Source organism: Protopterus annectens, chromosome 10.part0, assembly GCF_019279795.1.
Source record: "Protopterus annectens isolate FY-2018-M chromosome 10.part0, PAN1.0, whole genome shotgun sequence".
NCBI classification, from domain to species: domain Eukaryota; kingdom Metazoa; phylum Chordata; order Ceratodontiformes; family Protopteridae; genus Protopterus; species Protopterus annectens.
The window spans coordinates 596,440,248-596,512,336 of NC_056744.1; positions in this window are offsets into that span (position 1 = coordinate 596,440,248).

Below are 72,089 nucleotides of genomic sequence, written 5' to 3' on the forward strand. Positions count from 1 at the left end.
AAAAAAAGAAAAAAAATTATCCTTGCTTCCCGCCTTTCCTGAACTAAAATAGTCCGAATACAGGCTTTGCTGTACTCTGGACTTCTTGGATAGTTCCTGTGTTGACCAATTCCTTTCCTGGATAAAGGGAGGATTCTTTGTTCCCCAGTGGCAGTGGAGAGCCTAGAGCAGCCTATCTATCCCTGAGGGAGTGTTCCCAGCACAAGAATCTAGTAGCCTATTGGCCGTTTTGGGGCAATTTCTAGCTCTTCAAATTCCCCCTGTATAAAAGCCGCTTTAGCGTGGCTTTGCGCTTGTTTCTACTCAGCAAAGCTCCTCGTGATCCTGCAGAGTGGTGCTAGTAGCAGTGAGACTGAAAGAGTGACTATTTTCCTGATATAAGTGTTTTTTCTCCTGCTATTACCTGGGCTACTAGCCTATCTTACTTAATAGCAAGTATTTCTGCTTTTGCTACTGTTTAGAACTGTTTTTTTAATCGTTTTTGTACCTGCACTTCTAGAGTTAACCTGCTTGTTGATTTCACCTGTTTGTGGCTATACACTCAAGTGCGCAAGCCTGTGACATATATTTATTGCACTCGCTTACTGTTTTACCTGTTAATATATTTATTGCACTCGCTTACTGTTTTACCTGTTAAAAAGCAAAAAAAAAGAAAAAAACAAAAAAATGTATCCTTGCTTCCAGCCGTTCCTGAACTAGAATAGTCCGATTACAGGCTTTGCTGTACTCTGGACTTCTTGCATAGTTCCTGTGTTGACCAATTCCTTTCCTGGATAAAGGGAGGCTTCTTTGTTCCCCAGTGGCAGTGGAGAGCCTAGAGCAGCCTATCTATCCCTGAGGGAGTGTTCCCAGCACAAGAATCTAGTAGCCTATTGGCCGTTTTGGGCCAATTTCTAGCTCTTCAGAGTCTCCCTGTATAAAAGCCGCTTTAGCATGGCTTTGCGCTTGTTTCTACTCAGCAAAGCTCCTCGTGGTCCTGCAGAGTGGTGCTAGCAGCAGTGAGACTGAAAGAGTGACTATTTTCCTGATATAAGTGTTTTTTCTCCTGCTATTGCCTGGGTGACTAGCCGATCTTACTAAATAGCAAGTATTTCTGCTTTTGCTACTGTTTAGAACTGTTTTTTAATCATTTTTGTACCTGCAATTCTAGAGTTAACCTGCTTGTTGATTTCACCTGTTTGTGGATACACACTCAAGTGCACTAGCCTGTGACATATATTTATTGCACTCGCTTACTGTTTTACCTGTTAATATATTTATTGCACTCGCTTACTGTTTTACCTGTTAAAAAGCAAAAAAAAAAAGAAAAAAACAAAAAAATGTATCCTTGCTTCCCGCCTTTCCTGAACTAGAATAGTCCGATTACAGGCTTTGCTGTACTCCGGACTTCTTGGATAGTTCCTGTGTTGACCAATTCCTTTCCTGGATAAAGGGAGGCTTATTTGTTCCCCAGTGGCAGTGGAGAGCCTAGAGCAATCTATCTATCCCTGAGGGAGTGTTCCCAGCACAAGAATCTAGTAGCCTATTGGCCATTTTGGGCCAATTTCGAACTCTTCAAAGTCCCCCTGTATAAAAGCCGCTTTAGCGTGACTTTGTGTGATTTTACTCATAGCGCAGCATCGGGCAGTGCCTCTTAATTGGGTCTAAACCTTTCTTGGCTCCACAAAGTCTGCTCTTCACTTTTTCCCTTAGAACTGATCTAGCTCTCATAATAAACACCCTATTCCTACTCTAAAGACTGGCACTTGCTCACTAAAGCAATTATATAAGTCAGCACTAAAAATTAAACTCACTACACCCTCACAAACATCCCTTGAGTACCCTGTTCCCCATTGGCCCTTCTGTTCAATTATAAAGGAATTCCCAATACTATTCTAGCATGTCCAAAGGTCAGTTATCAATCTCCTCTCCGGTCCAGCTGGTGAATCTGGGAATCTTGAGGCAATGTTACAACTGCCTCATGTACACAGGCAACCCTCTCCTCCTCCCAACAAATTCCAACACATGTGAGAGATGCAACCATATAGCCAAACTGGAGGCTAAGCTCTCTAAACTCAGTACTGGCGTAACCAGTCAGGAGGAGAAGGAAACCACACTCACTACAATTCCAGTCTCACATAGACCTACCACGACTGCAAACCAAACACATAAACACACAAAAACATACTCGGAGGCTCTAAATAAAAATCTACCTAAGCAGCAGAGTCCTCCAAAGCAGACACCCAAGCAACCGCTACCCCAAAACAAAACACGTGCAACACATAGTTCACAAAGCCAGTGTGCCAAACAGTCACAGCCCTTAAGGCTAAACAACACACCTGATACACTTGTAATAGGTGACTCTATCATCAGGCACACTGACGTCCCGCTCACCAGGCTGAACAAGGAGAAGGTCATGGTGAGCTGCCTGTCGGGCGCTAGGATCCGCCACATAACACAAGCATTCAGGTCACTCCAAGGCAAGTACAAATATGACTCAGTCATTGTCCATGCTGGTGTGAATGACCTGAGATGAACCTCCCTGGACTACATGAAAAGAGACATAGAGGAGCTCTCTGAGCAAGTAGCCCAGGCCGGTATGACACTGACCTTGATTAGCATCTTACCCTCACCAAGAATGATGCCACAATACGAAGGCAAGATGATCACTTTTACCAATTGGCTTAAGTACTGGTGTCATTCAAAGGGGATCCAATGCCTGTCAGCCTGGGATGACATGCTCGACAAGCCACGATGCTTCACTAGGGATGGCTTGCACCTGTCACCCCTGGATTTTCGGATATTGGCAAAGGCTCTTGCCACCCCCATAGTGCCTTTTTTAGGCAAGGCTGAAAAGACAAACCCACCTCCATAGGTATCACAAGGGATAAGAAACTAAGAGTAATGCTACTCAACGCCAAAAGTCTAAACCTCAAGATGCACGCACTCAAAACTCTCCTTAGCATGGAGAACATCGATATCTGTGCAGTAACAGAAACCTGGTTCAAGGCTCCCGAGAGCACCCCAGCACTACCAGACTATACCTCATACCATGTTTTTCAGCCCCAAAACTTGGACCGAACCACAAAAGGAGGGGAATATCAATATTCATCAAAGATACCCACACCTCCAGGTTGGTGGCACAGCACGAAGCATCAGAGACTATCCATGTGCAACTAACAGTGGGCAAAACTGCCTTCCAGTTTATAGCCTGCTACAGACCACCCTCCCAAACCCAGGAACCCCACTCGGCCTTCCTGAGAACACTGGAAAATATGAAGGTCTCTCCAAACACCATTATATTGGGCGACTTCAACTACCCAAACAGACTGGGAGCATTACTCTAGCTCCAACACCCTAGCCCAAAGGTTCCTGGAATTTATAAACTCAAATGCTATGGAACAACTTGTTACCACTCCCACAAGACGGGAAAACATACTGGACCTGATCATCACCAACATGGGGACTCTATGCTCCAGACCAGAAGTGTATCCCTCACTTGCAAGGTCAGACCATAAACTAATCTCACTGGATATTCACATCCCGACCCCAGCCCCTGCCCAGAAAACCACAGTGAAAAACTTCTCTAAAGCAAATTTCACACTCCTCAAAACTGAGGTGGAATCCTTCAAAGCCCCCAGGCCTGTGGAAAATACAGCCCAGACCGCAGAATCCTTTATAAACGCATTCTATGAACACCTTCAGGAATGCATAGATCATGCAATCCCAAATAAAACCAAGATCCAATCCTCCAAAGGCAGGCATCCTGTCTGGTGGACCCCAGCCATAAACAAACTATACAATAGAAGGAGGAAGCTACTACATGATAGAGCAAAATCCCAAAAAGGGAAGGCATCTCTGATCAGTATTAGTAAAAAACTACGGGCACTCATAAAATCATCTAAGGCCAGCTTCGAGAGAAAAATTGCACAGGACACTAAGGATAATCACAAGGCTTTCTTTAGTTATGTTAGGAACCTGGGTGGGAATGCCCAGATATGCTCAGAATGAGTCCAAAATGACAAAAAATACACCGAACTCACAGACATTGCCAACATCCTAGCTGACAGGTTCAGTGCAAACTTCTCCCCCCCTTCCCCACCAAAAGGGCAGATATCATCCCAGCAGAGTGCTGCCCCCCTGACATCTCAGATGCCCAGGTAAGAGCCGCCCTCTCCAAAGCAAAAAACACAGCATCAGTGGGACCAGACGGTGTCCCGGGCTGCATCCTACATGAACTCCAAGAAGAAATAAACCCAAATATAAAACTACTGTTCAATCTCAGCCTTACTACAGGATATGTACCCAAAGAGTGGCGTACAGCTACAGTGGACCCTCTCCACAAAGGTGGTGCCTCAACAGATCCTGGAAACTATCGCCCCATACGCCTGACTAGCTTGACCTGCAAAGCTATGGAAAGGATCATCGTGGACCTCATAAATAAATATATTGGGTACCTACAGACACTGGATCCTACCCAGTTCGGCTTTGTTAAGGGCAGATCCTGCCTCTTAAACATGGTCAATTTCTTTGAAACCGTCACCAAGTCCATTGAGGAGGGGAAGGTGGTCCACACAGCCTACCTGGACCTCGCAAAAGCCTTCGATACAATACCCCACTCGGGCATTATAGATAAGCTCACCGGCTTAAATATAAACCCCTATGTCACTAGATGGGTTTCAAACTGGCTCAAAGATAGAACCCACATGGTTAGAATTGCTGGAGCCATGTCAGACTCCAAACCAGTTACAAGTGGCGTCCCACAAGGCTCAGTCCTGGGACCTCTCTTGTTCGGTATATATTTCTCGGAGGTACAGGCCAACACAGAAGGACTGTGGCTGACCAAGTTCACAGATGACTGCAAACTGGGCGCCATAATCGACTCTCCAGCCGACACAAGCATCCTACAAAAGGGCCTCATAGAAACAGACAACTGGTGCCAGAGCCATGGCCTCAAGCTAAATGCCAAAAAGTGTATAGTCATCCCCTTTGGCAAAAACAAAGTGCCCACAAATTACCACATAGGTGGTAATCCATTAAGTATGCAAGAAGTAATTAGGGACCTGGGGACCCAAGTTGATAGCAATCTCTCATTTGACAACCACGTGGCCAAAGTGGTTAGAAAAACATTTTATATAGCCCACCTAATCATGAAGGGATTCACATCTAGAACAGGGGAGGTCATCGTGCCACTTTATTCATCACTCATCAGGCCCATAATTGAGTACAATGCCCCTTTTGGGATGTACCTTACCAGACACCTGCAGCAACTGGAGGATCAAAGGGCTCAAACAGATGCCATATGCTGCCTGGTTAAAGAAACTCCAGCTATACTCAGTGGCATACCGCCTGCTCAGAGGCGATCTGTGCCTGACATATAAAGCCATGTCCAACCCGGAATTAATGGACATGCTGCACCTCAGAAAATCCAAATCCCATCGAGCTACGCCGAGACTTGAACCTCAGCACTGAAATAAATAGGACATGCTGGAGGGGCAGATTCATAACCCAGAGGCTCCCTTCACTCTGGAATAAAATCCCAGTCCAGGTTAGGCAGAGTCCCTCATTGACTCTCTTCAAAAGGAATCTTGATGAGTGGATGGGAGATCATAGGTTTACCCCGGGTATCACTTCTGTGGCACTGTTAGACAATGGCACAGTATACTAACCTCAAAAAAGGGCATAGCAAAATTCATTTAAAATGGGTGGTGAAAGCCAAACACACTCTGGCTAGGCTTATAAACGCCCTAGGGCAGATAGCCTACTATGAACCTATGAACCTATAACATGACAGCTCCACACTCACTGGCTACAGGCTGATGTTCCCCAGCCACACCAGAGGTACCTCTGGAGTTGTGGGGGAGAGATATTGTCAGCACACACGCACACATATAGCAATGGTACAGGATAATATGTGCATTTATCAACATGTACAGCACAAGCTGCGATACTACCCAAATTACTGACATTCACAATATGTGTGTACATGTGTGCATTACAAAACCCCCAACCACAAATGCAGATTGACCTGACATATGCATACAGGTATGCAGAGGCTGCTAGTATGAATGCTACAGTATTAACATGATGACCACTGGAGGCTTACCTGGATGCTCCTTGGCTGTGGACTCTGTGCTACCCACCTCCATGACATATGTATTGATGGTTTCCTGTGAGCTGGTGGCTGATCCCAGGTTTGCCAGGAACTCCTCTGTGGCTGACAGTGGTGGTTATGTAGCAGCCCCTCCCCCTGTGCCAGCACGGTCCCTGGCCACAGCTGCAGCCCTTTGCCTTCATGGTGTGTGAGATCAGTAGCATGGTGTCAGACCTGTTCATAGCTCCTGTCCTGGTGGCCCACATTATTCACTGTTGCTACCAGGTCTGTCCACAGGGCAGCACGTTGTTGCTGGTTATGGCAGCTGCTTGACAACAGCACCTGGTGATGCGGTCTTAGGGCATCAATATTTGCAGCAGTTGTAGCTTTTGAGAAGGCTGGTTTGCATCGTCTGAGCATCCCACCTGAAAGACATGAACAGGGGAACACATCACAGGACTGCATACATTGCTCACCATTATGTACAGACCCTGCACATCCACTTTTGCCAGCACTATCCACTGCTAACCCCCACAGCATACCCCTGCCATCTATCAGCACATTATGTCTGTGGGTATCAGCAACATACTGGCAATACAGCATGCATTGCCCCCCTGATCCTGATGTTTCATGCTACTTGCTACATGTGCTATGAGGTGTTGCATGCATGTAGCTGTTGCACCTATTACTGTTTGTTCATAGGCTGTCAACATGGACTGCTGTGGTGTCAGCCTCCTACTGTAGTAGTACTCACCTGGTCTGTAGGCCCATCCCTCAGGTCTCCCTGGCCTTCCTCCCTCAGAATCTGGACTATATGGCTGGACAATGTCCTACAGTTTCCCCAGCCAGTGTGGTTGATATTGGTGTCCTGGCACTGTGTAGCACCTCCCTCATGTACATGGATGGGCAATCATCTAAAGACACCACCAACAAACACTCTGTATGAGAGATGCAATGACTGTAGGAACCTGCAGTCCATGTTCTCTGCCTGTCAAGGCTACATATCTGTCTCAAAACAGGTTGTCAACACAATCAGCATACCTCACACACCACTCACACCTACACAACACACACAGACATCTGCAGTGGTCCTCAACATGCACATCCACAAACAAAGGGGATCTGTGATGCAAAGCCACACATGAATGCCACAGCCATACACAGCACATACCACACATGGCCACACATTTGTGTCCCACAGCCATGCAGGTGTGAGCCCATGTCAAACATGTTACACATAGGGGACTCCAGTGGAGACACACTGGTGTGCCTCTGACCTGGCTGGGTATGTGGATGGTCACATTTACTTTTGTGTCAGTTGACAGACTTAGCCATATTGCATACACACTGCTGTCTCTCACCAGCAGGTACTGTCATGGGTCTGTCACTGTACATGTTGGTGCGCCTGACCTGACCTGCCATGTACGTCCCTGGACTATATGCATTGAGACATGAGTGAGCACACTGGTTATTTGTCCCAGGCAGGTATGTCCCTAGCCTTACACAGCATTATGCTGTCACCCGGATGGATGCCGCAATACAATCAGGGAATGATTGCCATTAACGTGCACATTTATCCTGTGATGTTCCAGGGATTCCAGTACATGTGAGTCTGGGATGATATGGTACACAGGCCATGATGCGCTGCATGAGATGGCCTCCATCTGTCTTCACTGGTCATCATGCATCTGGCAGTGGTTCCCACCAGCCCCATAGTGAATCCATTAGTAACATTGGTGACATTATCACTACCAACATACAATTGTCAGTACCGCACACATTGAAGGCCATGCTGCTAAATGCTAGAGTTGTACACATGACTTTGCCCTCATTGCAATCAGTCCTACCATGGGAACAGCAGATATCTGTGCACTCACACAGACCACCATGGTTCAAAGATGCAGAGAGCACCCCAGCCTTACATGGTCAACCATCCTATCATACATGCAAAAGGCAAAGTGTAGCTGGTAACACCATGGGAAATGGGGTTTCCATATATATGAAACACATACACACTTCCACACTGTACAGGCAGTAAGATGCATAGTGGACAATGCAGGGGTAGTTCACCATTGTCAACGCAAACCTATGCAAATCACAGCTAGGTACCAGCCACCTCATCTGACCAGGAAGCCCATTCTGCCTACATGGACCTCATCAGCTGTATTAGGAGTCGGGTATGTACCCTGATCCTGGGTCATTTGAACAACTCTAACATACATTGTAAGACATACCCATGCCAGCACACAAATATCTAGGAAGCCATCAACAGCGGATGTACAAATACCTTGGTGCAGCCAAGGGCTACACCCATATGAGGTTGAGGTGTATTGCAGTTGACATGACACAACACGGGTTACCACTGCAGTTTGCCTACAGTGTCATCCTCCATGGCAAAGCAACCATCATGCAGTCATGTTTGCAGTCATCATCTCCACAGTACCCAACTAGCTAGGCACAGCCATACATATACCTCCTACATAGAATGCATCCTCCTTGGGGGTTTACAAAGCCTCACAGCCCACAACCCCTCATTAAGGATTGGCACCAATATCCACACAAGTGCTATTTGTATTTATATAGATGCATGTAGTTAGGTATACCCAACAGGCCTACATCATTCTCTGCTAGGATGTGCACACCTGTCTGGTGGACATGTGCAATACATACTGTCCATAACAGGGATGACATACCGCTGTCCGAGACAAAGTAGGGGCAGGTGCCCATTCTGGGGCAGTGTCTCCTTAGCATGTACATGAGAATGGGATCGGTCCTGCAAACCTGCACAACAAACACAGTGCTTACATTGTCTACATCCACTACAGACAGTCATCTCCCCTACTGCACATATGTCTGTAACAGCACAGGTAGTGGCTGCTCACTTGTGGTGCACAAGTACACCAGCTATACCAGTGCTGTTGGTATAGCATACTGGATGCCTGACAGCATTGGTCTAAGCTTCACCTCCTGTGTTCCACATCTGTATATCAGGATATGCACAGTACCTCCCCTGTCTCCTATATGTGGGAAACAGGTCACCGCTGCCATGTCATAGTCATGGTATACATCTGCCATGGGAGCCTATCACATCACAGGATGCATCCTACCTGACCCCAAGCATAACCTGCAACACCACAAGGAACCATATTGAAAAGAGGACTGAGTACCGCCTTTGTCCCATCCGTTTGATGGACGACCACTGTCACCCCTTTACACTAAGGTGGGGTGTTCCCCACTCAGTCACAGGAAAGATCCAGCAGCTTAACTAGGCTATTCTGCAAGGCCATAGCACAGTTTCAAGTGAACCCCATTAACAAGGACATGTGCGACCTGGCCACACTCCATTATGCACACACAAGCTTTGTCAAGGAGGTGTTCCTGTCTGTGACAGTCAGGTGACCTGTTTGACACAGTCACCAAAGCCGTGGATGAGGGTGACAGAGAAAAATGCCCGCCTTGACTTGGACAAACTATGTGACAGTATAACCCATGTGGCCATTATAAATATAACACTCCCAAGTATGCATCACACCATACATTACCATAGGGATAGCACGGCGGTGAGCTGACATGACCCAAATATTCTACAAAGAGAAATGCACCACAAGCAGTTGACCCATAAGTAGGTGTTTAATCTGTTATTCCATGTTTGGTCCTCTGTTATGTGTGATGTACACATCTGAGGTGCATGTAACAGCCATTAGCCTATGTCCGACCATGTCTGCAAACAACTGCATGCTGTGTGCCATCACTGGACTCCTAGTGATGTGGACATCTGCCTAGGAGGGTCTCACACAGATACATTACCATTGCAAGAAACATGGCCTCAGGCCGCATACCAGGACATGCAGTGTGAACCCCTATGGGGAGAGTGACACCCCCACATATTATTAGAGTAAGAGTACAAACAACATCCTAGGCATGGAATCAGTCATGAGGGTGCTGTGAACACAAGTCTTTGGCAACATTACATGCCAACACAATGTTGCTTCCATTGTAAGATAAACCTTCTACGTGGCCCATGTCATTCATAAGGGTATATCACCATGGGACATGGGGCATAAACATCCATGCATTCCCCCAGTGAGGACCATTAATGTGTATAATTCCCTGTTCATCATTGACATCACACACCACATGCAGCAGCTGGGGACATCACAGAGGTTCCCCACCAGGGAATACCAGGGCATCAAACATTTACCACACACCAATAGGCTATAAGGCCAACCCTCTACCTGGTTTCATACATAATCATCATGGGTGACCTCAGTGTGGCATCCAAGGCACTCACAAACTCCACATTGCTGGGACTTCTGCACGAGTGCAAGTCATGCTCCACTCTATTAACACACACACACATACACACACACACACACACACACACACACACACACACACACACACACACACACACACACACACACACACAACCTGGTGTGTGGCATGAAGTGGGCTTGTTGGGACCTCAGATGTGTGTCCTACACAATCACGCTGCAGTGGAATGGGCACCCTGTCCACATCAGGCAGGGTAGCTATTTACACCTTTGCAGGCATAGCCTTAATAACTGGATGGTTAACTGCACATACACCCTTGGGATACCACCTGTGTCCCTGTTGGATGGGGGCATCAGGTGCTGCCTTGTATACACATGGGATAACATCTGGCCTAAGCATATGGCTGATCAGGGCCCATAGCCTGGTAACCTCATATCGTACCAGGACTACCAGATAAGGCCTGAGTGCTGTGACAGACTGTGTTATGTGTCCACACCCATCATCAACTGCTGGGTGTCCCGTATGGGCAATGTTACTGTACCATGTCATCCAGCCTTCATCCGAAAAATAGGTGATTGGTACTACAAGTGCATGTAGACATTCCAGCAACATCTGTGCTACATAATAACTGAGAACAGTGCATATGTGATGTCCTCCTCATAGTTGTCTGACATCTGCAGTACCCAGATGTTTGTGGAATTTGTACATGTGCCTGATAGATGTAGACCCCTGTCAGACAAATGTGTATTTCCAGACACCAGTTGGACTATATGTGATGGTTGTCCCCAGAGTTTGGGGAATGTATCTGTGACATGGCAGACCCGTGAGAACACAGTAATGGTACATGAATATCTGGTACTGTATGCATTCCCTTACATTATATGCTCAATATGTACACACTGCTGCGGAGCCAGAGCCAGTGTCACCCCATTACTGGTACCTATAACCTGCTGTCCTGCTACAGGGGGTCAGCAGGTATGCTAGCCATAGGTGTCAGGCAATCAGATACAGGTGTGGAGTACACAGTGACCTAGCCAGAGTACGTCATGAATGGTCAGCAACACCTGGACAATCTTTGTAATAAGCCTGTATGACATTCACAGACTGAGAGGGGCTGACTGACAGCACATGATGTCATATGCCGGCTATATCCACCAGTACGTACTGTCAGTATTGTGCAACAGACAATAAAAGTAGCAGTCATGTGTGAGCTGACCATTGCTGGGGTGATTCAGGGACCAGAGCTGTGATCTATGTCACTGCAGACAGAACTGTAAGGGATGGCCATAGGTGTTGGACAGCAGACTAAAAGCAACATGCCAGTTCAGGCAATGTTGTTGAGACCTACTGTTTATTTCCCATGACTGCACCCCCTCCATCTGCATTCCATTACATGCTTCATTCAATGACATACCTGGTATAGTGCTGTACTCCTTTGAGAGTAGAAATCCAGTTGTAGTATCTTAGAGAATCATAGTCTGTCTTCATGAATAAAGTACCAGACCTGTTTACCATAGGCAGCAGCTTGCCTTTTGTAGGTAATGTTCATGCACAGGTGATTGTCTGTGCACCGATCTGTGACTCCAAACTTGCTAATTGCATCCAGAACAGCTGGGTTGCCTTTCCATTAGCCAATGGCATGGCAACACAGTGCTATAATTAAGGCCTTCATATAGGCTTTGCTCCTTTTCCTGGCCTGTGAGGAGGACATTATCAAGCTATGGAAGCTACAGCATCACAGAGGGTAGGTAGAAATACTGTCCACTGTTTGGATTGATGTGTTTTGTCCACAGGTTTGCATGCTATCCCTGGCCATTGTTAACAGACTTTCAGATTCTGTAGCAGTGTACTGTTGAGCACTGTGTGTTAGGGTCAGTAAAGAGAAAGGCAGATGTGGGTGTCATACATCTTTTTTATCTGAATGTGCATTCTGCTATGGCTGATGATGTTCTATCAGTTGTGTATGTTTGTAGGGGGCGACTATGACACATGTCCCTTTCACATGAGCACCCCCCAACCCTTGATGTATGGGTGTCATTTGGATACTCTGTTCTAGGTGTTTGGGAGGTATGTTAGGTCTGTAGCAGGTAGCTAGACATACTGCTGCATGTGGAGCAGGCTGCAGCTGTTGCATTCTGGGCAGGAGTCAGACTAGGGATTGTGAAGACATAGGGGACAGCAAGCTGTTCCTGATAATGAAGTAGCAGTAAAAGCTGTTGTGTGACGGCATGGCCTGGTTGAAGTTACCCATAACAGTCCAGGTGAAGCATGTGCCTCTGGTGCATATGTTACATAATAGTGCCATCCAGGGAGTGTTGGGCAACATTTAGAACACATATAATTTTGACATGTGTCCCACCATGCAGGTTTTTAACGTGCTACTGTGGGTGGCAGTGACTGCGGTGGGAGCAACCAGTTTTGCTTGGCATTGCATGACTCAGTTATTCCTATGTTGTGTTGACATACATGTAGCTGTTGTGCCACAGACTGGTCTGTGGGCCAGGACTGTGGGTGTCAAGACATGACACGTGCTAGAAATGTAACAGATTGATTATACATAATATATTAATAATATATATTATATATTAATAATAATATATTAAATATATATATATAAATATATATATATATATATATATATATATATATATATATATATAAAATCATAATATATTATCATATTATATTATTATAATATATTATATGATATATTACTATTATTATATGATATACTAGTATTACAAAAAATTATTTACTCTGATTCCCCTAAACCAGGAAGCAGACCTGTGGTGTGCAGTCGCTGATTTGGGTTAGTAAGGACTCCTCTGCTGGAACCTACCTGCGCCCAAGATCCATTGAAGACTACCACTTTCATTTTTTTGTTTTGGGTGTAATTTGAAGTTAGTAAGGACTCCACACTTAAGCCCACAGACCTACCTCTGCTGGAGCCTACCTGCACCCAAGACCTATTAAAGACTACCACTCTCCATTTTTGTTTTGGGTGTAATTTGAAGTTAGTAAGGACTCCATGCTCAAGCCCACAGACCTACCTCTGCTGGAACCTACCTGCGCCCAAGACCCATTGAAGACTACCTCTCTCCATTTTTGTTCTGGGTGTACTTTGAAGTATGACCTGAGAGAATTAATTGTTAAATATCTTACCAAGTTTCTGTTTTTTCCCCTGGTCGCTGCTTCTTGCACATCTCCAGGCTGCTCCCTAGTCCTTCATCTTCCAGCTACTCTGTTCTTCCCCTCTCCTACCTTCTCCAGATACTCTTACTCTTTAGATCCCTATCTTCTGTGCTCCCATCACTGAGTATTTTCTCTCTAGCCTGTCTTCCTGCACCACCCTATCCTGCTGGCCTTTGATAGCTTCCTTACTCCTTAGATTTCTCCCTGTGCCTTTTTCTAAACTCTCTCCTGCCTCTTCTGAGACCAGACTTACCAGCATCACTGATTGTCTTTCTTGGGGACATTTGCGGTCGCTGCAGGTGTAGCCTGCTCCATTTTCCCTCGCTCCACTCGGGCTCACTTTCTCCCCTACCCTACCCCCCATTCCCACACACCCCCACTTTAATTACTTTTATCCTCTCCACTCCCTCCCCTTCCTGTCCATCTCAACCACTCACAATCAACTTACTGCCTCTTACCACCCAACCCATACACCATCACTATCTGCTACATCACTTCCTGTTCTTAAACCAGCTCATCCACATATCCCTCACCTTTACTCCCCACCCAAACTATCATGTTACTTTTATACTTTACCTTACCAATTCTAACACTGCTCTCTGCTCTAATCTCCTATCTAACCAACCTTTCCCAGCATTTTATCTACTCTCCTACCACATGTATCCTCAAATCACCCCTCCATCTCACTTCTTCTTAATCTCCCCATCTCTCTTCAACTTCACCACTAACTGCTTTCATAAACTTACTATATTATAGAACTACTCTTTCTGTTATAAAACCAAACCAAAACTGCACTACCAGCTCTTGTTACTAAGTTAACTTCACTTCCTAGTAACATATTTCTCGCTGGCAACATCCACCCCAATCCTGGCCCCCTCCCCTTCCCGTAACCTTACACCCCACATCACCTCCTCCACCCCATCTCCTCACTTTTCTCACCCTCCTCATCCTCCCTCCTACCAAATCTCACTACACAAACACCTCTCTATCTCTTCCCTAAATATTCAAAGCCTCACTAACAAAATCACTGAGCTGCATTCCTGGATTGCCCAAAACATCCCTCACATGCTAGCCTTATCCAAAACTTGGCTAAAGCCCCACATAACAAACAAATAAATACTTCCACCCAGCTATAATATCTACCACTCTGATAGAAAGGGTGGTGGCGTTGCCATCCTATATTCTTATAGCCTTAACCTTTCATCTATCACCATCACTACTCCACTACTCCAGATTTCCACCCAGCTGAACTTATCATCCTAAATTGCCATCTAAACCCTCACAAGAAATTTGTCATTGCCTCTCTCTCTCTCTATATATATATATATATATATATATATATATATATATATATATATATATATATATACCCCAGGAAAGAATATTCCAACCCTCAAATCTATCCTATCCTAGTTCTCACACAGTATACCATATGAAACTCTCATCCTAGGTGATGTTAACATCAGCTGGACCAAACTTACTACTGACTCTCCACAACTTAGTATCAATCTACAGGGTTTCTACCAACTGATAACACCCCTCAATCACCTGCACATTAACTCTTCTTCCAACTCTACCATCGACTGGATCCTCACTAACACTCCTAGCCTTTACCACAGTCCAGCTACCTTACCACACTCATTAACTGACCATCTTCCTACTTCCATCCTGTGACACTCTACCCAAGTGCCTAAACCACACTCTTATAGGGACTGTTGTAAACTCTACAACTTTAATACCACTCAATTCATTTCAATTCTCACTAGTATTGACTGGTCCATCGTCAAACAGATCACTTTCAATGAAGCAGTGCTTAAATTTAATAAAATATTCCTAGATACCCTTAACTCCCTTGTCCCTACCAGGAGAATTAGCATCAAATCTAATTTTGCTCCCTGCCTTTCATCATAACCTTGTCAAAAAGCATGTCAGTAGTGACAAAAAAATCCTATTCTAACTCTCCACAGATTAAAAGCAAAATCAATCCATGGAAATTCTGGACTACCTTCAATAAATTTCTCAGTCCTGGATGCCCTTCCAGTCCCTCCCCTTTCCCAAATAATACTCCTCTAGAAACTGATACCCTTCTCAATAGACACTTCATAGACACTGTCCAGAAACTTACACCCTCTAACTCCAGCACAAATACCCCCTCTACCCCTCCCAACAATAACTTTTTCACCTTTAAACCAGTTCCTACTTCCTGCATTAAATCACTCCTACTGAAGCTTAAACCCTGCTCTTCCTCCTCAGACAGTCTCCCACCCACTTTCCTTGAATAAGCTGCTGAATCCATAGCGTACCCAGTATCCCTATTAATCAATAGATCTATTCAAGAAGCAACAGTAGAGCTTTGGAGCTTTTCTCCCCGGGCCTCTGCTGAAAATGGACATACATCCAGTCGGACTATCCTGGTCAACAGATGTAAAATAAAAATAAACAGGACCAGAGATTTAGATATCCTTCTTCACCATCCCCCTTCATAAAGGGGGAAGCTCCACTGACCCATCTAATTTTTGAAAAATTGCCATCCTCTCTCCAAAATAGACAAAACATATATACATACACAGCTCATAAACTATCTACTCCAGCAGAAGCTTCTCACACCAACTCAACATGCCTTCTGCCCCAATCACAGAACTGCTACAGCCCTGCTATCATTTACACATACTGTAGCTGAGGCCTGTGATAACAGCCACCTCGTATCCTGTCTCTTCCTCGACTTCTCCAAAGCCTTCAACACTGTCTCCCATCCTTTACTGCTATCTAAACTTGCTAACCTCAGTCTATCTGCTTCCACCCTAGCCTTTTTCTCTAGCTACCTGTCTCATAGACAACAATCTGTTTGATGGCTCTCCTCCTGCTCACCCTACCTCCCAGTGACTACAGGAGTACCCCAAGGTTCCATCTTGGGTCTCCTGTTTAACATCTTTACTAACGAACTTCATACTTCCTGCAAACAATCTGCTCTAATTCAATATGCTGACAACTCAACTCTTACTTGCACTTCCAGCAATATCACTGACCTTCACACTCTTACCCAAGACACTTTTCTATCTGAAAAGTGGCTGTCTGATAATCTATTCATCCTAAACCCCCCAAAAAATCAAACTCCTGCTATTCCTTCCTCATTCTCTCTCTCACCTTAAATCTACCTTTGTCATTACATCTTCCAACAACACCACCATACAACCTGACTCCCACACAAAGCTTCTAGGTGCCATCATTGATGACGAACTTAAATTTAACTTACATATCCTTCAAGGTATAAAAAAAATCACCAAAAATTGGGTTTGCTTTACCAAAACTGGAAATTCTTGACTTCTAATGCTAGTCTCTCCCTGGCACAGGGTCTTCTTCTCCCCTCCCTTCTCTATGCCGCCCCAATCCTAACTAACATTCAGTCCACTACCCTAGCCAAACTCCCAGAAACATACCATAAAATAGCAAAATTTGTCACAAACTCCCTTTATAGCTCACACCCTTGCCTTGCACTCAACTCTACAATGGCTGGAACTTCCAAAACAACTCCATCTATCACAATTTCAAATCACTCACTCCATACTACACAAACCATCCTCCTAACCTACTTTCTCCTCTTTAGTATCCACCTATACTCTCAACTGCACACTCCGCACCACAAACCAGCAACTCGTAAACACTTACCAACCAAAGAAAATTATTGGTAAACTACTGTACAAATCCTCTATATCCCAAGCATGGAATAAACTTCCAACACACATACACTCCATTACCCACCCTATACACTTTAAAAAAAGAACTCAGACTTCACTTACTTAACACCAAAACTTGTACATGTCATGACCCTAACTCCACTACTATCTTTTACCCTTATCTTTTCCAATTTCTTTCCCACATGCCTTAGCATCTTAATCTACCTCCTGCTACCCTTCCACCTTATACATGCATTCTCATCTCTCACATCTCACAATTATACTTGTCTTCAAACTTTTATAAATTGCTCTGATAGTAGTATTTCACTGAACATGTACCATAACAACAAGAAAAAAACTATTGTATATACATTTTCTGATGTGATTTACCTTACTCATTTTTTCTTACCCTACACTTTGAATTGCTATGTATTTGTATTGTAAACTGCACTTTTATGTATTATAAACTGACTTTTTATGTATTGCAAACTGAATTTCTATGTATTGTAAACTGTAAGTGAAGCTTTTCTCCTTGTGTCTCACCTGAAAATGGGTCTCTGACCCAGCTGGGCTAACCCAATTAACAAATGTCAATAAATAAATACAAATAAATAATAATATATTATATTATGGCAGGTGTATTTGTAAGACATATGTGCATGCATACAGTGTGTTACACATGATTGGCATGGACATGTGTGTTCAGATGGGTATGACGTGTGACACTGAGCTGTCTGCCATGGTTTGTAACCCCAATCTGCACTGCATTGCCAGTATGTCAGTACACAGAATAGGTTTTATGATAACCCTGACATAAGTAGGGGGCACACCTGTGTTCATTCCACAACAGTCTGTGCAGTTGTCAGCTCTACCTGTTATTGTAGACCTCCTGTTCATCCAGCAGCATTTATTTGTCTGTGTACTGGTTTGTTGTTTGTGTCAGAGGCCCACGTACACTGTGATTTGTCCCAGTACATATAGGAGTAGTGTGCCATTGGCAATCAGGGTATGTTTGTAAAAACACTACTTGTTCTCCAGGGCTCAGTTGGCCTACTGATGTAATGCACTGTGTTGTAATTGACAATGTCCTGGTTGCAATATTTGGCAGTGGTGTCTTTTTTCCCTAATGTAACATGACTGTACTGCATGATATATTTAGACAAAATGCATTAATACCCCAGAGCTGAGTTGGTGCAGTGGTACATTTATCTGACTGTAGTTCAGAAGGCCCTGGGTACAATACTTGGCAGTGGTGTTTTTTTCCCTAATGTTACATGACTGTAGTGCATGTTATATTTACAAAAGCAGTACTAATTTCTCAGAGCTGGTTTGATCTAGTGGTACGTTGCTCTGACTGTAATGCAAAGGGTCCTGGGTTCATTACTTGGCGGTGGTGTTTTTTCTCTAATGTTACATGACTGTACTGCATGATATATTTACAAAAGAGTGCTAATTTTCCAGAGCTGGTTCAGCCTAGTGGTGTGTTGCTCTGACTTTAGTACACATGGTGCTGGGTTCAATATTTGGCAGTGGTGTCTTTTTTCCCTAATGTTACATGACTGTACTGCATGATATACAGTATTTACAAAAACAGTACTACTTTTGCAAAGCTGATTTGGCCTAGTGGTGCATTGCTGACTCAACTGCACAGAGTCCTTGGTTTGAAACTTGCCAGTGCTGGTTATTTTGCTGCTGGGCAGAACAATGTCTGAATCAGACAGAGTGATTAAAGCAGTTTTAAGCGGCTTTGCATGGTTTTGCGCAATGCGTCACGATGCCAATCGGCACTTAGCCTCACTTATCTTTGCTTAAACCTATGCTATTTCCAAAAAAAGAAAAAGAGAAAGGGGTGGTAGGAAAATGGTGAAAATGGGGGCAAGCAGCGAGGACAAATTATGAAAGGCAGCTAGGGATGTGCAGGATGGGTGTAGGAAAGGACCATAGCTCTCCATTTCTTGTGCAGCAACAGCTGTGCATGTTGTGGACAATTTGGACTTTAGAGCCTCACACCCCACAGGTAGGGGTGTAGGTAACATAAACGTGTTGAATAATGTCAGTGTACATGGGTGCAAAATGGAGAGCTATGTATGGGACAACATTTATTTTTTGGGGCAATTGCCCCCTTTTTTTTAAGGTGAGAGTGGGATGTTGTGGAAGGTTTGTAGGTATGCTTGGGGAGGTAAGTTGGGTAGGAGAGGTTGCATTTGCAGACAGACAAGAAAGCGGACTGGGCTGGTGTATGACACATGAGGGGGGTAAACACCTTGGACGGGGAGGGTGGTTGGGAATCAGGGGACCAAGTGCCCTCAGATGGAAACAGTGGGACTGAGGTCCCCACCCATGGGCAGTCACCACTTCCACTTCATGGCCCCAAAGGTGGCTGTGCTGGGGGCTGGGCACTGGGGCCAGCCTGCCCCTTGAGGTGCACCAGTCTGCCCTCTATCTGGTGCAGGTGGTCATCAAAATCCAGTTGGATGATCCTGTGCACCATATCTTGGAACTGGTGTTGAGTGACAGAGTCCTCTCTGCACCCGTGCTCGGTGGGGGGACATGCACCATCCCCTGAGGCAGTTCCACCCAAGGGTGGTGCAGGACCAGCAGAAGAGGCAGCTCAAGGTTGGGCCCCAGATGTGCTGGGACCCAGTGCTGTGGCCAGATGAGGCAGAACAGGCAGATCTGCTGAGATCAGCTTACCCAAATGTGCTATGGTGTTGAGGTTTGTCAAAGGTTATTGGTTAGTCATGAACAAAACATGTCAACATTAGTTATAACAGCATGCATGGGTGTTCCAATTAACCCAGAACAATAGTATTGGATAGAATTGCATAGCAAACAGAGCACATGCATAAATGGAATAACAGTCATTATTGTAACAGCATGCCAGGAACAGTTACAGCAATAGGCCAACAACAGTGGAATTTCAACAAGGTATGTTAGTATGCAATCATTGAAATATATGAACAATAATATAACACAAGTCCCAACATTAGGTTTTCAGAACATACCCATAGCATATGAATAATAATTAATGATGCAGATAAGGGGTGGGGGGAGAGGAAAACATTCCATTAACAACTGTATAGGCTATATTTTTCACAACAGTACTGCTCACTACTCTACAGATCTGCCCTTACTTTACATCTGCCTGTGCCCTATAGCTTCTGTAGCATGTACAAACCTGTTAAGCTGTCAACCTGGAATGGTATGGGCCATGCTGTGAGAACTATAGTTACATAACTACATGGGACTCATACATGTCAGGGTTACATATATGACTAATAAGGTGTATCTTGCACTGATGTTGTGTGAGCGTATTACTGGCATGCTTCAACTGCATTTATATCTGTGTCCAAGGATATTGGCAACAGTGATCACTAGCCATGACAGCGTGACACTTGAGAGACATGTATGTAGAAGAGTGCATGGTGTATACACCTATCTTACTGTCATTTATAGGCATGGGGTTGGACTATCGGCACACATTCACAGACACACCAGGCATACACTAGTACATCTGTACACAGTTTATTAGTATACCCTTCATACAAGTAATACAAACATTTCTTTACCTGTAAGCCCTGTGGAGAAAATATCTGCTACCACTACATGACTGAGTCTACAAAGAGTCAGGACTACTTGTCTGTAACTACAAATACATCTTAGTACTATGCCCTGGATTCAAACCATGGTCTGTGTGTACAAAAATGAACAACATATCTATTTTTATCACACTGAGCTACTGGGCCACTGCTCTTGGCTGCTTGACTGACTTGGCTACAGAGTCTGACCTGGTAGTATAAGTATAGTGTCACAGAACACTGCAGTGATAATTGAACATACATGCATGAGATTCATGCACGACAGAGATATTTTGTGAACTGTGTATTAATACTTTGAATGCACATGTACACATTTAACCCCTAGTGTATGTGAATATGTGTGATCTGTACAGACCATAGTAGGGTGCTGGGTTGCATACCCAACCCATATACATTTGCACATCATATATTTGCAGTCTCCACCTATTACAATCTCATACTTGCCTGCATCAGCATACCTACATTCAGGAATATGTTAGCTGACATGCAAAGGTTAACACAAGACAATCCAGAAGGGGACACACTATAATACATTACACATTACTATTCAAGGTTCAGATCTTAGTGCAGAACATATATCAAATTGTATTCTATCTTGTTTTACAGCTCCACATCTACACTTTAGCATAACAGTTTTTTATCAGCCAAACTTCACTCAATTCATGGTCATAGCCATATTTGCTGTGGAGCACCAGTACAATTGTATTTCTTCAACAACAGACCAGAATAAACACAAAAGTTGCTAGAAATAACTTTATTGAGGGTGACATGACACAGTGGTTTATTACATTCAAAATTCTGACTTCAGTTGTACTGCATATCCTGTAGATGATGAATGAATGTCATTTATTACCTTCACAGTTTCAATCACCGTGTACTTTATTACAAGATCCTTAGTATTAGTACAGTATATACTTAGGTCATTCCTATAAAATATTACTACAGTATTAGCTTTATTTCATCAGTAGTAGCTTGTTTGATGCCTTCATCTGTATTGCACAGTACCTGACATTACTCACTTATATCACTGTGGGTCTCAGAACACATTTATTGCAGTACATTTAGAACACACTATACCTACTGGCAGTACACAATGTACTCTTTCTTATTTATTGTACTGTATATTGCAAGATAGATCTGTACTCACCACACTGTTGGCACAGCCTTGCTAGGTACCCTAGGTTGGCCTCTACATTGGGAGCCCTCTCCTTTGCAGCTGTGGGGGGAAAACACACCATTATTCATACCTGTTTAACAGATATTCATACTACAGTTTGATAAATCACTGGTTGCTATACTTACAAACTTCTGGAGCATTCCGGTCCTGAGCATCTTGGATCCATTGGACCAAGAGCCCCCTTTCTATCACTTCAGGTCATCATAATAAAGATGCACCTGCTCACCAGTGTGGGGGATTCCAGTGGCATTGGTGAGGTCATGTGCCAGATGGTCCCAGGCCTCAGACTTGTATTTAGAGCCCTGGTACTGGCCCTGCAGCTATCTGGCATCATGGCCTTTCAGTAGGACTCCAGCCATGACCCTGGACTCCAGCATGCCCCAGCACTGCACCCAAAAGCCTGCTCCCTCTCCAACTCCAGCCATAGCTCCTGCGGTGATAAACCCCCAACAGGTTCTGGCTGTATTCCCACCTGTGCAGCTTAAATTAGGGTATTTTTCCACCCTTTACCACCATTGGATGATTTTTAAAAATGCTAAGCACAGCTCAGCAGTGCAGAAACCTGCTAAGCTTAGCTGAGCAGTGCTTAAAGTGGCAAATGCTTAGTGGTGTGCAAATCTGCTTAGCTCAGCTGAGCAGTGGTTAAAGTGGCAAATGCTTAGCAGTGCTTAGTGGTGAGCAAATCCGCTTAGCTCACCTGCAGACTGCTTAGAATGGGACTGCTTAGCAATGCTCAGACTGGCTAAGCGGAGCTAAGCATTGCTAAATATTGCTCAGACAGGTCCTGTTTAACCATTGCTTAGCTTGGCTTAGCAGCGCTTAGCAAGATTTAGCTAAGGGCAAACAAGACTTCTACAAGATAACATAAATATATATTGACATTAATTGCTCATTATTGTACTCTATTATTATGTGTTTGTATTTTACTTTAATTACAGTACCTTGGTGTATGACTAAATTGTATTGGACGCTTATGTTTAACTGGAGCTTTTCACCTCATATCTCCACTGACATTGGGATTCTGGACCAGCTGCACTAACCTGGTTGGCCAATATCAATAACTAGGGCAATAAAAAAATAGAAACAGAAATGCTTTCAGATGTAAACGTTGAATGGCCTGTCTTGGTATTCAAACCGTGCGCCTACTGCACATTAAGCCATGACTCTAACCATTCAGCTAACTCAGCTATGAAGATTTCAGCTATACATTTTTATATAGTTTTTCCTTTCATTTAAGCACTGCTGAGCAATGTGGCATGCCATGCCGTGCCACGCAAACATGCTCAGCTATGCTTAAACTTGAAAAAAAAAACAAAAAAAAACAAAAAAATAAACATAAAAGGAAAAAAAATCACATTGGGACATTTAATTTCCGTGCCATATGGCACTCTAACAGTACAGTTGATGTGTTACAGACTCTGTAACACACCCCCTGTGTGACATAAATAAGAACAAAATTCATAAGTGTCTGAGATTTTTTAATCTTTGATTGCCCTACGGCACTTTGACAGTGCAGTGGGTATGTTACAGACATTGTAACACACACACACACTGTGTGATATACATAAGTAAATATATAAATAAGTGTCCGAAGACACTTTCTTTGATGGTTTAGTGCCATATGGCATTTTCACAGTGCAGGGGATGTGTTACACATCTGCAAGCACTGTAACACACCCCCTAGCACTGATTCAGTAACCATGTACACGGCTGTCCCTCAGTAGTGTGCCTTCATTAATATGCAAGGCATGCTGCCGAGGGGGAACTGCAGACAAGGACGCCATACACTCTGTGTAGCAATTACACTATTCCTACATGGAGTTTATTAAATCCGGCGGACCATGTAAAGCTTCCCCCTCAGCAGTGTACTGTCCTAAATATGGTGCTGTCTTCAGCATAAGCTCATCATCAGCACATCTTGTTTCATAATGAGAAATTAGAGGAATAATCTGTGCAGCTCATTTTGAAAACATTGCATTTTTCTTGGAAGAGATTTTGTAAACCTGGTTCTACATTTGTTTAGTTTTAAAAGCATAGGAACTTGCTTTGGCTTGGAAAATCTTGGAAATTATTTGTTAGTCACATATATCTACTCAGCAGTCCTCCTCATTGCACCCAGCTCATCTTCAAGTACTTTCATATGCTTTTACATATATCAGTAAAAGTCCTTTGCTTGGCCTAAGATAATGTATATAATTACAGTCAATATTCAGCAATTTTTCCAGCTTCATAGCAAGATATCTGTACCAGACTCATAAGTTAACAACCAAACATAATTTATTTATTTGGCCTTTAAATGTAGCTGTAACTTGGGCAACCCTAAACATTAGTATGTGTCCCTTTGGTCTATAAGACTATCAATTTTTCTTCTGCTAAAAATGTTTAATACATGTGTATTTTTGTGCTTTAAACAACAAATTCATGTAATAATTTCAGAAAACAATCTGTGTTCTGATGCTTTTGGATAAAAAATCCATTCCTACAAATTGTATCTACACAGGTGGTGTCCATTTGTTTTCACTTCTTCAGTTTTATGGTGCTGAGCTTTCAGCCAGAAATATACAGAAAGGGTAACTTTAAAACATTGTATGTCATGAGTACCGAACAAGGCTATAACTACCCAGTTAACCCTTTAAACTGACACAAATGCCTCAGATGCTATTAGTATTGCATACACCAATACATAAGAGACCATATAAACTGCCCCTGTTAGGCAAATAAATTGTGTTGTCATTAAGACATTTATAAATAGGGAATACAGAGGTGTTTGGGTAGCTGAGATTTGAAAAGTCATTCAAATATGGTCAGCATAGCAAAAAGTGATATCTCAGCCTAAAATGGTATTAAACAGGTTGAGCAAAGAAAATTTAGTGGGAAGACCAGTGTACCACCATTAATGTATGAAGGTACTGGTTCCCATAGACTTCTAGCTCAGGACATTAAATACAGAATAATCTTTCTCTCTCTCTCCCTCTCTTTCTGTCAGGTGTGAGTGGTAGAGAAGTTGTTTACAAATAAACATACCTTACAATTCTTATAAGTTCATAGGTAAGTACTAGGCAGTCAGTCTATGGACCATTACAAGCCTAGCCAATGACCCATTGTCAAAAGTTCCCAACAGCCTTTAGGAGGGCAATACAAGATAGACTTGTGGAGAATTAATTTGAGGCTGCCCATTCAACTATCTAGGTTTATCTTGAACATGGGAAGGGTGCTACTCTATTTGACATGTAGTAGAAATGTGTTCCAGAGGTGGTGGATACACTGGGATATGAACCTATCACACCAATGTGCTTTAATAGGGATATGAAGCTATCACACCAATACGTCTTACCTGTTGATGAAGGTTTAGTTCCTTTAATTGGATTTTTAAAGGACCATTTGTTCTGTGAGGGAACGGGAGGTTAAAAACAAGAACTGGATCTTTCATGGTTCAAAAGGCTAGACACAGATCCACATTCTAAAGAAAACTGAGTACAGAGAAGAGGGCTGTCAGTCTGTCCTGATAACTAAGATTTTTGAGGCCTCTGATCTTCTTAATTAGGACTCTCAGAGGGCTCTCAATTTATGTGCTATGTTTACACAGATGCATACCAAAAGGAGCATTATATTCAACATTGGGTCTAATGAGACACAAGTAAAGAGGAATTAAGACTTTTCCAGATATAGAGAAAATGCCTTGGAAATTAGATGAGTCAGACAGAAGGCTTTCCAAACTACTGCAGAGATATGATGGACAAAAGATAAGGAATTCTCAACAAGAGTGCATAGAACCCTCATGGCTGTGTTTGTTTTGAGGGGTGTGTCACCTATATGTTACAGGAGAATATTTTGTTTACCAAAATGAGCTTTACTACATTTTTTCACAAATAACCTGAGATCATTGTCATATCATCAATTGTTAACATGGTCTAACACGTTAGAACAATTGTGAGTCAGTAAAAGATTAAATTCTTATTCAATTTGCAGTTATCTGCAAACTTAAATAAATAACTACAGGCCAGGAATCATACCTCTCAACCTCTTAGTGCAAGAAATCTGGACAAAGCAGGACATAATGGTGGGACAAAGGCCGCAAAATAGGGAAAGATTTTAACTGTTGTTCTTATAAACTTAAAAGTTGCTAGAATAACAGGATTTGTCTTATCATGCATTTTTCTGAAGGATATGAAGCCTGAAACTCAAATGTATGTCATTATTTAATTACTTCAGTCATCAGATCACCACAGCAATTTGCCAGAAAAACAGATTTTATGAGGAACAGAGCAAAAATATGAGGCAAAAATCTGGAAATTCTGTGAAAATCTGGACAGTTAAGAGGTATGCCAGGAATGTTAGCCTAAAGATCTGAGAAATAGATGTCAAATAGGAAAGGGTCCAGCTCTGTGCCCTGTTATACACTACTGGTAACTTTTTGCTTTCAGAAGTGGCACCTGTGACTCTTTGACTCTTAACTACATCTGTTCTACCAGCCAATCATTTAGTTATCAGTTGCACAACATAAAGATTTATGTTCGGAGTTACAATTCTGTCAGTGATGACTGCATGGGGAATTGTAAATAAATAACTCATGCCAAAATCATGGACTGAATCTAAATGTCAGAAAAATGCATTACTGTGTCCTTTGGGAAGTCATCTATCCCAGAGAACTACCACATTGACAATATGCCCCTAAGAGTTGAACCACTTGTTTGGGATTTGGGAACCTAATGTGAACACTGACCTAACTTTTGACCAACATGTGTCTATTGTTGTAAGAAAGTCATTCTGTATTGCACAGCTTATAAACAAAGGGATTGTGCTAGATCTAGGGATGTATTTTCCCTCTTTAGTCATACCTCATTAGGCCAATCATTGAATATAATGCCCCCTTTGGCATGTATCTGTTCAGATATATGCAACAACTGGAACACCTACAGAAATACCTTACTAAAAGGATATAAGGCCTACACAACATGTCCTACATGGACTGACTCAAAGCCCTGTCACTATACTGGTATCCTACAGACTGCTAAGGGATGACCTGTGTCTGGAATACAAGGCATCCTCTAACCCTTTACCAATGAATTTACTCCACATAAGCAAGTCAAATAGCATCAGACATACTTGGTCTAGGATCTAAACATCTTCTTCAACATCAGCAGAATGATTTGAGGGGACAGGTATATCTCACAGAGGATACTGTTGCTGTGGAACAGGCTCCCCATCCACAGAGAACAAAGTTCATCTCCGTCCATATTCAAGCAAACTTAGATTTATGGATGGGAAACAGACAATTTACCCCAGGACTACCCCCTGTACTACTAATGGACAGAGGCAGCTCCTGAATGCTTTATCTCATGCATTGTTTCCCTCCAGTTATCTATGGTATAATCCCATTTATTCTCATTAGGTGTAATATATAATTATCAACCACGGGATGGGTGAGGTCAATCTATAACCAAATGGGATAGGTTATTTTGAGTGCATAAAGGGAAACTGGCTTGGCTTAAAATGGCCTACAAGGGCAGCTAGTGTAGTCCTTACCTATGAACCTATAATAGTGTGAAATGTCTTGACCAGGCCCAGATTTACTGTATGTACTGCATGACCACTATCCAATACTTGTGTGACTTTTTCAAATAAATTAAAAAGGTTAAAAAGGCATGAATTCCTTTGACAAAGCTGAATTGATGAGGGTCCGTGGTTAACAGATTTTCAATAACCACATTAATGAGGGTATGTGATATGTAACAGACTAATATAGACAGGCTAAATCATCAGGCTAAATCAACAGCAATTTGGTTTTATAAAAAGTAGATCCTGTCTAATGAACATAATAAACCTTGAAAAGGTAACAAAGGCTGTTGACAGCAGTCGCACTGTACACACAGCTTACCTTGATTTGGCCAAGGCATTTGACACCATCCCCCATGTGAACATAATTAATAAACTAAATGGATTACCCCTATGTGGTAAGATAGATAGCAGACTGTCTAAAGGCAGATCCCATATAGCATGAGCAGCAGGGGTAGTGTCAGAGAATATGAAGATGTCCAGTGGTATCCCACAGGGCTCAGTGCTGGAACTGGTTTTGTTTGGCATTTACTTCTCTGACTTATGTATTAAAAACCAAGACTAAGGTTAACCAACTTTACAGGCGACTGCAATCTTGGAGTCATTGTTAAATCCCCCTCTGACACTACAGCCCTCCAGCAGGAACTGACGCTTATAAAAGCCTAGTATATTGAAAATTAACAAAGAGTGAATGCTATAAAATGCAACATTGTCACATTTGGCAAACAAACATTTACCTCAGCATAAAGCATTAGCAATACCCCATATCAAAATGAAACTGGATTTAAAGTCCTGGGACCCTGGATTGATAATTCCCTCTCCTTTGACCACCATGTAACATTGATTGTCAGCAAATCCTTCGATTTAGTGCAACTAATTGCCAAGGAAATATAATCCAGATCTAAAGAAGTTATTGTCTCCTTATATTCAGCGCTGATAAGACCAGTTACACAATACAACAACCCCTTTGGGATATACTTCACCAGATATATCAAACAGTTGGAAAGACCCCAGAAATTTATAACAAAGAGGATCACAGGTTGAAATCCCTAAACCAACAAAAAAGACTAGGTGCATTGTCCCTCTTTTGTGTGTCTTATAGATTCCTAGCGGCACCACCTTTAAAGGGTCTACTGAGCAATTAGAGACCCAGTAGTCCAGGATTTTTTGTATCTTCATAAATTAAAAAGTCCGACAAATACCAGAACATGGGATACAAACACCAGAATAAGGACTCTAAACTTGCTTCAGCAGGTTAGTAAAATAAGGTGGAGAGAGTATGTGTTACTCAGCATCTTCTACACCTGAAATAGGCTCGTTCTACAGATAAAGCAGTGTGATGTAATATCTTCCTTCATACATGACCTGGATAATTGGATGGCTGTTCATGAATTCACCATAGGCTTGACTGGCCTAAGATTCTTGAGATGAGGTACTGTCTATGGTGGGAACTAGCAAGGCATATGGTCACAATTCTCAGTAGCCTTGAACTTCCTATGATTCCTAGGAGATAATATGTTCCAAAGCTTTACATATGAAGCTAGTGTGATTGTGCCAACCTTGTATAACAGCATTACAATGGCTGTTTTCCAGGCTTCAGGAATGTAACAATGTAACCAGTGGAGAGGCAGAGATTGAAGAGGTTTTGGGTTTAGACTGGCAATATTTAGTGCAGATAATCAGGCAACCTGGTATGTTATATGGGCCCATGGATGAAATGTTTTTAGTTCTTGAGAGGATTGGGATGACTTGTTTCATAGTAATTAAGAAGGGGCTGTCTGGACTGTGGTATTTCTAGAATAACTATAAATGTGCATGGAGTAAACTTTCCCCTAAATTTGTCAGCCTGGATATTAGTTATTCAGTTATAGAGTCAGAGTGGGCAGTATTATTGTGGATTAACCTTGGACATTATTATATGTTATTTCTTAGCTTTCTGGCATGGTTAAAGAAAAACTTGTAGTTATTTTTGATTTTAGTGGCTATCTTAAGTTCATATTCAGTTTTGAGCTTCATAATGGTTCCTTTAAGTCCTTTACTAATTTGCTTAAATATGCTCTTAAGGTAGATAGAATGAGACTTCATATAAGCATTAAGTAATTTCTTTGTCTTATTATATTGTTGATTTATACAGGTTTTCTACCATAGGGGTTTGTTTTAAACATTTTAATTATATGTGATGTGGAAAGATACTACTTTATTGATACAATTATTTAAGTGGGAGTAGAGTCAAAGCCATAGGAGGCAGCTCTAGCAGTGGGATCTATCAGAGATGGACTACAGCAAAATTTTTTAAGTCATCAAGTAAATGAAGTAACAGACCAGCTGACATAATGATTAAGGTTGTTGCATCTCACTCACAAAGTACAAGGTTCAAATCTGACCTCCAGCCAATGCCTGAGTAGATTTTGCATGTTCTCCTTGTGTCTCTTTGGGGCCTCTCCTTCTTTGAAAACGTATGCTGGTTGTTTCACCTCAGACTTACCCAAATAATAAATGGAGTCATGGACAGTAGCATAAACTCTAGGTGGTGCATATTGAGGGAATGGTTTCATAAAACATTTAGGCATCAACCGTAGTGCGTTGTATCATTTAAACTGGAGAACATGGATCACATATTGTGCACAGCATTCTCTATATTGGAAAACATAGATCACAGACTGTGCACAGTGTCAGGGCAATCCACTCAATGGTGTAAAATTGACTCTAAGTGATTTGGTCACAACTACTAGTGTGACAGCCACCAGTTAGCTGAAGTCATTAAGTAGCTGGATGTAAAACCAGTCAACCTGCCAAACATGAAATAAAGATTGCTATACTCATTATAGATTCATTGACAGGATTTCAGTGTGGCAAATGGCTTGATGATGGCCAACACACAGTTCATTCAAGAGACAGTCATAAAATCACATACAAGAGTGGTCAACATGCAACTCGAGTAGATTTCCCTCAAGTAAGGAAGGCATTGGGGAAGAATTTAAGAGTACAAAGTCATCCCCAGTGAAACTGTTGACTCATAGCATAAACTATTGGTGACCACAATTTGCTGCAAACAGTAATTAGAAAAGGTTCTAAGGTTGACAGAGACTAGGCTTAAGACCTTGAAGTCAACCGGAATAAAAGCACAATAGTTGTCATATTTTGCTTGTATTGTATTTAATACAACCAAGTAGCTTTAAAGGAGGAGTGGTCACCATGTACATAGTGTGATGACGACTGTTCACCCTCAAGTCCTACTCATGCTTTGCCAGTTCTAACAGAAGGAAGTTTTAGTTCTGATAAACTCCTGTTCCTTGTTTAGGACGAAAGTCCATTAATTAATTTTAAATTGTGCTTAACCGAATCGTGCATGTTGTGGTGTGGAAAATAAACATTGCAGTTTGCAGTGGACATTAATTGTCAATTCTTTACTTCAGTGGGCTGTAGACTTCTTGGAGTTCTCATTGGTGGCTGTTAGTCTTCTTGGAATCCCTGTGTGTCTCAAAACATCATATGTGAAGTCTATAGTACACAAGGAAAGCTGGTGGTGGGATGCAAAAGTCCAGGAAGATACTCAGAAGAATTCAGAAAATCCTGTGAAATAGGTAGGACCATTAGAAAAAACTCTTTAATAAAAATTATTTTAAATATTTTTTATTAAAGAGTTTTTTTAACGGTCCTACCTATTACATAACATTTTCTGGAGATTTGCATCTTGTTCTGAACAGACCAGGGTTTGTAAGCTGTTAAACTTTTGTGGCTTTTACTTCATTTTGTAGTTATGTTGCTTTTTCAGATATCAAAAGAAAAAAAGACTGTGGAAAAGTGGGTGATAGAAAAGACAGACCAGGCTAAGAAGAAACACTGGTTGACTAACAAAAAGACTAAGAGAGTAGTCACAATAGCAAAGAACAGTGCATCTGAAGCGCATTACCAGCTGCTGGGAAGTAACTCGGCAGATGGCATAAAGAAACTCTATTAGGTTCCAAGACAAAGAGAGAAAGATAAAGATAAACAAGGTAGTCATCAGATACCCTTCATAAGAGGTGCCAGCAACAAACTGCTAACCAGTCCATGGGACATGAAAGGGATATGGAAGGAGTTCTAATTTCTTTCAATGAAGAGAACCCCACAGAAGCTGCATTACTCCATACACAAATTACCACAGAACAAGTAAGAATAGCATTAAGGAAAATTAAATCAGGAAAAGCAGCAGGCTCAGATGAAGTCACAGATATGATTGAGATTTTGGGAGAGGTTTAGGGAGAAATAATTAGCTTTCAGCAGGGAATATTACTTATAGGTGAGGACTGGAATTTGCAACAGTGAGGATATAGCAGGGGGAGGCCTAGAAGGGAAAATAAAATAAAAAAACACTAGATTTCTGAAGAAATTTATGAAAATATTTGGTATGGAAGACATGAATTCAGTAATAGTAGTAGGAACTCGGAGAGAATTTACAAATTATTCACCAAGCTACAATAACTGAGCTTGACTAAGAAATTAAACTTCACAGGAACATATACATTTAATTAAGAGATTTGATACAGATCCGATAACTATTTCAGATCATGTGCCATAATAACTGAAATAAAAATGAAGGGTAAGGAAGCAAAAATGTGACACTGGTATTTCCCCAGCTACCTGTTAAAAGAGAAGAATTTAAGGAATGGGTAGTGGAAATTATTTGGGAGTTCTTAGGGAAGACAGAAAGTACTTCGGAACTTATAGCTACTGAGTGGGATAAAATGAAAGTGGAGACATGGTTAAGAAGTAAGAATTATTTAGAGTGACTGACAGATGTTAAAGTATTGGAGAATATGGGGAATCTCACAGAACAAGCAGATGCACAACTACAGAGTGCTAAAGAGAAAATAAGAGAAAACCTGGATAATATGCATGAGTTTAGAAAGATTGCTGTTAATCAACTTTTTTGATAACTGGAGCACAAAAACTTTTAGCATGACTTAGTCATTCTAAGGGGATCCAGTATCTGTCTGCCTGGGACGACATGGTCAACAGACCACAATGCTTTGCCAGAGATGGCCTGCACCTGTCACCCCTGGGATTCCGGATACTGGCTAAGGCTCTTGCCACCCCTATAGTGCCTTTTTTAGGCAAGGTTCAAACGACAAATTCATCACTGTGACAGGAACAGGCAAGCAAAAGCTGAGGGTAATGCTACTCAATGCTAGAAGTCTAAATCTCAAAATGCACTCCCTCGAGGCACTCCTTAAAATTGAGAACATCGATATCTGTGCAGTAACTAAGACCTGGTTCAAGGGTCAAGAGTGCCCCTGCATTACCAGGCTATAACTCATACCTCACTTTTCGTCCTTCTAACCTGGACCGGAACACCAAAGGAGGAAGTGTGTCCATATTCATTAAGGATATCCACACCTCCAGGCTAGTTGCTCAGCATAATGCATCCGAGGTTATCCAAGTGCAACTAACTCTGGGCAAAACTGTAATCCAAATTGTAGCTACCTACAGATCTCCCACCATGCCCCAGGATTCCCACTCCTCTTTTCTTGATATACTGGAAAATATTAGGATTCAACCAAACACCCCAATAATGGGCGATTTCAACTACCCCACCATTAACTGGGAAAACTACTCATGTACCAACTCCTTCGCTCAACGCTTTCTGGAATTCATAAATTCCAATGCGCTGGATCAACTTATCCACACCCCCACCAGGGGCAACAATATCCTAAGCCTAGTCATTACCAACATGAGTGACCGGTGTTCCACACCTGAAGTTAACTCCTCATTGGTCAGATCCGACCATAAGCTAATCACCCTAGATATCCACACCCCTCCCACCCCCCATTAAGGAAACCACTGTAAAAATTTCTCCAAAGCTAACATCATGCTTCGTAAGACAGAAGTGGTGAACTTCATGACACCCATGCAGATGGACAATACAGTTATAACTGCTGAATCCTACGCAGATGCACTCTATAAGCACTTACATGAGTGCATGGATAGTGCTATCCCAAACAGAACCAAGATGCTATCCTCCAAAAAAAGGAAGCCAGTCTGGTGGTCCCCTGCCATAAACAAACTGTACAACAGAAGGAAAAAACTGTTGCAAAAGAGAGTAAAATCCCATGAGTAGAGAAGCTCCCTGGTCAGCCTCAGTAAGAAGCTGAGATCCCTTATAAGATCCTCCAAAGCTAGCTACAAAAACAAAATTGCCACTGATTCTGGGGACAATTACAAAGCATTCTATAGCTATGTCAAGAATCTCAATGGCAACACCTAGATCTGCTCTGAGTTAGAGCACAACGGCATGAAAATTACACAACCAACTGATATTGCCAACATCCTGGCAGATAGGTTTTGTGCTAACTTTACCCCGGTCTCACCCTCTAAAGGGCCCATATCTATACAGGAAGAATGCAGAGTCCCTGTAATCACAACTACGCAGGTAAAAGTTGCACTCTCTAAAGCCAAAAACACAGCATCCATGGGACCGGACAACATCCCAGACTGCGTTTTACATGAACTTCAGAATAAACTGGCTCTCCACCTAAGCATCATGTTCAATCATCGCCTCACATCAGGCTCTGTGCCCACTGAATGGTGGACAGCAACAGTTATCCCACTCCACAAAGGGGGAGCCACCACTTATCCCAGGAACTATTGCCCTATTAGCCTGATGAGCCTGGTCTGTAAAGCCATGGAATGTATCATCATGGATCCCATAAACAAAGATATTGGTAACCTACAAACTCTGGACCCCACCCAGTTCAGGTTTGTGAAAGGCAGATCATGCCTCCTGAACCTTATTGACGTCTTTGAGGCAGTCACCAAAGCCGTAGATGAGGGTAAGGTGGTTCACACAGCCTATCTTGACCTCGCCAAGGCTTTTGTCACCATCCCCATTTTGGATTTATAGCTAAACTCACTAAACTAGGTATAAATCCCTACATCACAAGATGGGTTGCCAACTGGCTCACTGACAGATCCCACACTGTAAAAGTTGTAGACTCCAAATCTGAGTTCAAACCAGTGACAAGTGGAGTACCACGGGGTTCAGACCTGAGACCTCTCCTGTTTGGTATCTACTTCTCTGAAGTACAGGCTAACACAGAAGGCCTTTGGCTAATGAAGTTCGCAGATGACTGAAAACTAGGAGCCATAGTCGAGTCCCCAAATGATGTGGACATCCTACATAAGGGCCTCACTGAGACAGATGCCTGGTGTCAGAGCCATGGCTTCAAGCTCAATGCCAAAAAGTGCATTGTCATCCCGTTTGGTAAAAACTCTGCACCCATGAACTACCACATAGGTAGCAGTCTACTTAACGCCGAATGTGTGATAAGAGACCTTGGGACCCAGGTGGACAGTAGTCTCTCTTTTGATAATCACATCACCACAGTAGTCAGGAAATCCTTCTACGTGGCACACCTCATCACAAAAGTGTTCTCATATAGGAAAAAAGTGGTCATTGTTCCCCTCTACTCGACACTCATTAGATCCATTATAGAGTACAATGCTCCTTTTGGAATGTACCTCACAAGACATCTGCAGCAGCTGGAAAGGCCACAGAAGTAATTCACAAAGAGGATTACTGGTCTCAAACAGATGCCCTACACTGACCGTCTCAAAATTCTCCAGCTTTATTCCATAGCATATCGCCTACTCCGAGGTGATCTCTGCCTAACATATAAAGCTATGTCAAACCCAAAGTTGTTGGACATGCTCCACCTAAAGAAATCCCAATCCCTCCAAGCTACACACTCTAGAAACCTAAACCTTGTCCCCACAATACACAGGACATGCTGGAGGGATAGATTCCTGTCCCAAAGACTTCCCATACTCTAGAAAAAGCTACCCATTTATGTCAAGCAAAGTTCCTCATTAGCACTCTTCAAGAAAAATTTTGCTGAGTGGATGGGAAATAGGAAATACACCCCAGGGATCACTTCTGTGGCTCTGCTTGACAAGGTCACAGGAAAATAACTTTCTCAGGTGGCGTAAGCCAGGGAACCTTGTTGGCTAGGCTTACTTAGGCCCTTGGGCCGATAGCCTAGTACCTACCTATGAACCTGTAAGAGAAAGTAGAAAGGGTTGTTTCCAAACTTAGGGAGTATATAACAATCCTGTAGAGGTAATATAGATATCTCAAAAATATTATGAAAATGTGTATATAGCAGAGAAGTCTGGAAATCAGGAAAAAGCACAAATGGAGATAGTTATGGAAGACTTAAATACACCAAGGTTAGAGATAAATGAGGCTTAACAATTAGCAGTTAAAACAGGAGGAGTTGAGATAAGAATTGCGATGTATAACCAATCTGCAGGAAAGTCTCCAGGAATAGATGATATTCCTGTGGAAATGTGGAAGCTAGGAGGGAGGAAAGTGATAAAGATCTAGAAGGTTTTGTTTAATAGTATTTAAAAGGAGGGGAACCACCAACATCCTGGAAAAAAAGTTGTGGTGGCTGTAATACCTAAAGACAGTAATGACTGTTTATTTCCAGTTTCATACAGTCCCATTTCAATTTTCAGCAATGATTGTAAAATGTTTATTATATCTATAATGGCTAAAAATGTCAAAGGTGTTGCCAAAGTTGATAGATATGGATCAATGTGGTTTTGTGAAGGGGAGGCAGAACATTTGACAACATTCATAGAACAAGGATGATCTAGAGGAAAGCAGAATGTAAGAAAATGCCATTGTTATTGTTGAGTCTTGATGCAGGAAAGCATTTGAGAGAGTAAGCTGGGATTTTATAAATAGGGCAATGAAAACATTTACATTCCTAGATATAATAATAATGTTACTTAGGAGAGTATATGAGGAATCAGAGGCAAAAATCAAAGTGAGAGGGCTCCTCTCTGATAGGTTGTGTCTGAAAAGAGGAACCAGGCAGGTGTGTCCTCTTCCCCATTGTTATATGCATTATATTTAGAAACATTAGCAGAGAAAAGAAGGGATTCAGAAATTCAAGGATATAATTGGTATGGTAATCAAGAAAAGTTGGCTTTATTTGCAGACAATATTTACTTTGTACCTGCTAAAACCAGAAAAGGACATCTCAGTGTTATGGAACATTCTGAGACAGTTTCATTTTTCAGGATATAAAATTAATGAAGATAAAATAAAGGCTATAGCTGTCAACTATGTACCTACATGTACATTGGTTCAATAATACCCATATTTGTGGAGACATGATAAAATGAAGTATTTAGGAGTATGGGTTAAAAGTATTCTGTTATGGCAGCTAAGGTTATGTTGAAAGAGACTAAACAAAAGGCAATACAAAAAAGAAGAAACTGGAAGTTCTAGTTTATGGATATGGGTAGCAAGATATAAGCAGTAAAATGCTTTTAGTCTCTTTAGTTTTATACACAGGTCATGAATATTTTTATCAAGCAGGGGAGAAGCTGTAGATAAAAATTAACAAAAAAATTAAATGATTTTATCTGGGGGAGAAGATGACAAGAGCCAAGTGGGATAAGGTGATCCTTCCAATAGAATAAGTTGATTTAGGACTTCCTGATTTGAAGGGATATTTTAGAGCTACACAGTTGATCTTATACATAATGCAAGCAGAAAGCTACAATTCAAAGCAGAAAAAGATTATGATGAAACAGGGGGAAAATTCCAGAAATATGGAGAGAGTAGGATTTTGGATGAAGAGCCTTAAAGAGAATAACAGTCATACAGAATATTATATTCCTAAAGTAGCAGAAACATTCTAAGAACAAAGCCAACACAGGAATGGAGAACGAAGATTTAGCCAGTATGAATGACTGCAATTAGGGGGACAGAGAATAGGCAACAGGGGGCTGGAATTTATTGGAAGAAACTGGAAAAAGAACCAAGGTATTGGGAACAAATAGAGATGGAAAGGTGATATAATAGGAAGAGGAGTCCAGGCTAGAGATTATCTTCCCTATCAGGGATTGATGTTAGAGTATGGGCAAATAGAAAGGGATGAGGGATGTCTAAGTGAAAGACCTGCACTGGTAGAGTTTTTAGATGAATGTAGAACAGAAGTTTTTGCTAAAAAGTGATAATTAGTACAGCATATAAAATACTGCATAATAAGCATATGAATTAACCAGAGGGGGTTAGAAAAAATTGGGAAGATAGTCTACATAACCAATTCACAAAGAAACAATGTTAGGACATATGTATGGCTCCCAAATATGTAACACAGTCTAGAAGATTTAGTATTTTTGCTTGGAAGTGTTTACATAGGTATTTCTATACCCCAAGCAGACTCCAAAGAATTTTTCCTCAGGTAGATGGCAAATTTTGAAGGTGTGATGGAGAAGAAAGCAGTAACTGGGAGCATAGGAAGTATGATCAGTAATAGCAAAAAATTACGATCCCTCATAAAATCCTCCAAGGCCAGCTTCCAGAGAAAAATTGCACAGGACACCAAAGACAATCATAAGGCTTTTTTCAGTTATGTTAGGAACCTGGGATGCAACTCCCAGACTTGTTCTGAGTTGATTCTAAACGACAAAAATTACACTGAACCCACAGACATTGCCAATATCCTGGCAGACAGGTTCAGTGCAAACTTCTCCATCCCCTCCCCCCCAAAAGAGCAAGTATCTATCCCGGCAGAGGGCTGCCTTCCAAACATCTCTGATGCTCAGGTGAAGGCTGCCCTCTCCAAAGCAAAAAACACTGCTTCCATGGGACCAGATGGTGTCCCAGGTTGCGTCCTACATGAACTCCAAGAGGAACTAATCCCTCAAATAAAACAGCTATACAATCTCAGCCTCACTACAGGATATGTGCCCACAGAATGGCATACATCAACAGTGGTCCCACTCCACAAAGGTGGAGCCTCTACGGACCCTGGAAACTATCGCCCCATAAGCCTGACTAGCTTAGTCTGCAAGGCTATGGAGAAGATCATCATGGAGCTCATAAACAAAGACATTGGGGACCTACAGACACTAGATCCTACCCAGTTCGGCTTTGTCAAGGGCAGATCCTGCCTTTTGAACCTGGTTGACTTCTTTGAAACAGTCACCAAAGCCATAGATGAAGGGAAGGTAGTCCACACAGCCTATCTGGACCTTGCAAAGGCATTTGACACAATACCCCACTTGGGCATCATAGATAAGCTATCCAGCTTAAATATAAACCCCTGTGTCACAAGATGGGTCGCAAACTGGCTCAAAGACAGAACCCACAGAGTGAGAGTTGCTGGAGCCATGTCAGACTCGAAACCAGTCACAAGTGGCGTCCCACAGGGTTCTGTCCTGGGACCACTGTTGTTCGGTATATACTTTTCCAAGGTACAGGCAAACGTGGGAGGACTATGGCTCACCAAGTTCGCAGATGACTGCAAACTGGGCGCCATAATCAACTCTCCAGCTGACACAAACATCCTTCAAAAAGGTCTCACAGAGACAGATAACTGGTGCCAGCACCATGGTTTAAAGCTAAATGCCAAAAAATGTATAGTCATACCCTTTGGCAAAAGCAATGTGCCCACAAATTACCTCATAGGCAGAAACCCATTAAGTACAGAGAAAGTTATTAGGGACCTGGGGACCCAAGTTGATAGCAATCTCTCCTTTGAAAACCACATTGCCAAAGTGGTTAGAAAGACCTTCTACATAGCCCACCTCATCACGAAGGGTTTCACATCTAGATCAAGAGAGGTAATCGTGCCCCTTTATTCATCCCTCATCAGGCCCATCATAGAATACAATGCCCCTTTTGGGATGTACCTTACCCGACACCTGCAGCAATTAGAAAGACCCCAAAAGTATCTCACCAAGAGGATCAAGGGTCTCAAACAGATGCCATATGCTGCTCGGTTAACAAAACTCCAGCTCTACTCAGTTGCATACCGCCTACTTCGAGGTGATCTATGCCTGACATACAAAGCTATGTCAAATCCAGAATTAATGGACATGCTCCACCTCAGTAAATCTAAATCCCTTAGAGCCATATGCTCAAGGGACTTGAACCTCAGCACAGAAATAAAAAAACTTGCTGGAGGGACAGGTTCATAACCCAGAGGCTCCCTTCGCTCTGGAATAGAATTCCAGTTCATGTGAGGCAGAGCACCTCACTGAATCTCTTCAAGAAGAATCTCGATAGGTGGATGGGGGATCTTAGGTTTGTCCCAGGGATTACTCCCGTGTCACTATTAGACAGAGGCACAGTAAACTAAACCTTAAAAAGGGCACAGTATACTCAAATCAAGGGGTGGCGTAAGCCATACAGAATCGGGCTAGGCTTATAATTGCCCCAGGGAAGATAGCCTAGTATGAACCTATAATGAATTGGCAGACTTTAAAAATTCCCTGTGTCAGAAATACTGGGGGGAGCAAATGGATGTAAGGAAAATTTTAATGTGATGTTGTCCTATCTAGCCTTCCTTCTTAGCTGTCTGGGTTCGGAACTGATCCTCAGTTCCAACTTGGCCTTATACAAAAGCTCGAAGTCTTCTACTAGCTTGTGGCTAAAACCCTATCCCATCATGCACTATGAGAGCTCTCCAGATCTCGTTTGCCACTAAACAACATTGGGTGCTCTTCCTATTGGTTCTGGCTAAGTAGAGTTTTCTGCTACATATTTTCAAAATTGTTAACTTTTTCACATTGTTTTATTCCAGTTAATACTTTCTAAATATTTTTTTGTGTGCTTTCACCTTTTCTTCTGTTGTTATTGCTGTTGGCCATCATTTTCCTGTAAGGCCTTTCTTCCTCTGTCCTGGCTTTAAATTTTAATCTAGAAAGCCCATTTTAGTTAGAGGGCTTTCCTTCCATTTTTTTCTGTTTTCCTCCTTTAAATATATAGGCTGGTTCATTTAAACTGGAGAGCTGCCTTAGCCCGTTTGTCTTAGAGAGCTTTTCCATTTGTTTTCCTCCTTAAATTCCTCAAGGCTAGCTCATTTAAATTAAAGGGCTGCCTTTGCCCATTTAAATTAGAGGGCCTTTCCCTTGGTGCTTTTAGTGTGATTGTTGTGCTTTTTGTAAAATAAAAAAAAGTAGTAGTAGTAGAATATGTGTAGTCATATTTTTCTATAGTTTGTTAACTGTTTTCCTGTTGTTGTTGCTGATTAGTAATGTCTTCAAAGGATTCTAAGGAAACGAAACCATCTGGGTTTAAAAAATGTGTCAAGTGTAGTCAAAAAATGTCTATTACTGATGGATGTACCATTTGTGTTTACTGTCTTGGAGCAGTTTCACCTTCAAGAGTCCTGTGCCATCTGTCACTCTTTTAGTCACATGGTATTATTGGAAAGAGAGAACAAACTCATTCCAAGAGGCTTGTTGAAGACCCCTTTTTCTGAAGCAATCGAAGAAGGTCAGGGTCCTTTAAAGTCGGGCCAATCTCCTTCCTCAAAAGTCAGACAAGTCAGGGAAAACATCCTCTTCCTTAAGTGCTCAATCAGAGCCATCTAATAAATTACCCAAAGTTTCATCTTTGGACATGAAGGCTGTCGGGCCTGAGAAGCCTTCTACCTTGGCTCCTTCAATTTCGGTGCCATTGAAATTTCATTTGCGGAGACAGTCCCCTGAATTGAAACTTGTATCTCCCACTCTAAGGTCTCCATTGTTGCAGTCCTCCAAGTCTCCTGCTCCCTCCACTCGATCTTCCAGGAGCCTGTCTAATGATGATGTGGATTGTGTGGTGCAGAGGCTAAGGACACCGGTGCTCACCAAACTGTTGTTGGATCCAACCCAGAGGGCATCAGAACCAACCAAACCTACCCTTTCACTGTCAGTTCCTCCTCCGATCTGATCTTGGACCCAGAATATACAGAACTGATAGCAGTAGAACTGTCGGAACCATGACCTATCACAGGCTATTCAGGTCCGACTATTGCTCCAACATCCTCGGTTCCATCCGAACTTGAGGAGTCTAGGAGCTGATGCTCTCCAGTTGGGTCCAGGGAGGAGAGTTGGATCAGAGAGTTGTCAGATCCAAACTTGCCTCTTGGCGGCATTGGCTCTGGTGATCTTGGCTCCTACCTCAGCCTTGGAGCCAACCCCTTTGATCCCAGGGATTCCCTCTGGTTCTTCAGAGCTGGGAGTTTCCTCAGACAAGGGGCAGGAGGCTTTCAATGTGATGAGGAGAGTGCTGTCTCCACAGACAGGTCCCCTTTTGGATCGGGACATTTTTCCCCCAAAGGCACTGTTGTCTGCCTCAGTACCACTGCATCCACAGAAATGTGGAGACCCTAGGCCTCAGGATGCTTCATTGGGTGACCTTCTGTCTTCCAAAACCTCTCCAGAATCCCCTTCTGAGGAGGTCCCTTGGAAGAGACTATGTAAGAGGAAGCACTTAGACTCCACAGAGGAGTCCATCACATCAGTTACAGACCTTGACAATTTGGAAGGGTCCCCACAGTCACCCTCTGAGGATGTCTCTTTTGACATCCTGAAAATACTAAAACAGAGAGGCAGCTAGAAGTCCATCAACCCTTCTGAGGAGGAGTCTGTATACCTGGAGGCCTTTGGGTCTCACTCTTCCACCACTTGGGTCTCTCTGCCTTTCAATGAACTGATAGATTTAGTTTGTCGAAAGGCATGGGAATCTCCAGATTCAGTGGAACCTATTCCTCGGAGGCCAAACAAATTCATCACATCACCAACAGACAAAAAATTTTCTAACCAAAGGAGTCCCAGTAGATGCTATGGTGGTGGCAGCAGCTACTAAAAAGGAACTCTTGGAGACATCCCCTTCTGTCCATCCACTAAACAAATAGTCTCACACACTGGACAGATATGGAAAGCGCATCTTTTCTTCAACAACCTTTTTACTTAGATCGCTGAATTATCTGACTCACTTTACTACACTTCAGAGAGAGAGATCTCCTGAATGAGCTAGGAGATAACCTCCAAAATTCAGTAGCTGAAGGGGTATCAGAGAAGGTTTCCTCTCAGCTGTCCAGATTAAACTCAGTGGTCAACTCCTCCATGAGCCTCATTTCTTACAGAGCGGATGGAGCAAGCAGGACAACGGGTACAGGAATTTCCCTAAGGAGACATTCCTGGAAGCACTTGTGTGACTTTGCAGAGCCCTTTCAATCTTCTTTTGTGAATGCCCCTTTCAATGGCTCGTTGTTGTTTGGGCCAAAAGTCAAAGACACACTAAACAGGTGTGAAAAAGAAGGAAACACTCTCTCTGCTGTAGGCGTCCATTTTTCCCTACCTACCAGACCTTACTCAAAGGGTCAGAAAGGAGGAAAAATGTGGTTTTGAAAACCCCAGAGAGCTTTCCAGGATGCACATGGTGATTCTTCCCCCAGGGGCAGAGGGGGAAGTGCTAATGGAAGACGCTGACCAAGTGGCAGAGGGGGTCCTCAAAACCAGGGTGACATGGAATCTTTCCTTGGTAAACCTTTTTAGTGCTCCTGAAAGAAGGCCTGCCTGTCCATCTCTGGAGGCAGTTGGGGGGCGCTTATCTTTGTACCCAGAAGCCTGGCTAACAATAACAAAAGACAAGTGGGTACATCCAGAGGTTACTCCATACCCTTTTCTTTCCCTGTCCCAAACATTAAAAACATCCTGGACGTTCCACCCAGTCAAAGGGAACAGACAATTCTAGAAATACAAAAGTTGCTAGACAAAAGAGTCATCCAAACAGTGCCTGCAGATCAAATAGGATCCAGAACTTACTTAAGGTTCTTTTTAGTTCCAAAGAAAACAGGGGACTGGAGACCCATCCTGGATCTCAGGAAATTAAACAAATCGGTAAGAAAGTCAAAGTTCCGGATGGTAACTCTGCAGTCAATACTCCCTTTTCTGGGACAAGACAATTGGATGTGCTCTATAGACCTCCAGGATGCATACTACCACATAAAAATGGACAGGAAGTCCAGGAGTCATATGCACTTTTGGTTGGGAGCCAGTCACTACCAGTTCTGAGCTCTGCCCTTTGGCCTCACTACAGCCCCCAGAGTGTTCACCAAATGTATGGCAGTAGTAGCAGCTCACTTGAGATGCCTAGGATTCTGAGTGTTTCTGTACCTAGATGACTGGCTCCTAACTGCTACCACCGAGCATCTACTATTGAAAGCAAGAGAGACCAGCTTGCATCTCTGCTCTCACCTAGGAATCGCAATAAACTATGAAAATCTGCCTTGTTGCCATCTCAGCATATAATTTTTATAGGAGCAGTTCTAGATACAATAAAAATAATGGCAAAACTTCCCTCCAAAAGGGTTCAAGTCCTACAACGTCAGGTCCTAAACCTACTTTCCAAGAAAAAAGTACAAGCAAGAACAGTCCTGAAAGTTTTGGGAACCATGGCAGCAGCAATAACCCTGATTCCAATAGCACGTCTTGCATATGAGAATTCTACAGTGGCTACTGTTCACTCAGCGGTCCATGCAGGAATTACCCATGTCCCTCCAAATTTTGATAATGGAATCTTGCAAGAAAGACCTTTGTTGGTAGCTTTACTCCACTCATGTGACATTAGGTCGACCCTTTGTTCTTCTCCAGCCATTAGCCACAGTGACCACGGGTGCTTCCCAGATAGGGTAGGGGGGCATTATCTGGGAAGGACAGTCCAAGGCACTTGGCAGGATCACAAGGCCCATTTGTACATCAGAGATCAGTACCAAACATGAAACACACCAATTCTAGCCAACAATAAAATATGAAGTAAAAACTGGAAGGTTTGTCCTAGAGATGAGAGTGGTGCTTTTAGTGTTGCAAGCATTTCAGGACTCTCTTCGACTAGGAACTATTGCAATACAAACAGACAACATGTCAGTTGTGTGGTACATAAACAAACAAGGAGGAACTGGATCTTACCCCCTTTGTTGGGAGGCCCTGAGAGTATGACAGTGGGTGACCTCCTCCCAATGCTTTCTGGTAGCAATGCACATCCTGGGGAAATCCAGTGTGATAGCAGACAAACTCAGCAGAGCTAGTTTAATGCCTCACAAATGGTCTCTAAAACAGGAAGTGGCGGAAAATCTTTTCTATAAATGGGGCCAGCCTCCCTGTGACCTTTTTGCCACATCCATAAACACCAAATGCAGCAACTACTTTGTCCTGATCCCCCCACTAGGGGAGTCACCAAGGGATGCACTTGTCCACAACTGGCCCTCAGGTCTCCTCTATGCCTTTCCTCCCTTTCCATTGATACCCAAAGTTCTTCAGAAAGCCAGTTACTTGGGAAAAAACGTGATACTCATCACCACATACTGGCCTTGTCAAATCTGGTTCCCCTTCTTGTGGCCTCATCTCCAGGAGGAGCCGTGGATTCTGGACCCAGTTCTGGACCTTATGACTCATGCATCAGGGGCATTCCACCCCTCCCTTCAAACCCCCAAATTGACAGCTTGGCTGCTCCGATTCCAAACATAGCCAGGCTCCCTAACCTTTCTCTGTCAGTAAAACATATCCTGATAATGTCTCATAAGGCTTCAATGAGAAAGTTATATAGAAGCAAATGGAAAAGATCTTCTTCATAGGCCTTGAATAATCACATTTATCCCTTCTCTGCCCCAATAGCTTCTATTCTTGAATCCCTAGCAAAGCTGTTTAATGAAGGGGCAACTGCAGCAACTATTCGAGTTCAGTTAGCAGCCATATCTAATTTCCATTTAGGTGAATCAGGGCCCAATGTGATGTCCCACAGACTTTGCAAAGCCTTTCTTAAATGTACTCTTTTATTAAAACCACCCATTAAAGGTCCTCCATAGGTTCATAGGTAGGTGCTAGGCCATCGGCCAGAGGGACAAAGCAAGCCTAGCCAACAGTGTATTGGCTTTTGCCACCCATGCAGTGTTAAATTCCTACCCCTCTATCGAGCAGAGCCCCAGACATAATCCCAGGGGTGAATTTCCTATCACCCATCCACTTATCAAGGTTTTTCTTGAAGAGTGCTAATGATGAGCTCTTCTTGATGTAGATGGGAATTTTGTTCCAGAGCATGGGACACCTCTGGGATAAGAATCTATCCCTCCAGCATGTCCTTTTTATTGTTGTGATGAGGTTTAGATCCCTAGAGCATGTAGCTCAGGGAGATTGGGATTTCTTTAAGTAGAGCATGTCCATTAATTCTGGGTTTGACATGGCTTTGTATGTTAGACAGAGGTCTCCTCAGAGTAAGCGGTATGCGACCAAGTAGAGTTGGAGTTTCTTGAGTCGGTTGGCATAGGGCAACTGTTTGAGGCCAGCAATCCTCTTGGTGCTTTTGGGGCTTCTCCATTTGTTGTAGGTGTCTTGTGAGGTACATCCCAAATGGGGCATTGTATTCAATGAGGGGTCTGATAAGTGATGAGTAGAGAGGGATGATGACTTCCTTATTTTTAGATGCGAACCCTTTTGTGATTAGGTGGGCCACGTAGAAAGATTTTCTGACCACTGTGGCAATGTGGCTGTCAAAGGAGAGGTTACTATCCACTTGGGTCCCAAGGTCTCTTAACACACTTTCTGTGTTAAGTGAACTTCCCCCTATTTGGTAATTCATGGGTACCATGTTTTTACCAAAGGCGATAACAATGCACTTTTTACCATTTAGCTTGTGGCCATGATTTTGTCACCAGGTGTCTGTCTCGGTGAGGCTCTTTTGCAGGATGTCTACATCGGCAGGGGAATTGATAATGGCACCTAGTTTACAGTCATATGCCAACTTGGTTAGCCATAGACCCTCGGTGTTCACTTGCACTTCAGAGAAGTATGTACCAAACAGGAGAGGTCCCAAGACTGAACACTGGGGCACTCCACTTGTCACTGGTTTGGAGTCGGATCTGGAGTCTGCAACTCTCACCATGTGGGTTCTGTCCATGAGCCAGTTGGCCACCCATCTCATGATGTAAGGGTTTATGTTAAGGTTGATGAGTTTATCTATGATTCCTGAATGGGGAATGGTGTCAAAGGCTTTAGCGAGGTCCAGGTAGGCTGTGTGGACCACCTTGCCCTCGTCTATGACCTTGGTAACTATTTCAAAGAAGTCTACCAGGTTTAAGAGACATGATCTACCTTTCACAAATCCAAATTGTGTAGCATCCAAAGTTTGGAGGTTACCAATGTCTTTGTTTATGAGTTCCATGATGATATGCTCCATGGCCTTGCAGACCAGGCTTGTCAGGCTAATAGGTCGATAGTTCCTGGGGTCTGTGGTGGTTCCTCCTTTGTAGAGTGGGATAACCGTTGCTGTGCACCATTCCATGGGCACATAACCTGTGATGATGCTGGGATTGAACATGGAGTTTAGGTTGGGGGGGGGTCTATCTCATTTTGAAGTTCATGTAAGACGCAGCCTGGGATGTTGTCCGATCCCATGAATGCTGTGTTTTTGGCTTTAGAGAGTGCCATTTTTACCTGTGTGTTTGTGATTGATGGGGATCTACAACCATCTGGTATAGTTATAGGCCCTATGGGGGTGATAAAGTTTCCACTGAACCTATATGCCAAGATGTTGGCAATATCAGTTGGCTCTGTATATTTTGCACCATTCAGTTATAGCTCTGTGCAGATCGGGGTGTTGCCATGGAGATTCTTAACATAGCTAAAGAATGCCTTGTGGTTGTCTTTGGTATCTGTGGCAATTTTTCTTTCAAAATTAGCTTTGGAGGATTTAATGAGAGATCTTAGTTTCTTACTGAGGCCTGTCAGTGAGTTCCTCCATACCTGGGTTTTTACTCTCTTTTGCAACAGTTTCTTCCTTCTGTTGTAGAGTTTGTTAATAGCAGGAGACCACCAGATCGGCTTCCTTTTTTTGGAGGATAGCATCTTGGTTTTGTTGGGGATAGCACAATCCATGCATTCATGCAGGTGCTTGTAGAGTTTATTTGTGTAGGATTCAGCAGTCATGACTGCATCGACTGTATTATCCATATGCGGGGGCATCGCAAAGTTAACCACCTCAGTTTTGAGTAGCGTGAAGTTCACTTTGGAGAAAATTTTTACGATGGTTTCCTTGCTTGGGGGTGGGGTCGGGATGTGGATATCTAGGGTGATTAGTTTCTGGTCTGATCTAACAAGTGAGGAGTTGATATCGAGCATTGAACACTGGTCACCTATGTTGGTAATGATCAGGTCCAGAATATTGTTGCCCTGGTGGGGATGTTGACAAGTTGATCCAGGGCATTAGAGTTTATAAATTCCAGGAATCATTGTGGAAGGGGATTAGTACTAGAGTAGTTTTCCCAGTTTATGTTAGGGTAGTTGAAATCACCCATTATTATGGTATTTGGTTGGACCCTCATTTTTTCCAATGTTCCCAGGAATGAGGAGTGAGGGTCCTGGGTCATGATGGGAGATCTATAACAAGCTACAATTTGGAATGCATTTTTGCCCAAGATTAGTTGCACTTGGATGATTTCAGAGGCATCGTGTTTTGCAACTAGCCTGGAGGTGTGGATGTCCTTGATGAAGATGGACACACCTCCGCCCTTTGTGTTTCGGTCCGGGTTTTGTGACTGAAACGTGTGGTATGAATTATAGCTTGGTAGTGCTGGGGTGCTCTCGGGAGGCTTGAACTAGGTCTCAGTCACTGCACAGCTATCGATGCTCTCCATTTTGAGGAGTGCCTCAAGTGAGTGCATTTTGAGGTTTAGACTCCTAGCATTGAGCAACATTGCCCTCAGTTTTTTGTTACCTGTAATTCGTATGGTGGTGGGTTTGTTTTTTGAGCCTTGCTTAAAAAAGGCACTATGGGGGCGGGAAGAGCCTTGGCCAATATCCTGAATCCCAGGGGTGACAGATGCAGGCCATCTCTGGTGAAGCACTGTGGCCTGTCAAGCATGTCATCCCAGGCAGACAAATACTGGATCCCCTTTGAATGACACCAGAAGCTTAGCCAATTGTTGAAGTTGATCATCTTATCCTTGCACTGTGGTATCATTCTTGGTGAAGGCAGAATGCCACTCAGGGCTAGGGTCATACCTGCCTGTGCTACAAGATCAGAGAGCTCTTCCATGTCTCTTTTCATGTAGTCCAGGGAGGTACATCTCAGGCCATTTACACCAACATGGACAATGACAGAGTCCTATTTGTACTTGCCTTGTAGTGACCTGAGTGCATGTGTTATGTGGCAGATTCTGGCATCCGACAAGCAGCTGACAGTAACCTTCTCTTTGTCCAGCCTGGTGAGTGGGACATTGGTGTGCCTGACTATAGAGCCACCGATCACTCATGTGTTGGGTATGTTGTTTTGCTTTATGGGCTGTGGTTGTGTGGAACACCGAGTTTGTGGGCTATGTGTTGTTTGGGGTGTGTTGGTGGGAGGAGGTTACTTGTGTGTCCACTTTGGAGTTCTCTGTTGCCTAGGCAGATTTAGATTTTTAATCAGAGCCACCATATATGTCTTGGTGTTACTATGTGTGGGTTTTGGAGGTGTTAGTTTAGTTGGTCTATGTGTAGTGAGTGGGGTGCTGCGAGTTATTACCTTCTCCTCTTGACTGTCTGTTCCAGTCTTGGTTGGAGAGAGCTTTGCCTCTAGATTGGCTGTATAAGTGCATCTCTCACAAATGTTAGTGTTTTGTGGTAGGAGGAGAGGGTTGTCTGTGTACATGAGGCAGTTGTAACATTGCCTCAAGATGCCCAGGTTCATCAGGTAGGCTGGAGAGTACAATTGGAGCTGTCTCTTGGACATGCCTGAATAAGTAGTAAAGACTGTTTAGCACCATGGAACTTGAATTTTGTTTTATTCCATTTGATTCTTCCCACTTTTGAGCCTGCATCATCCTGTGATCTTAAGTATTTGACTTGGAAAATTATTCTTTTGATAGCTATTACTTCTGCTAGAAGGGTTTCAGAACTGTAAGTGTTGTCAATAAAGCCCCCCTACATGCTTTTCAACAAAGACAGAGTATCCCTATGAAAAAAAAAACATCTTTTCTACCCAAAGTATTCTCAGAATCTTAACTTAAATCAATCTGTAGAACTATCAGTTTTTTCCCCAGCTATGACAACAAGGCAGAATATATGCTGCACCAACTGGATGTACGTAGACAACTATGTTTCTACTTACATAGGACAAAGGACTTCAGAAAACCTGACCAATTATTTGTATGCTTTTCAGACTCAAAGTAAGGTGCTCCTGTGTCTAAAGTCACACTTTCAAAATGGCTATCAGATTGTATTACCTTTACTTACCAATCTCAAAACAAAGAACTTTCCCATAAAGTAAAAGGTCATTCCACAAGAGCCATTTCAACCTTTTCTGCCTTTCGAGCTAGACAACCTATTGATACCATTTGTGCTGCAGTAAAATGGGCAAGGCCTCATACCTTTATCACTCATTACAAAGTTGATTTGGCCTCCAGGAACAGGGCCTCTTTTGGGTCCACTATTCTGAAGAATATTCTCCCTTGAGCCACCCAAGAAAGATGGTGCTAGGGATGCTGTCCCAACATGCTAAGAATGAAGGCGAGCTAGGACAACGTCACATAAAGAAGTTATGTACTCACCATAACATTCCATGTGTGTTGTCCATCTCACCTTCATTCTTACATCCCACCCTCCTAACCCCCGCCCTTTGCTCCTGGAAGACCGAACCGATGCAATTGGCTATTAATGTTCTCTGACCTTCCTGATTGCTCTATAAGGCATTCAGTGATCTTTATTTATCTATATCTGCAAACAAGATCTGGGGAGCTCTCCTAGTGTATGATGGGATAGGATTTTAGCCATGAGCTAGTGTAAGACCTCAAGCTTTTGTATAAGGTTGAGTCGGAACCGAGGATTGGTTCCAAACCCAACCTGCTAAGAATGAAGGCGAGATGGACAACACACATGGAACGTTATGGTGAGTACATAACTACTTTTTTTTTTTAGCTGGGATACATGATCTGAATTGCCTAGACATAGTAAGGGCTTGTTAAGTTTAATTCCGATGGTTGCCAAAAAGTAATTACTACAAAATGGAAATCAAAGTCTAAACAAACTGTACTTGAACTTGTGAATATTGTAAGAGAGATAATAAAATGGAGATGGGATCTTTAGAAAAGGTTAGATGCAAATTACAATGAAAAAATGGAAATTAATAGAACAATGCATGCAGAAAAATGTTTTGGAGGAGGAATGAGGTTTGAGGGAAGGCAAGAACTGACCATGTATGTAATGTTGTATTGATAATATTGCACAACAGAATATATGTGATGTATAATGTTTGTAACTGTGAACAAGTTAATATGGTTTGTTTTCTTTTATATAAGTATCAGTTTGCCTATGTCACAAGTTAAAGGTGTTTAAAAAAAATGTTGGGAGAGTTAGGTGAGAAATGGGTCCAGAGGATACTCATAGCAGAATGGAGAGAAAGGCATATCCCAGATGACCAGAGAAAAGCATTCTAGTGCCCAAGCACAAGAACAGAGGGGACATTCACACCTGTGGGCAGTATAAAGGTATCAAACTCCTGTGACACTGCATAAAAGTGCTGGAGAAGGGTGACTGATAAACAAATCTGCATAGTAGTAGGAAGTAAGATGGGAGATGAGCATTTTGGATTCAGACACGGGTATACCAGAACCGACCCAATGGTTGCAGTGAGGAAGATACTTGAAAAAAGATGAAGATGAGGAAAGATTCCAACTGGGCATTCCTAGAGGTGGTGAAAGCATATGACAAGATCCCAAGAATGATGATCTAGGCAGTCCTGTGATGCTTTGAAGTCCTAGAAACATTAGTAGAATTAGTACAAACGATGTATAAGGACTTGATGGGACAAGTATGAACAGTGTTTGGACTCAGAGCATTTCCCAGTGGGAGTGGGTGTACAACAGGGCTCTGCTTTGAGCCTACTGCTGTTCATACTAGTGATGGATTATTTTAGGAAACAAGTTAGAGGGGACATGTCAAGAAAGCTGCTGTTTGCAGACAATGTGGTATTACAAGCATACTCAACAGCAACTTCAGCAAATGATTGGGGAATGGAATGCAAAACTGAAGGCACATGGGTTGAGACTGTGTCCTTTTCCAAAATCAGGAATAATGGAAACTGGCCACACAATCTTAGATTAATAGAAAGTCTCCAAATAGTCACTGAGTAGGAGGAAGTTTCCCTAGTTAGAAGGAGATGAATAATTTACTAAGTGTAGATCTTAAAGATTTGCACACTAAGCTAAACTGACTAACAGGGATTCCACTGAGTGCCACTTAAACAGAACTAAAGTTTTCCCTGTGGTAAAATTCCCAGGCAATACATTGAGTTATTTTGTCCTCACTGAAGATGCCTTACCCCATAAGACTTAGACAGCCATGTTAGTAATTGCAACTAGTTCTCTAAGTGACTCCAAATTTACAGTCTTGGTAGGGAGATGTATTGAATGGAGCTTGTAGATAAGGTGAATTAGCTTCCACCCTTGCACTAGTAAACACTAGGACTGGGGGGGGGGTTAACAGTACAGTGCCTAACATTAGAGGGAGCCAGTACACATAATAATTAACATAAATCATTTTCTCTGTAATTGAGTATGTGAGGTGAAATGGACTTTGGGAGGTGAGGCCTGATATGCAAATGAAGTTACGGTTTTATGCCATAACTATAAATTCCTTAAAGTGGTGGGCTTGTAGCTGAGAAGTTCATTATGAGTAGAGTACATCTTGAAAACTTGGGCCAGATAATCAAGATATGTTAATATGTTGTGGTGCCCTGACCGCACTGTATCCCTAGGCAAAACCACAAATTCACTTTGGTACAGATAACTAATTTGTTGAGATGTATTTATCTCTGCAGTGCAATACAACATATTTAAAGTATTTTGGTCACTTTCGGAAGAGCCTTTGTTTACACTTCATATGTTAAATGTGCAAGTGATTTTACAATAAATTAAGATTATAGTGAGTTGTTTCATTTTTTTTTAAGTTTCACTATTTTCTTAGTTTTTCTCTATAACCACACCCACAGAATGATGACATGGCAGGTACTGATTTGCATTCAACTGCAGAGCAATATGCATAAACAAAAACAATTTAATTCTTTAGAAGAGCACCTTCTTAATTAGATTGTGGTTTCACTGCTACATCATCACGTGTTAGTTTTCAGTGTGAGATATTCCATCTTCAAGAACTACTTGATAAGTTGCATTTAGCATGGGAAATCATGGCAGGGATTTTTGAGGTCTGAGGAAGAATTCAATGGGGGTTATCCTTATCAGTGAAATAAAATGCAAAAACAACACTTTTTCAATCAAAAACTATGTAATTTGGTATTGTATATGGTAAGGAGGTTACATGCAACTCCAGAGGTTTGTTGTTGCTTACAGTTACCTCAGAACATAGCCAATACAGTTTAAAGCTTCTGAGTTTACACTTTGATTTGTTACCTACAAAAGAATGAAAACAAAAATCACATTTACACACACATTTGTGCCACACACAAATTTATACTCACACACACACACACACACACACACACACACACACACACACACACACACACGCACACACACACCTCAAACCTCTACAGGACCGCACACACACCTCAAACCTCTACAGGACTGGTAATCGACAAACTACATAGTTTCATAGGTAAGTACTAGGCTAGCCACCCTTCAGTGTGATTTTAAGCCTAACCAAGTTCCCTTTTTGTGCTTTAATTAACCTATCCTACTTAGTTAGAAATTGGCCTTACCCATCCCATGGCCAATGATTATATATATTACCCCAGATGAGAATAAGGGTTGAGAGGGTGGCCTAATGGTTAAGGTGTTTGCCTTATAAACCCAAGGTGTGGGGTTTGAGTCTCACAAGGGATAATTGGCTAGGCTTAAAATGCTTTGTAAGGGCAGCTAGCTTAGTACTAATCTATGAACCTATAACTGGGATCATATAATAGATAATGTAAGGGGACCCATCCATGGGATAAAGCGTTTAGGAGCTACCTCGGTCCGTTAGTAGCACAGGGGGCAGTCTTGGGGTGTATTTTCTGTCTCCCGTCCATAGAGCCAAGTTGTACTTGAATATTGTCAGGGATAAACTTTGTTTTAATAGAACATATTGTTCTATTGTGTAGGGTGTTACCAATATTGAGACAAATTTTCTATCTAGTAGTGGTATCAAGACTTTAAGTTGAAATATTTTTATTATAAAAAGGATTTGCCAAACAAACCTGATTTGTTTGACTATCAACAAGGGGGCTAGAGCAATTACAGGAAAGCCCCTTTTTATAAAGATATATATATATATATATATATATATATATATATATATATATATATATATATTATTAATAACTATTAGCCATGTTTGACTGGCAAGGCTTAGAATTCCTGCACTTTATTATTAAAACTAATAGCAGTAAAATTAAAAAGTTGATGGATGAAATTAATGTGTTAAATCAGAACATTGTGGAGGATGATTGTTTTATGAATTTTGAAGTGAAATATGGCAATGTTTTCAATAGAACTGAACAAGTTACAGAAAATGTTTTGCTGAAACAAGGGAAATTTAGGAGGGATGAACTTGATTATCAGCATAAGGAAGCATACCCGCTCCCTAAAAGTTATTATGAACCCCCCCCCCTTTACAATCGGAATAGGCAAGAGGCAGAAGTTAGGATAGGTCAGTATGATGAGAGAAATGAGTCTAATAACGATGAAACAGAGTTATATGAAGATGAAACAGAAGAAGTTTTTGAGCAAGAAGTTCCGGTTCCAAGGAGATCGGAAAGAATTCTGAACAGGAATAGAAACCAAAATAATTTTTGGGGGGGTGACCTCAGACACCGAGGGGACAAGGGCCCAAAGGGCAAAGACAATTTTGGAAAAACAGGAAGGGGAGCAGATATTGAATTCAAGTATACATACACAACCTTGCACTTCATAATTTAAGGGGAAATGACTTGGTTCACAAGGGTTCCATGTTTACAATTATACAGACATGGAGATCACTGAAGCACATTCTTCTCTTTTTAGGAAAGGATTTAAGTTTGTACCTTGGAGTAAAGTAGACATACTAGATGTGCTTACAGAACTTAAAATTTATATCAGAAAGTTGAAATTTCAACTACATTTTAAACAAGAGGCAGAAAACCCCCCAGTAAATAACAGATTTTAGAGAAAGAGTTTATACAACCCACCTACACATCCAACTTTAATTGATTTTGAAAGAATATGTACAAAGGAAATTTATCAAGCCCATTACTTGCATAAAAACAAAACTTTTAACCTCACAAGAGAGGAAGTTTTAGAACTAAGAAAATTAAGAGATTCAGACCGATATAGGGTGATGAGACCTGATAAAGGGGGTGGGGTGGTTTTGGTGGAAAAAGAAGACTATGTGAATGATACAGCGAACACACTCTATGAAACAGACCAATATGAAATAGTTTCCAGAGGTGAAATATACATAGCACATAAGAAGCTAATATTATTTCTGGAAGACAGTTTATTTCAGGGTGTGATTACTGAAAAAACTTTTAGATTTTTATTTAATGACCACCCATACATCCCCACTGCATTCGGAATTCCGAAAGTGCACAAAATGTTTTCCACCCACCATATTGTCTTATTATAGCAGCACATAACAGTTCTACTTATTCACTGGGGGGTTTTATTGACCGTTTATTGAAAGATACCTTTATTCCTATTAAACATGTGTTAACAGATTCATGGGCCTTCATTGGAAGAATTAAACAAGAATATTTCTTAGAATCTAAGGGATTTTCTACTATAGATGTAGTAGATTTGTTTAGCTCCATACCACATGAAATAGGACTGGAATTATTTTCAGAGGCTTTGTTAGAATATACTACATTAAGAGGGTCTCTTTTCAACTTTATTATTGATGCTATGGAGACTATACTGTACCACAACTATTTTAGTTTTGAAAGTGAGTTTTTTAGGCAGCTAAGAGGTGTTGCCATGGGGTCAAGCTGCGCCCCAATGTATGCTAACTTAGTAGTAGCAGCATGGGAAAAGAGACACATTTTCAACACAGGGTTTGAAGAAGGGTGGTTTGTTTACTTGCGTTACCTGGATGATATTTTTGTTTTATGGAAAAGGGAAGAGAAGATGGTAAAAAACGTTTGTGAATACATAAATAGTATTTGTGAATATTTTAAGTTCACTCACAATTTTCATGCTACAGAAATTAACTACCTAGATGTTACCATCAACAAGAATTATGAAATACAAGGATTTACATCCAAGGTTTTTCGCAAGTCTACTTATTCAAATAGTTTTTTGGCATTTGAAAGTAACCACCCATATTACATTAAAATAAACCTAGTTAGGGGCCAGATGATTTGAGGAGCCAGAATGTGCTCTACTATTACAGATTTTAAATTAGAGCTAGGAAATTTGAGTTCTATGTTTCTGGCCAGAGGGTATCCCCCAAAAATGGTTTATGAATTGGCTGATGAAATTTTAAGAGGATGGGGTACTAAATTTGTTCTACTTTTAGGTCAAGACCCAACCACAAATATGTTGGACAGACCTAATAAACAGCAAGAATATACAAATACCATGGTCACACAGTTTAGAACATTTGATGGTAAAGTGAAGGATATTTTGACCCACAATTGGTTAATATTGCAATGTAATCAATAATTAAGTAACAAACTAGGAGAAAAAAACATTGTTTACAACTAAGGTGGGACACAACTTGAAATTTCTTTTTGAACACCCCATTCACCAGCAATCCACTCAAGGAGGTACAACTAGTTGTGGTTTATGCAAGTATTGTCCCTACATATACACAGGTAAGGAATTAACGGTAGGTGACCCCCAGAGAAAGATTTATTTGAAAAAAGGAAACTGTAAGAGTAGTGGGTTAGTGTACATAGTTATTTGTCAGGACTGTCACATGTTTTACATGGGGAAAACAGAGAGATCCCTACGTAAAATAATCTATGAACATTTATACCCTATTGAGACACACAACATTAATAATGTGTTATATAAATATACACTCTCTTGTGAGGTTAGGCTAGGATTTTGTTTTAGAATCCTGGAAATTATAAAGAAAGATATTAGAGGGGGTATTGGTCAAATGACATATACAGAAGTGAGTATAGGTGGCAGATTTTGTTAAACGCCACCCACCCCCCAGGTCTGAATGACCACGTTTCCCTTGTACCCATATTGAAAGAAAGAGCGACTAAGTTATGAATTGTGAACGTTTTTATATAAGTTCTTGAATAACATGTTATTTTGTATTTATATTTACATTTATTTTTATTTAAAATGGCGATAAATGTACTGATATTTTAGAATGACTATTTGAATGTTTTAAAAGTTATAGGCACTTTTATTGAATAACTGAATTATTGAATTGATATTAATTTACGGATAAAAGCACTTCCTGACTGTGTGTTAACAGTTTTGATAAAGTCCTGTAGTGTGGTGGACGAAAGCGCTTGACTTATTTTGTGACTGTGAATAAACTGAAGAATTTTATCCTGGACTCTTCTTTTGGTATCAGGTCTGATTCCACAAGGTGTGCTGGTTCATACAGTTTTTTCACCTCAGAGAACACTTTTTTTCTGTGTACTTTATATATATATATATATATATATATATATATATATATATATATATATATATATATATATATATATATATATATATATATAGGTCCACTTTCAAATCTCAAAATACTGAAATGTCGAATTTCAGTATTTCAAGACAGAATGTCGAAAGACCAGAAACATGAAAACTCACAATACCAATGTGCAAAATCAAGGAGCATGCAGAATATAAGTAAACAGCCAACCCACCCCTGACATAAAAAAAAAAAAAAAAAAAAAAAAAACTAAAAACATGCAACACTACCATTCGTTTTTGCAGGGGGCCAAGCCCCCTGCACCCCTCACACCCCCCCCTATTTATATATACCAACTCTGAGGTCACACTAACTCGAAATAAAAAGCACACAAAAATCTACCTTTACTGCCCTACACTCCCATTGCACACTGTCATACTTACACTCAATAATAACACATACACACTACACATGTACAAAAAGCACCACTTTTAACACTAACATACACAACTCTCTCACCTACCAACACCAAACTGCACCTAAATCTCCCCAGTAAAATAAAACACAACACATTTGTACCCAAAACCCTAAAAAATTAAGCACCTACCTTAATCTCCTTACGTAACCAGACATCGTCCACCATATGGAAATCTGGAACACAGTGCCCCTTAAAGAGACAGCAAATAAACTGCACACCACACCACACATATCACGGATTCGGGAAGTGAAGACTAGTTAAAGTGCAGTTTTGAACAACTGCACTTTTGACATTCTGGTCTCGAAATTGAAATTCAACATTTTAGTATTTTAAAACTGGAAAGTGGACCCATAGATATATATATCTAGATATATATATATATATATATATATATATATATATATATACACACACATACATACACACACACACACACACACAGTCTTACACAGAATAATACATAAAGCAGCACATGAACAGGATTAATATATTAATATACACACTTGCAAGTGTGAACACATACAATCACACACACACACACACACACACACACACACACACACACACACACACACACACACACACACTAAGGCAGTAGAGTGTTGTGACTTTTGTCCTCAGATTTAACCTTACTCCTAGATTTACTGCTCTTCCTTCGTAAAGATATGCTTTTAAAGGTTCAAACTTTATGCATGCTTAAAGGTACAAACTTTAGTAAATAAGTGAATTGAACCTACACTAAAAAATCCTTATCACTAGCTGTTGGAGTTTTCATAACTTTATTAAAAATAAAGGAATGTGTCTCTGTAGCCAGATCTGCTAACATAGGATCATTGGAGGTTACTAGGCAAATGGCCCTAGAGTCTTTCTAAGCCTAGCTATTCATGCCCCAATTTTAACAGTTATCAATGTCCATGGGCTTCAATGGCTTTGGTATATGACTGTGCCTTAGGTCATCTACAAACTGACCCATCCATAGGGAGACACAGGTGACAAGCCAGGGATGAATTTGTGATTTCCCATTCGTTGGTCCAAATTGCATTTGAATAGGCTTAAGAAAGAGTTGTGTTTCACATGAATGCAGAGTCTATTCTAGAGAAGAGGTGATCTCTGAGACACATACCTGTCCCTCCAACCTGTTTTCTTTTATGCCACAGACAAGGTTTAGATCTTTGGATCAGGTAATTCTAGTGCTGCTTGTTTTGGAAAAGTGTAGCAGATCCATCAGGGCTGGATTGGAGAATACCTTGCAGGTTAGGCATTGATTGCCCCTCAGTAGTCTGTAGGAGACCAAGTACAGATACAGGGCTTTGATGTGGTCTGCATCGGCCATATTATTTATGTCCTGTATTCTTTTAGTGAGGAGCCTCTCTGGCTTATCCAGCTGTTGCAAATGCCTGATCAGGTACATGCTGAAGGGGGCATTGTACTCGATTATTGGGCTAATGAGGGCTGAGCACAGCTGGAATATGATCTCCTTAGATCTGGTTGCCATGTAGTTACTTAGAAGTTGGGTCACATAGAAGGATTTTCTCACTGCCATGGACACATGGTGATCAAAGTTCAGGTTACTGTTAACCTGAGTTCCCAAATCCCTTACCACTGGGTCTATTCTTTGGGGAGTGTTATCAGTGTTGTAATTTTCAGGGGTGGTTATGTTCCCAAAGGGTATAATTATGCATTTTTTGCACTGAATTTTCGGCGATGGTTCTGCCAACATTTATTTGTCTGTGTCAGACTGTCCTGGAGTCTATCTACATCTGTGGGAAGCTCACTGATTGCACGCAACTTGCAGTCATTAGCACATTTGGTCTGCCAAAAGCCCTCTATGTTCACCTTGACTTCGGAGACTGATATTCCAAACAGGAGAGGTCCCAGTACCAAGCACAGTGAGATACCACTAGTAACAGGCCTATTGGTGGAGGCAGATTCCCCCACCCTAACTTCACGCATCCTGTCTGTGAGCCATTTGGCTAATACATCTGGTAACATATGGATTTATGCTTAACTTTGTGAGTTTGTCTATATAATTTAGTATAGAGGAATAAAACCTTGACTGTATACTAGGTGACCCAACTCCAGTTAGTCATTTGGATGTCTGACAGATCTGGCCAAGGAGGATAGAAGTGAGTGGCCACTTCTGGTTTGCCCATCCTGGAAAGGGTGTGGTTCTGGTTTGTCACTTGGGTGACACCTAGTAGGAACTCTATTAATTGCACCAGTGGAGGATGCCTATGAGTATGTGCTGACAATCTGCATATGCATGCAGCCAAGTGAGCAGGTGGAGGCATGCTTCCTGCAGCAGCAGCACATAGCAGTGCATTGAGAGCCACCATGAGGTAGTCCATTGCACAGGATCAGCAATCTGGCCTGTTCCTTAGCTACTGACTCTCACTGTCGGAGAATGAATGAGATGATTGGGTTACCTGGACAGGAACAAATGGGCTGTAGCACTCTTGCCTAGCCCAGGAATGCCTATCTCCCACCCCATAGAATGAATGAGCTGTTTGGGTAAATGAGTCATCTGCAGAGGAAAGAAAAAGAAAGACTGCTCCCTTTTCTGATCTTCTGACCCTCTGCTATTATTTTTAAAGTAGACTTTTAACTATCAACAAGCTTATGTAAAAACATGATATAAACTCTAGGAACATCTAGAACAATAAATAACCAAAGAAGGACATTCAAGTTCAAGATGTGATCATACAATAACATATTTCAAATAAATCTAACAAGAACTCTTTATCTTTCCCCATACCTCTCAACTGGCTTGATTTTGCAGAACATCCATTATTTTGTGTTACAGTTCCCCATTTTGATTTTGTGGTAAATCACTTAGGAGTATAGTCAGTCACTAATGCCACTCCCTAGAGTTTCATATTTCTTATTATTCAAAAAATGTATGTTGATGCAAAACTTGCTGTTCTATTAACTTTTTAAGTGAATTAGATTAATATTTTAAAGCTGCCCTTGGCTTTATACCTTTGTTCCCCATTATTTTTGGCTTTGCTCAGAACTCTTCTGCAGAGAAGTTGAGAGGTATGTCTTTCAATCAGTATGCAAGCATCTTGTAGATATTTTCAGAAAACAGAAGGTCCATGCTACTTGTCTTCAGTTCTTTGTCCCATTTAAAGTTTTCATCACGGTTCCTTCATAGCTACAGTCACTAGAACTTAAATCAAAATAACTGAAAGATCCACAACTATCAAATGAAATAAGGTACACTATATTAACACTAGATAATAATGATTGGGACTCCTTTACAACTATATCCAACAAGTAAGAACATACTTGTCCTTGGCTTTTACTCTTTTGTATGCAGAAATTGTTTAAATGTCTCCAGTACTTGTTTGAACATGTAGGTGGCTCCTCCCAATACCTAAAAAATAAAACAGGCAGTTACTTAGTCAATACTTAACATACTCTAAAGCATGCAACATAAGATAATTATGCTTTTTATACAAATTCAATCATATTAATCCCATTAATCAAAATGAATAAACTGGTATAGTGAAAACTCTGTTCCACTTTACTTGCCTTCCTGCTTCAACAGCCACTTTCTGCCTTTGTTACATTCAGCCACCTGATTGCTTTTGTGGTTTCCACCTTGTGATACTGCTTCATCCCCACCACCAGTCTTCCACTTAGTGGAATTTCCATTTGCCTTATCTAAATTGTGCAAGAAATTGCAATTCATTTCTTTGAATTCATATCCCTTTACACAGATTAGTGCGTCTTGCAAATCCATAAAAGTTTTAGCCCTTTCAAGAAAAAATACTTTATAACACTCTCAATTCCAAAAGTTCACCTTCTTCTACAGTTTAATTCAGCCCATAGGTTTCCTTTCTTCCTACAGTATGGTTCCAGTATGGTTTAAGTGCCAGAACCCTGGCTTTACTTTATAAAACTTTCATTCCCTTCCCTTGGAATCAAAGGAAGAGAAAGCTCACCCACTTTTTTTGAGTTTAACTGCTTACATCCTTTGAAGAGGAGTTTGTCTCTACCTGAATGACATACCACAGACACTCTGAAATCTATGGTTTGCCTTGTCAGGTACTGCCCACAATATTAGACAGGTGATTAGTCCTGATGATGTCAGCAGCTGCTATAAAAATGCAAAATGTTGTGAAACTGCTTTCCACTGCTTTTATCATATAGAGGATAGAAGAACCATAAGTGTACCCAGCTGATAGGATTGCCATCTCCTTCTGCATAACAGTACTAATACAAGCAGTTCTATCCTGCAGTGGGTTATGAAAAATGGTAAATGTGTTGTCATTTTACAAGAAAAAAAATGTTTTCTGACTTTTCTATAAATGTCTCAGAAAACATTAATACTACATTCAAGTCAGCTTATTAACATAGAAAGTAGTATACACATCTAACATTGTACATCAGAGAGTCTTTATTTGATGATGGTATGGTTTGCCCTGCACAATTTCAAATTTAATTAAGATTGTCCCACCATGCTGCAGTACAGCTCGAGGCGGACCCAGCACTCACATAGATGGGGAGCTAACAGTGACCAGACAATTTTTGAATAGCAGATAATCATTCCAGACTCTGGCTAGTGCCATCATAAACACTGCCTCTTTATTGTACTGTTATGATTTCCAGTCTTCTATAGGTGCTGAGTAAAAATTGCTTTCTTACTAATTGTAGTAGCCCCTTTATCTTTGTTTCATTCTAAACTGGCACTAAAACCTTATGTTTAGTACACGGATGGTGCTTTATTCTAGGTTTCGCAAGTTTGGAGCACATCCACACTGGAACCTCCAAGTGTGACTCTGCAAACCTGTAGGCCACATGCAGTTAGATGTGGACTGATTCACCCCATGGTGAATTTCAACCCATGGTGAACCTCAAAATCTGGCTTGCAAAGTAATTATGCTTAGACCTACTTATGCGCCTGCACTGAAAATACAGGTTTAAATATCTAACTGCAAAACAACACTGTGCTGAATAAAGTGATCTCATCATAATAAGCTAAATTGTACGAAAATATGGTCTGAAAATAAAGCTGTATATTGTGCTTAGTACTTTGCTTATGCAAAACAATTGTGCAGTTCTAATTATTTGCACAGAAGGGACATCAGCCATATATCACACGCTGGATACCATGGTCTATCTGTATGTCCTCTCCTTCCTCCCGTAACAGGATTTCTCTCTCCTACCCCCAACCCCAAATAGATAATGTACCCCCCCATTTAGGAGTAGCAGTTCATATTTACTGATTTTATTTACACAAATGTAAGGTGTATTTTTTTCTTCTACTTTTCATACAGTCCAGAACTGATGATCTATTAATCTGTTGCTTCTAGCACATTATAACTTATACCAGTCACTTGTTTAGTACTTTTTGCCTCATTTTCCTACTGAAAAATAATATATTTTGTTTTAGTTACTGCACATGCTTAATTTTCTGTTGACAGAATGATTATAATACAATACTGATCTTCAAAGACTTATTGGTACAAACAAGAATTAAGCCAGAAAATTCTAATTTATGCTCACAGCTTCACACTACTGCCCCAGTATGCCCCACATCTAGAAAATAGAGACATAGTTAGGGTGGGGTGAAGGAGAAAGTTACCAGGGGTAAAAAGTGTTATGGAATTGGTCTTCAGTGCATACTGCTGCTGAACAATGCAGCAAACAGTTTTGTATAGTTTAAAAGAGAGGAGGAGAGAGAGGATTTTTTGGTCATCTGTTTAAAGTTAGGGGGACTAGACTGGGGGCTGGCACTGGGTGCAAGAATACCTAGCTACACCTCTATGTGGTCCTTGCAAATGTTTTAATCATTTTACAATGTTGCCCTTTATAGCTATAACAATTTTTAAATGTGAAGCCTATTTCTGAGCAAATTATGCATAAGTCTGTGCTGTAGGCATAAGGTTAGACACTTGTAGGTATTCTAGCCTCCGTAAGTCAAAGTTCCTGAATAAGATCATCAGAAGAAAAATTGACCTATCCAAGTAAAGAAATGTGTCTGCATATATCATAGGTTCATAGGTGTTTACTAGGCCAATGGCCCTGGAGCCTTTACAAGCCTAGTCCATAGAAGTGCCTTGGCATCATGTCGCCATTAGTTCATGGTGTCTCTATCAAGTAGAACCATTGGAGTGATCCCCAGGGTGAACCTTCTATTTCCCATCCACTCATCAAGATTTCTCTTGAAAAGGACCAGTGAGGTGCTCTGCTTGACATGTATGGGAAGTTTATTCCAGAGCATGGGCAGTCTCTGGGTTATGAACCTGTTCCTCCAGCATGTTCTGTTGATTGTGGTAATGAGGTTGAGGTCCCTGGAGCGTGTGATGCGGAGGACTTGGGATTTCTTTAGGTGTAACATTTCTAACGGGGCTGTGTTAGACATGGCTTTTTAAGTCAAGCAGAGCTCACCTCTTAATAGACGATATGAGACAGAGAAAAGCTGGAGTTTTTTGAGTCTGTCCATGTAGGGCATGTGTTTAAGGCCTAGAATCCCCATTCGTGAGGTGCTTTTGTGGCCTTTCCAGCTGTTGCAGGTGTTTAGTGAGGTGCATGCCAAATGGGACATTATACTCGATGATTGGTCTAATGAGGGAAGAAGAGAGAGAGAAATAATGACTTCTTTCTTCCTGGATGCAAAACCCTTGGTAATGAGATCTGCCACATAGAAGGACTTTCTGACCACAGTGGCAATGTGGTGGTCACAGGAGAGGTTGCTGTCAACCTGTGTCCCTAATCTCTTATAACGTCTTCAGTGTTCAGTGGGCTACCATCAATGTTGCAATTTGTGGGAACTGAGTTTTTCCCAAAGGGAATGACGATGCATTTTTTGGCATTAAGCATAAGGTAATGGTTTTGACACCAGTCGTTGGTCTCAGTGAGGCCTTTCTGTAGGATGTCTACATCACTTGGGGAGTTAATAATGGCTCCCAGCATGCAATCATCGGAGAACTTGATCAGCCAGAGTCCCTCTGTGTTGGCCTGGACTTCTGAGAAGTGGATACCAAACAAAAGAGGACCCAGGACCGATCCCTTTGGGACTCTACTCATGACTGGTCAGCAGTCTGACTTGGAGTCTACTACTTTCACACTGTGGGTTCTATCTGTGAGCCAATTTGCAACCCACCTAGTGATGTAGGAGTTGATGCCTAGTTTGGTGAGTCTATCAGTAATTCGTGAGTGGGGAATGGTATCAAAGGTCTTGGCCAGATCGAGGTAGGCTGTATGAACTGCCTTGCTCTTATCCACAGCTCTGGTGACTGACTCAAAGAAGTCAACCAGGTTGAGCAGGCATGATCTACCCTTCACAAAACCAAATTGCGTGGGATACAGAGTTTGGAGATTCCCTATATCCTTGTTAATTAGGTCCATGATGATGCGTTCCATAGCCTTACATATCAGACCCGTCAGGCTAATGGGGCGATAATTCCCAGGGTCTGTAGTCACTCCCCCTTTATGGAGAGGGATTAGTGTAGCAGTGTGCCATTCTGTAGAGACAAAGCCTGAGGTGAGGCTGTGATTGAACAGGGCACACAGGTATGGTGTCAGTTCACTTTGTAGTTCATGTAGAACACAGCCAGGGATATTGTTGGGTACCATGGAAGCTGTATTCTTAGCCTTGGACAATTCAGCTTTAACCTGTGCTGCAGTAATGCTGGGTGCCTGGCATTCTTCTGGTATTGTGATTGGTCCTTTGGGAGGGAGGGGTAAAGTTGCCACTGAATCTGTCAGCCAGTATGTTGGTAATATCTGTTGGCTCAGTATAGGATGTACCACTGTGCAGTAACTCAGAGCAAATCTGGGTACTGCTGTGGAGATTCTTGATATAGCTGTATAGGGCTTTGTGGTTGTTTTTTGTGTCTGCTGCAATTCTGCCTTCATAGCTAGATTTAGAGGTTTTGATGAGGGATCTTAACTTTTTGTTGAGGCTAATAAGGGAGTTTTTCCAGTCTTGGGTCTTCACCTTTTTCTGCAACAGTTTCTTCCTTCTTTTGTAGAGTTTGTTAATAGCAGGGGACCACCACATTGGCTTCCTTTTTTTGGAGGAGAGTGTCTTGGTTCTGTTGGGTATGGCTAGTTCCATGCATTTCTGTACGTGTTCGTACAGTACATTGGTGTATGATTCGGTGGTCATGGACCTATTTTCCATTTGCATGGGTGCTGTGAAGTTAGCCACCTCTGTTTTTAGGAACCCAAAGTCAGCTTTGGAGAAGTTTTTCATGGTGGTTATCTTTGCTGGTGGTGTTTGTGGTCGGATCTAACCAGGGATGAATTGACTATTGGTGTTGAGCAATGGTTGCCCATGTTAGTAATAACCAGGTCAAGGATGTTGCTTCCTCTAGTGGGGGTAAGAATGAGCTGATCCAGCGCATTGGAATTAATGAATTCCAGGAAGCGTTGGACAAACGTATTGGTGCATGAGTAGTTTTCCCACTTGATGGAGGGATAGTTGAAGTCACCCAGTATGAGAGTGTTGGGTTGGACCCTAATAGTTTCCAGGGTGCTTAGGAATGTGGAGTGAGAGTCTTGGGACATGGTTGGGGAACCTATAGCAGGCTATGACCTGAATCACCATCTTACCCACTGTTAGTTGTACCTGAAGTATCTCTGATGCGTTATGCTGGGCTAGTAGTCTGGAGGTGTGCATATCCTATATGAATATGGAGATGCCACTGCCTTTGGAGCTTCAGTCCATGTTCTGGGGCCAAAAGGTGTGGAATGAGTTATAACCTGGTAGCACAGGGGTGCTTTTTGCTGCTTTAAACCAGGTCTCTGTTACAGCACAAATGTCAATGTTCTCCATTTTTAGGACTGCTTCAAGCGAGTGCATCTTGACATTTAGACTTCTAGCATTGAGCAGCATGACCCTCAGATTGCATTTATTTATATCTGTTACAGTGGTAATTTGGTCTTTGGAACACCATCTAAAAAAGACACTATAAGGGTGGCAAGAGCCTTAGCCAGTATCCAGAAACCTATTGGTGACAGATGCAGGCCATCTCTGGCAAAGCATCGAGGTCTGTCAGCCATGTCATCCCAAGCGGATAGATACTGGATCCCCTTAGAATGACACCAGAAACTTAGCCAATTGTTGAAGTCAATCATTTTCTGCTTGTACTATGGTATAATTCTGGGCGACAGTAGGATGCTGCTCAGGGCTAGGGTCATACCTGCCTGGGCCACATAATCCGAGAGCTCCTCCATGTCTCTTTTCATGTAGTCCAGGGAGGTGCATCTCAGGTCATTCACACCCGCATGGATAATGACCGAGTCATATTTGTACTTGTTGTGGAGTGACCTGAGTGCGTGTGTTATGTGTTGGATCCTGGCTCCCCGACAGACAGCTGACTGTTACCTTCTGCTTATTCAACCTAGTGAGTGGGACATCAGTGTGCCTCACTATCAAGTCAGCTATGATTAGTGTATTGGGAAAGCTGTTTTGCCTTAGGGGCTTAGGTTGAGGGGCATACTGTGTAGGTGAGCTATGTGTCTTGTGATTTGTGCTGTGTTGTGGTGGTCAAGTGCATTTCTAATTTGGAGGACTCTGCTGTTTGGGTAGATTTCTATTGACAGCCACCGTGAAGGTGGGTGTGTAGTTTGTGTTTTTATGTGAGAGCTGTGATGGTGGGTATTCTGGAGGGCTACGTGTTCCATGTGGTGTGGTGCAGATGTTGAGCTTCTCCTCTTGACCAGCTATTCCGGTCTTAGCTGGAGAGTGCACATCTTCCAGTTTGGATATATAAGTGCATCTCTCACAAGTCTGAGTGTTGCGAGGTAAGAGAAGAAGATTGTCTTTGTACATGAGGCAGTTGCTACACTGTCTCAGAATGCCCAAGTTCACCTGGTTAATAGGAGAAAGCACAGGGAACTGACCTTTAGACATGCCAGGAGGGATGGTCATTATTAATAAGTACTGGAGCTGTTTCCTTATATTACATTTAGTGCTGTTAGCACTTATGTGTGCTACAATAATTGCTACAAGAAGCCAGGTGAAGTGTTAGGTGAATAAGCTAGTTAAATGCAAGAGAGAAGAGAACTAGCAAGATCTAAGGGAAAAACTGAAGATCAGACTTTCTGGCACCTGTAATAGTTTATCCTAGCTTAGTGGTGCTGCACAGCCCTCAAACCCGTGCAAACGTGGGCTTTTAAAGCAGAAAGTTGAAAGGGAGCTAGAAACCACTCCTCTTGTGGTAGATAGGCTACCTAGTGCTTACCACTCCCACTGATAAGCTGAGAGGCTTCCCTCTAACACAGAAAGGTCTGGGGAACTCAGAAACTACAATACAGTCCTAAATACAGCAAATCTGTATCTGGACTACTCTAGCAACAGGAAAGGTGGGAAAACAAGCTAGAAAATTTTTTTTTAAAACATAACAGTTGGAAACGAGCAAATTGATTTGAACAAATTAACCAATTAACCAATAAAAAGCTCAAAACTGAGCCCTGTTCCAGCAGTCTTCAATCAGGCAAGTTCTAGCTGTACACTCCTCCCACTAGGGTGCAGGGGAACATTCTCAAAAAAAGATGGCCTGGATTAGTGCTCAAGTTATACAAACAAAGCTAGATTCAGCAGGTCTGAATCTAGTATATGCTACAGTAAACAAGGTGTACCAGTTTCAGAAAGAAACAGTTCAAATAAGCAGGCACAATAAGCCTCTAACCAGAAATTCCCAGCTCAGAAGGGCTGAATCTACACTCTCCTCCCACAACAGTGCAGACCACAAACCTTAATGTAAAATAACTGGCCTGAAGCCCAAGTGCTTAAACCAGAACTAAGACACTTTTAGAATAACAGACACTAAGCCTTCAATCAGCAACTCCCAAGTTAGAAGGATGTAAGATACCTGTCCTGCCACAAGAGTGCAGACCACTAACCTTCTTAATGTAAAACAACTGGCCTGAAGCTCAAGTGCTTAAACCAAAAGGCTTAGAATAACAGTTACAATTTAATCAGGCTACTAACAAGCAGTAGTAAATGCAGCAGAATAAATGCAATTGAGTACTTTTAAGAATAGGCAGCAAAAGCAAAGTAAAGTAAGAAGTAACACAAATACAGTAAAAGCAGATGAATAAAGTGCATTTTCTAATATAACAGTAGCAAACAAGCAAACTGATTTAAACAAATTAACAAATTAACCAATAAAAAAGCTAAAAACTGAGCCCCTTCTAGCAGTCTTCAATCAGACAAGTTCTAACTCCACACTCCTGCCACTAGGGTGCAGGGGAGCCTTCTCCAAAAAAATATGACCCGGATTAGTGCTCAGGTTATACAAACAAAGCTAGATTCAGCAGGTCTGAATCTAGTCTATGCTACAACAAACAAAGTGCACCAATTTCAGAAAGAAACAGTTCAAATAAGCAGGCACAATAAGTCTTTAACCAGAAATTCTCAGCTCACATGGGCAGAATCTACCCTCTCCTCCCACAAGAGTGTAGACCACAAACTTCCTTAATGTAAAATAGCTGGCCTGAAGCCCAAGTGCTTAAACCAGAACTAAGACACTTTTAGAATAACAGACACTAAGCCTTCAATCAGCAACTCCCAGCTTAGAAGGATGTAAGCTACCTGTCCTGCCACAAGAGTGCAGACCACAAACCTTCTTAATGTAAAACAACTGGCCTGAAGCCCAGGTGCTTAAACCAAAAGGCTTGGAATAACAGTTACAATTTAATCAGGCTACTAGCAAGCAATAAAAAATGCAGCAGAATAAACGCAATTGAGTACTTTTAAGAAGAGACAGCAAAAGCAAAATAAAGTAATAAAGTAGGAAGAAAAATAAATACAGTAAAAGCAGATGAATGAAATGCAATTTTGTTTTATTAAGTGGGAAGGGATGAAACACAATAATTTAAGGTTGATAAACTAAGGGGGTGGGCCTTCCCAAATGATCACTCTCTACTCAGTAGAATAAGCTGATGAGATGGGACTGGGAGGAGTGTCCAAAATGGGCTTTATAGTAGGGGTGGGCAACTCAAAAGCCACCAAATTTAAGAACACAACAAGGACTGGGCAGGTGGGTGGGTGGGGAACTCTTAAAACTCCAGCAGAACAGAAAACCTAAAAGAAAACAAATGTAATACTAGAATAAGATACAAAATAGAAGTGATCAAACCTTAAATAAAGAGCTTCAAATCAAAATTAACTGCAAAGATTAGTGATACTCAGAGCAGTGCAGACTATACAAACACTTCATATAACTACAGATATTTCCAAACAAAAGAGCAATGCTTTCTCTCAGCTCCTCCCACTAATTAACTGATGCCATTCACAGTTTGCAAAGGAATTCTGGGTAACCTTTTTAACTGACCCTAGCCAAGGACTCTTAAAACTCCAACAGAACAGGAAACTTAAAACAAAACAAATGTAATACTAGAATAAAATACAAAAATAGAAGTGATCAAACCTTAAATAAAGAACTTCAAATCAAAATTAAATGCAGAGATGAGTGATACTCAGAGCAGTGCAGACCACACAAACACTTCAGATAACTACAAGATATTTCTAAATAAAAGAGCAATGCTGTCTCTCAGCTCCTCACACTAATTAAATGATGTTATTCACAGTTTGCGAAATAATTCTTGGTAACTTTTTTTTAACTGACCCTAGCCAAGAACTCTTAAAACTCCAACAGAACAGAAAACATGAAACAAAACAAATGCAATACTAGAATGTGATACAAAATAGAAGTGATCAAACCTTAAATAAAGAGCTTCAAATCAAAATTAAATGCAGAGATGAGTGATACTCAGAGCAATGCAGACCACACAAACAATTCATATAACTACAGATATTTCTAAATGAAAGAGCAATGCTGTCTCTCAGCCCCTCCCACAATTAACTGATGTTATTCACAGTTTGCAAAGGAATTCTTAGTAACATTTTTTAACTGACCCCAGCCAAGAACTCTTAAAACTCCAACAGAACAGGAAACTTAAAACAAAAAAAAGTAATACTAGAATAAGTTACAAAATATAAGTGATCAGTCCTTAAATAAAGAGCTTCAAATCAAAATTAAATGCTGAGATGAGTGATACTCAAAGCATTGCAGACCACACAAACACTTCAGATAACTACAGCTATTTCTAAATAAAAGAGCAATGCTGTCTCTCAACTCCTCCCACTAATTAATTGATGTTATTCACAGTTTGCAAAGGAATTCTTGGTAACTTTTTTAACTGACCCTAGCCAAGAACTCTTAAAACTCCAACAGAACAGAAAACTTAAAACAAAATAAATGTAATACTAGAGTAAGATACAAAATAGAAGTAATCAAATCTTAAATAAAAGCTTCAAATCAAAATTAAATGCAGAGATGAGTGATACTCAGAACAATGCAGACCAGACAAACACTTCCTTCAGTATGATAATTCCCTATAAGTATAATTTATGTTTTGCTGCTAATACAGGATGAGTTTCAACTCTGCTAGTCTAAAAGTTATCTGGGGGCTTCAAATGCTTCCACTGTAACTTGCCAAGTTAAAACATGGTGAGGAACTATCTTGCCAAGCACAACTGGTCAGGAATTTAACCTGAAAAAAACATAATTGTCAGCATTTGTTGCAGGAGGGTATCTCCCTCTCACTGCCTATGCGGAGACAAAGACCCATCCAGACAGCCTGAACTTATATATACTAAATCCACAGTTTTACCAACATACAGAGAGAGAGACTAAATTTGTGAAAACAAGTAAATCATTGCTGATGTAGACTGAGAAACTATACTGGCAGTAATTTTCTACGGAAAAAGTGACTAGGGGGTTCAGTATCAGTAAGTTGAACTCACCTGATAGAACAGAACCCTGATTCCACTCAACAATGTTTAGGAAAGTGATTTCACACACATCATGTTCTGCAATGCTGATTTCTCCTAGTGACTAAGATTGTTGGGCAACCTAGTACAAAATAAATTGGGCTGTTGGTTCAGACAATGCCTTGTTTTTGCAAATTCATACTGGTATTAAGTGAAAAACAAAATATTCCATTGATTCTAACATTTTAGATTGGATTACTCTTTTGACAAAACATGAATTTCTCCTGCCAGGTTTCTTAACTTGGGATTCTGTTTTTAAAATTTGTTTTCAAATGCTTCTAGATTAAACCACAAAAGTTACAAACATAATAATCAAATTCTGCCACCATGCTGTGAGCAGTCAGTATAAGTATGATACATGATCCCATGTGTCACAGTTCTGAGGCTGGAGTTCATGCAAGTTAGAGGTACACATTATAGTTTGATCATTTTTATATGTAAGGTCAATCTGTTTACTGCATCTTTAAATAGGAAGAGGCACAAATGAGTCAGATGGAGACATGTCCTTACATGAACCACCATTTATATCTATCTTTATGTATCTATATATATATATATATATATATATCTTTATATAGGTATTTATAGATGGATAGATATAAATGTGCATTTATTTCCTTCAGAAATGTCTTCATGTTTAAAGAAAAACTTATAAAGACTGCTTATATCAACAACTGAGCAGTAACACTGGATGGAGCCACCAGGATCATGGTGGCAGTATGATATGCAAGCTCTGAGTCCTAGATAGTTTGAGTTGTTTCTTGACAAGTGCAGCTCGAGATTTCCTAGGAATTTTAATGCTGGAGATTACTGGCAACTACTCCATGGACTATCAGAAATTCTGAAAGAACAATGGTCCCATTGAGGGCATTGGGTTGAATCTCCTGCAGCAATGGCTGA